Source organism: Rhipicephalus microplus, chromosome 7 (assembly GCF_043290135.1).
Source record: "Rhipicephalus microplus isolate Deutch F79 chromosome 7, USDA_Rmic, whole genome shotgun sequence".
In the NCBI taxonomy this organism is placed as follows: Eukaryota; Metazoa; Arthropoda; class Arachnida; order Ixodida; family Ixodidae; genus Rhipicephalus; species Rhipicephalus microplus.
In genome coordinates this window covers 38,477,699-38,549,405 of record NC_134706.1, presented here as the reverse complement: position 1 = coordinate 38,549,405, position 71,707 = coordinate 38,477,699, and the positions used below count along the sequence as shown (strand labels likewise).

At 46.2% G+C, this 71,707-nt stretch overlaps 3 protein-coding genes across 4 annotated transcripts; 1 reads left to right on the top strand and 2 right to left on the bottom strand.

The window, feature by feature from the left end:
- Positions 1–18,098: 18,098 nt before the first annotated feature.
- LOC119180044 (uncharacterized) lies at positions 18,099–32,944 on the bottom strand. Of its 2 annotated transcripts, none has more exons than XM_037431176.2 (4): positions 32,390–32,944; positions 32,071–32,160; positions 23,747–24,468; positions 18,099–19,937 (listed from the first exon to the last, which is right to left on the bottom strand). In XM_037431176.2, the coding sequence occupies exons 1-3, from the start codon at positions 32,761–32,763 to the stop codon at positions 23,748–23,750; spliced, it is 1,185 nt and encodes a 394-aa protein (XP_037287073.1). In that variant the 5' UTR covers positions 32,764–32,944; the 3' UTR covers positions 18,099–19,937; position 23,747. The 2 variants fall into 2 exon arrangements, with proteins under 2 accessions (XP_037287073.1, XP_075725186.1); XM_075869071.1 differs by having other exon boundaries at positions 18,099–18,388.
- A 403-nt stretch (positions 32,945–33,347) lies between these two features.
- LOC119179451 (dihydrofolate reductase) lies at positions 33,348–44,268 on the top strand. The gene is made up of 3 exons (XM_037430524.2): positions 33,348–33,911; positions 39,217–39,328; positions 41,861–44,268. Exons 1-3 carry the CDS (start codon positions 33,685–33,687, stop codon positions 42,095–42,097), a joined length of 576 nt encoding a protein of 191 aa, XP_037286421.2. The 5' UTR covers positions 33,348–33,684; the 3' UTR covers positions 42,098–44,268.
- Positions 43,940–57,969, bottom strand: LOC119179987 (protein-lysine N-methyltransferase EEF2KMT). Its single transcript, XM_037431117.2, has 8 exons — positions 57,782–57,969; positions 57,489–57,626; positions 57,299–57,409; positions 57,118–57,195; positions 56,199–56,254; positions 55,884–56,116; positions 54,624–54,758; positions 43,940–48,976 (listed from the first exon to the last, which is right to left on the bottom strand). The coding sequence occupies exons 1-8, from the start codon at positions 57,887–57,889 to the stop codon at positions 48,867–48,869; spliced, it is 969 nt and encodes a 322-aa protein (XP_037287014.2). The 5' UTR covers positions 57,890–57,969; the 3' UTR covers positions 43,940–48,866.
- Between the last annotated feature and the right edge of the window lie 13,738 nt (positions 57,970–71,707).

Sequence of the window (71,707 nt, the reverse complement as noted above, 5' to 3'; positions counted from 1 at the left end):
TTTTCGCTGTTCACGTAGCGCTGACAAAAATAAGATCCCGACAGAGTCGGTGATAGTTACCTTTGCTGGAACTACTAGACCAACAGAGATCAAAGCGTGGCCACCGATATATCGGGTCGAAATGCTAACTCCACGTCCACTGCAGTGCCATAGATGCTGGCGTTTTGGGCATAGCATAAAGGGTTGCCGATCAGTAGAGCGGTGTCAAATGTGTGCAGGACAATACAACTCTAAAGAATGCACAACTCAGGAAAGGTCTTGCTGTCTCTGCGGTGGAATTCATCCATCTGATGATGGCACATGCCCTGTGAGAGCTCGGGAGATTCAAATTATGGAAATGATTGAGCAAGAACGTTGTTCAAGACGCGAAGCTCGAATCGCCATCGCAGAGCGCTCTCGTGGGTACGCAGTTGCTGCGATCCGTAATACCCATGTCATGGACTCGTCACTCTCTGACGTGAAAGCCTCGACCGTTGAGAAAACAATGACGAAGCTATTGGAGAACCTTTCTGTGACGCTGATGGAGTTATTTGCTCAAATAGCAAATGCACAAATCGCTCAAGCCCTCATAAATGTTAATCATCCACATGCAGCCTCTATGCTTTCTGCAGCTGAAGAGGTGAATGCAGGATCTGTAGAAACAGGGCCTCCTAAACCCAGCCAATCGATAACAACATCTGTTGAAGAGTTATATTCATCAAGAGCTGGTCCATCGAACTGCGGCCGTAAAACGATTCCCATTGAACATCTGGATTGGAGCTCTGATTCAGGTTCGCAGGACTCACAAATGGAATTCGACACAGAGAAAATGAAACGGCGGGCGTCGCCACAATAAAGTGGATCTACAGTGAGTCCTAATGGGAAAAGTAAAAAAAATATCAGAAAGAAATAGCATCAAAAGAGGATTTTTTTTGAAAGATAACTTATTGCAGAAGGCAGTGAATGCTGCCGGCATATCCTCAAAACAGGTGGATTAAAAATCCTGCAGTGAAATTGCCAATCAATTTTTCCGCAACTACTGATTTATTTTGCCTTTGTAATCAGCATTCCCCAGATGTTATAGTGTTGCAAGAAACTTGGCTTTCTAAAGAAAAAACCTTTCATCTTAAAAACTACCGAACATTTCGCTTAGACCACCTCTCTCGAGGAGGTGGTTTAGCAGTGTTTATCTCTTCAAAAATTGCACATCGGGCAAAAGTTACAGGTCAAATAATGAATTTAGAAAGTGAAATTTTAACATTAGATATCGCTCTTCCAGGACACATTTCCTTTCCGTTAGTAAACGCTTATTTTCCGTCAGGTGTTCAAAATTCTAGTGTTTTAGATACCCGTAATTTCATCTTGCGGAAAAGACATATTAATGGTAGGAGACTTCAATTCTCATCACACTTCGTGAGGATTCAGAACAGATGTAAGTGGAAAGCGTTTGTGGGATATTGTTGCTAAAAATAATCTAACATGCATTACCCAGCGAACCCCCACGTTTGTATGCAATCAGTCTCATTCTGCGATTGATCTGACTTTTTGTAGTCCTAGCCTCTGTATTTTTACTTGGTCTACTGTAAACTCGGGTAAAAATAGCGATCATTTTCCTATATTGTTTGAACTTGTATGTCCCGTGACTTCAATCATCAGGCAGCCCACTTCTCACATCAATTTTAAAACATTTGAACACACACTACGTGTGGCTTTGTCAAAACGAACTGAGGTAAATAAAGAGCGAAATGTTATCAACTTTAAGGATGTTATAAAACAAGCTTTAAATAAAGCTAAATTCACAGTTCAGGTCTCCAAACAACGCCCTTTGAATCATTGGTGGAACTCTGATTGCTCACGTCATTACAGGCTAAGAAATGCAGCGTGGCAAAAACTGCTTTATAATCAGTGCCCTAGAAACTAGAGCGACTACAAATACGCGGCTGCAATTTTTAAGCGAACAGTTGCCGCTGCGAAGGATAACTATGATAGCCAACGTTCCGAGTTCCTTTCAAAGCCTGGCCACAGGAAATCACTTTTCAACTTCCTTAAAGCTAAAAAAGTAATCCCACAATCAATAAACCTCGAGTCGATAGTTTCAACGCCACGTGAGTTGCCTACGTTTCTGGAAAATATTGCTCAAGGCAAAGCCGCTTCACGGCTGCTAACTTTTACCACTCGCTGCACCCTGTTAACAGCGATGACTTTGAAGAGGTAACAGCGTCGGAAATAGCACAAGTAGTGAAAATATTACCCAATTCTGCTCCAGGTCCCGATGGAATAACTGCATCGGTAATAAAAATAATCCATAGAGTATCACCTCAAGATTTACTTGCAATAGTTAACCACTCCATTAGACATTCGTGGATTCCGCCTGAGTGGATAATCACGAAAATAATTCCTTTATTAAAGAAACATAGAGCTGGGTTTACTTTGAATAACATTAGGCCTATTTCACTCACATCTAATCTGGTAAAACTAATTGAAAGACTTCTACACAAAAGAATAGACAACTGGTTGGACGACAATGCAATTTTAAGCCCATGCCAAATTGGACTCAGGCGTGGCTGCTCCATTTGGTGTGCCCATGTTGATCTGGAAAGCAGGATACAAATAGCTCGTTCTAAAAAACAGGTTTCCGCCTTGGTAACTTTAGATATTGCAAAGGTTTATGACAGTGTGGAACACATTAAACTAATAAATTCGCTAACGAACATCAGGTTACCAAATTATTTCGTGCCATGGGTTTACTCCTTTCTAAAAGATAGAGAATTCTATTGCTCTCAATCTGACATGTCGTCTACAAACAAACTAGAGGTCTCCCCCAAGGATTGGTTCTTTCACCATTATTATTTATTATTTTATTGCGCACATTTACAGTACAACAGGATGTACAGGTGTATGTATACGCTGACGACATAGCATTTTTTGCCAGATGCTACAGTTTTATATGAACGCTCTGGACACATGGTTATAGACGACATTAATCTATCATTAAACATCAGGAAAAGTGCAGTCGTAGTTTTTCATATAAGCATTCCAGTGCAGATTTCCGTACTTTACAGACAGGACTTTATCCCGCAGGTGACATCGATTAAATACTTAGGAGTGACTTATACTGAAAACCTAAATTGGAGTCCACACATAGAAAATATGGCAGCTAAAGGAGCACAGGCGCTTGGAATGCTTCGTAGACTCAGCAATAAACGTTGTGGTTTACGTCGTGATGTGCTATTGTATGTATATTCACCCAATATTGGAGTTTGGCTGTGTCTGGTTTTCTGGAGCACCAGCCAACAAAATTAGACCACTGGTACTACTAGAACGCGAAGCGCTACGGTTATGCTTTGGGCTCCCAAAATTTGTCGCAAGTAATATTTCATATAAGGAAGCGCGCCTGCCTTCTCTTCGTGCTAGGTTCCAAATAGTAGCAGTCCGTACCTTCCTAAAAATATACGCATCCCCACATAGGAGGTCACAATATGTTTTCATTAATGAGCCGACGTTCTTTTTTAACCATCAGTGGTCTAGATTAAAATGTCCACAAGTCATCGTCGTACAGAAGCTCTTGGAAACATTACAAGTTAACCTTCGTGAAGTACGGGTACTAAAAACACCTATTCAAGCAATGAAAATAGATTTTGACAATATTTTTCCTAATAATTACAAAACTCTTCCTAGTAGATATCTAGATGCCATTTTGAAAGACCACCTGGCAAGATTAGACATAAAGATTGTAGTAGCAACGGATGCTTCAGTTCGCGAAGAGAAGGCAAGAGTCGGAATTGCATCTTCAGTGTTGGATTGGTCTTTTTCGATTAGTTTACCCGATTTTACACCTATTTATCTAGCGGAATTACTGGCAATGCTCTTAGCGTTACGAAAGTTACCTCAAGCAATAACGCATGCTATTATTCTTTCAGAATGCTTGCCTGTGTGTAGTTTATTAGCTGCGCCTAATATGTCCAATGCTTTAAAAGTATTTTACGACCTTGCCCCAAGACATTTACGACTCATTCGCCTATAGTGTGGATACCAGGGCATAAAGGTTAAACCCTCAATGAATATGCAGATGCACTCGCAGTGGCCTCACATAATTATCCCATAATTTCTATATTACCGACGCTAGCATTTATCGCCGTGGCACGCTTTGAAAAATTTGTCATGTCAGATCAGTTTGAAAATTCTCTATTGGCAACATCGGATTTTTCCCATCTCAAGTACCCTTGGAAAAATCGATGGTGCTCCTCTAGAACGGCGGAGATATTAATTACGAGACTAAAATGCCGAGTGCCCCCCCCCCCCCCCCTGAACTCTTATCTACACAGGTCTGGTCTGGCACAGTCTCCCCTATGCCTCCACTGCAACGAGAGTGAATCCCTTCACCATTTCCTCTTAACATGCAGGTTATACACAAACCAACGGAGGAGACTGTTAAAAGAACCTCTCCGTAGGTTGGCTCTAAATGTATCCCTTCCGGTGGTCCTCTCATTTGGAGCAACTGAAAAGGGATTTAGCCACAGGAATGTTTGCGAGGCCGTATGCGACTTTCTAAAGGCAACAAAACGATTAGAATGTTAAGCTGAGGCGAAAAATTCACTTTATTTCAAACTATATTAGCCTGTTCGTTCTTTTTATTACCTCTATTTTATTTCTAATCTATCGTTTCCCAATTGGTTCTTTGTTTAAACATCGTTATCTAAATAATCAGGGTGGTAAAACAGCTCCACCTCACAAATGAGGCACCGTCCGTTTCATATGGCCGATCCCCCGTGGTGGGTTGCGCCGGGACTCTGAGGAACAACCATCCAACCACCCAACCTTAGCTCATCTGACTTGAGCAGACGCCAGCGAGAAGATGAAGAGATTCGACCGCTCATCGACTATCTGGAGGGTCATAGCGCCGTTATACCTCGCCATATCTATCTCGCGTCATGACGTCTTTCTGCCTCCGAGATAATGTCCTGTACAAAAAAACGCCCGTTCTACGAGCCGCGCTTACCTCCTCGTCGTTCCGAAGGACATGCGGTACGAAGTTCTCTCCGTGTGTCATGACGAGCCCACATCTGGTCATCTAGGTTACTCGCGAACGCTCGCCAGAGTAAGTGAGGCGTACTACTGGCCCGGACTTTCGGCAAGCGGGAAGCAGTACGTTAAAAGCTGTCGTGAATGCCAGCGTCGAAAGTCGCCACCAACCAAGCCGGCTGGATTACTTCAGCCAATTTATCCACCCCACAAGCCATTTGACCAAGTCGGCATGGACATTCTCGGCCCATTTCCTTTATCGTCCGACGGCAACAGATGGGTCATTGTTGCAACTGACTATTTGACCCGCTATGCTGAGACACAGGCGATACCACGAGCCACGGCTTCTGAGGTAGCACAGTTCTTCATGTGCCACCTTGTTCTGCGCCACGGTGCTCCACCTACAGCGATAACCGACAGAGGAACAGTGTTCACTGCACAGCTTATTGATGAAGTCTTTCGACTAAGTAGCACGAGGCATCGAACGACGACTGCTTACCATCCGCAGAGCAACGGCTTAACCGAGCGACTAAATAAGACAGTCACAAACATGATCTCCATGTACATCGACGTCCAACACAAAACATGGATTAGCATTTTGCCTTATGTGACGTTCGCTTATAACACCACCGTTCAAGAAAAAACCCGATTTACACCGTTTCGACTTCTCTACGGCCGCGAAGTTCAGACGATGCTGGATGCGATGCTTCCTTGTGAAGACGCCGATCAATCAACTGACGCAGAAGAACTTGCAGAGCGTGCCGAGGAAACTCGCCAGCTCGTCCAGCTATACACATTGGTCAGCAGCAACAGGTCGATGCACGACGTTACAATATGCGTCACAATGACGTATCTTACAGTCCGGGAGACCAAGTATGGGTTTGGACCCCTGTTCGACGCCGTGGCCTCTCCGAAAAGTTGCTCAGCAGATACTTCGGTCCGTATAAAGTATTACGCCGCGTGAGCGACGTAAACTACGAAGTGGTTCCGGACGCTACGTCGTCACGATGGGTACAACGAAAACAACCGACCTCTGACATAGTTCACGTGGTGCGCATGAAGCCTTATTTTGCGAGTTCGTAAAATACCACTTTTCCTGTGTTTTTTTTATTTGTTCTCCGACAAGTGCCTCATCATTGGTGAACTTATCGCATCGAACATTTGATTATTGGTGTTCTTTTTCATTGTTTAAGCTACTTTGTTTTGGTTTTTTTCCAGTAACATTACAGCATCGGGACGATGCTCTTTCTTTTTTGTTGTTGTTGAGGAGGAATATTGCCACCTACTTCTAGGAGCGGGTAGTATGCCAAGGTGAAGGCTCACACCACAGAGAAGAAAGAAGTGCGCGTGGGCCCCCGCTCAGGCAAATAAGCCCAACCGACGCGCTTGGTTAGAGCCCCGTTGATCAGACGTCAATAAACCTTGTCGACACCCCCTGGAGCGATGTGACAACATATATTGAACCTTACAACAACAAAGGTAAAAGCACCGCAACATAAAAGAAAAAAGAACTTTAGCGGCGTCCTGGACAGCTACCACACCTTAAACGAATGAAAATAAATTAAAGTTAAAATGTTGCAATGTGCAAAATGTGATTAAAACACCGCATGTAACATTAGCAGCAACTAAAAACTGGAGATGAGCTAATATAAAAGTTATCTTCATACTAAACACAGAGCTCTATAAAAATTAATGTAGCAAACCTATGTTCCGGCCAAGTGCCACAGCCGACATGAAAACTACGAGGAAATTCAGATGCGCTCACCACGCCATTGCTAGGCAATTAGGTTTTTTTATTACGATAAGAATAATATGGACACTGGACAGATTTCCGCCGTCGCCACCATGTTCGACGTGAACTACGGGTTGGCAAGATTCCCCGTGCACGTACGTTTGACCCACGCGTAAAATTTCGCAAGCTGGGTTGATAAGAACTGTTCAAGCAGAGATTAAATGAGGCGGCCGATCGTCTCCGTCACTCGAAGGGCGCACGCGTTAGGATATTAGCACACTACCGCGTGTTGGAGCGGATACACACCGCCTGTCTTGAAAAAGCACAAAAAGACGCGGGGAAAGGGGGATCGTTTGAGCAGCAGCTGTAAACTTTGATTCTAATCAAGGGCGTGGTTGTGATAGCTGGTACGCACGATATCGGCGAGCATCGGCTCGTAAACCGTTCTACGTGGTGCACTTTCAACTGGAATATATAGTGCGATAAGAGCATTCCTCCCCGAAGCGTGCGTACTTATTCTGCTACACCAGCGTTTTGTAAAGAGTTAGCTGCCAGCCTTCGTACTGTCACGGTGTCGTGATGTCGACGAAGGCAGCAGCCGCTGTTTTCATGAGTGAACTTATGAATGCGGATGCATTTCTTAGTCGGGCTATGTCAGGCATCCGGCGGCGGCGGCCGCGCGCCGGCAGGTGTTATCTCTCCGCTCTCACTCCCTCTCCCATAGCAACAGCTGCGGGTGCTTATTCTCGCCCCTAGCAAACGGAGCATGCGGTGCGAGAGAGCGTAGGAAAGGTACGTGCAGTGGCTCCCCACTCCTTCTCTCGCCGTTTGCTCTCTCTTGTCCCTGCGCCCCATTCTCCCGTTCAATCGCGCCTCCCTCTCGACCGTACACTGGCTGGGCGCCTCTCAAGAACATGGAGGAAGGAAAAACTGAGGAGAGGCTCTATCCTATCCCAATGCATTGCGAAAAGTGTGGCGGAAGTGACGTCAAACTTATGGCGCAAACAGACTGGTATGGAGCAAACAAAACAGCACACGCTCCACGGCGTGCTCTCAGCGCTGCTTCGCTTATGTAGTCCCGGCGTTGACTTAACGCGTATTGTATGATTTGCATGCGGTGAAATGTTGCGAGCACACCTTTCCGAGACTGTTCATGCGTGGCAGGCCCGAGCGCGACCTGCTGAAATACTTCGTGGAGTGTTTTTCGTGCAACGGCACAGAAAGCACCGGTACGTCTCGGAATGAAAATCATTCAGCTCCTGCATCATCGTATTCGAACTCACCCGGCAGTAACTTACGCGTTCTGCTAGTCGCAAGGCCTTTTCTCTCTCTCTCTCTCTTAACCATATTTCCTGATCTACGGGCCGATTAGCAGTTCTTTGCTCGTATATAGTGTCAGTGTGACCATGCACGATTTTGAGAGCTTGTTTCGTAGCTATTCCGTACAACACCAGCCTAGTACTTGACGTACTTCACGTCGGCAAGAAGGCAGAGCTGTACTGTATACGTGATCGTGCACGTAAAGTGTGTATTGCCAGTGCACACACAACTAACACGCAGCGAACGCACACCGTACAATTCATACGCACTTAGTCCGGTAACAAGAAAAGTTTATCGACCTTCCGTATGAACGACACAACTCCTAAAAACGCGACATGATGCCTAAAACAGTAAAAACGAAAGTTAGCGTGTGTTCTCAGTTGACACAATGAGCGAGAACCAACGGAGCGTGCTCCGCATGCAAATGCGAAGGGCGAGATCGAGCGGCCGTGCAAATGCCGTCCACAGCGAAGCGAACATACGTGAAAAGTGCCACCAGGTACATCCGGTAGTGCACGCGATTCGTACCAAGTATACACTACAGCTGGGCATCACACAGCTTTTCTAAAAAAAAACACGCAAAAGAAGCAGCACTCGTGGATTGACTCGCTACGGCAGAGAACACCGCTTCCAAAGCCGCTGTGGCAGCTGTTGCCGGAAATCGCGAAGTGTTTATCTGCTTATCCGCTAGGATGTAGTGCGAGTGTTTGCGGGTGTTTGCATATCGGGCCAAATACGAAGGGGTAGACATGGTATGAAGTGCGTGTGGAGAGGAAGAAGAAACTGCCGAACACTTGATAATGCTCTGTAAAGGGCTTCGCCCTATAGTTCAGGATGATGGCGCAGAGTTTTTCAAAGCACTGGGGTTTAGGGACCGGGAGGGCAAAATAGATTTTAAGCGGGTAGAATTAACTAGAAGGAGGTTATCTGACTGCTGGCTAAAGTCAAGGCACGAGTGAAAATTAAGCCCTTCACTGCAAAGTACGAATCCTCAACCTCACTTTTTAAAAGGAAAAAAAAATCTAGTTTTTGATTCATTAAGTAGTACGGCTTGATGACGCTAGCCACTGCCCGATCAAAAGGGTACAGCCATATCCATCCATCCATCCATGCGGCGGCTTCATGAATATGACGTCATGTCCTCTCCTATATTTTTCCTTCCTTCATGCTCAAGAACATCCGGAAATATGTGCTCGAAACGCCGCTGTGAAACGTCAACACTCTGGGCCAGCGCGACACCGTCGGCGAAATCATTTCGTCTTAGTATTAACTGCGAGTAACAGCTCGCCGACAACTAAGCAAGAACAAGAGAACGCGCTCTAGATGCATCGACAACGGTGAGTGTTTTCACGTCATTAATTCAGCAACTGTACAGACAACACGACCGGTCATGCACATTCTACGGTTGCATTCCGCCCCGCGGCCGATGCAGCGTCCGGCCACTGCGTCCGTGTTCCGCGTGAAACTCACCGGCGTCAGCATTCTACGACCATGGTGACTTTGAGCACGGTGCAAGTGACGCTTGAACGTGGTTGCTGTTATGTTGAGATTACATGCAATGCTTGGGGAGAGTATACGAAGCAGAAGAGAAAAGGTGTTTTAATGCACACATGCAAGTTGTGTGCATTAAACACACACAACATGAAGTTACGTATGTGCACATGGTCCTCATTGCATCTTGCTGGGCTCAACAGCGTCGTGCGTTGTCACAAGCAGGAGCACTGCCCAACCGTCACTGACCTGCAAAGCGTTCGTCGTCGTTCCGCTTCGTCATGGTGCCCAACGTAATTTCGCTGAACACTAATTGCTTCATCCGCGTCATCCGCCGCACGACATACGGATATGCACTCGTTCTACACACTGTTAAAACCCCGTGATGGACAAAAGGATTTGTAAACATTGCTAAGAGTATAGTAACTACCAGGAGAACACTGCGTAACCAATAACGCAGCGCAGAGCACGGATATTGTCCGCCACGGCTCAGCACGAGACCTGGGGAGGCACACATGCAACCGCCAGCCGCGGCCGCTCACTGCTAGACCAGCTCCACTGCGGAACACGTAACCATAGCAACGCCGCCATTGTGCCTAGTGAATATGGCCACCTTGATGTCGTTTCCTCCACACTTTTCACGCCGTGCGCCGGCTGGGCATGCCCTCTCCTACCTTGCCTTCTTCCGTGGTGAAGGCGAATAGATAGATAATGTGGCCAAGTACCCTTTGCAACGGGCGGACTCAATGAAGTGTCCTAACCATATTGTAAAAAAAGGAAAAAAAACGCGAAAAAAACATGAGTTAAAAAAATTGCCCGCAGCTTCCCTCGGGGGAACACTGAGGAGGATGCGGAGCATATAATTGGTTAACGGGGTGTTAAAGTGCGACTTACTTGGGTCGATGGCTAAATTGGTTAACGTGGTTGTGAAATGGGGTGTTAAATTGCGACTTACTTGGGTCGATGGCTAAATTGGTTAACGTGGTTGTAGGAGGGGGTGTTAAATGAGTGAACACGTACACACGTATGCGAAAGGGCGGCGCTGGTCGAAGGGACGTCGATCATTGTGTTTGTGGATTCGTTGGAATTCATTTCACCGCGACCTTGGACGTCGACGCGCCGTACAAACCAACCGACGAGCGGCAACTGAGCGAGCGAGCGCCGACCTTGAGTATATATACAGCGCGACGGCGCATGCACTGTCAGCTGTCGAATGTTCGAGAAGGGGGAGAAGCGCAACGGCGCATGCGCGCGCGTCAGCTGCCGATGTTCTCGAAGCGCGACGGCGCATGCGCGCGCGTCAGCTGCCGATGTTCTCGAAGCGTGACGGCGCATGCGCGCTACATTATACAGCTAGCGAATGTTCGTGAAGAGGAGAAGCGCACGCGGTGTGTAGAGGAGGAAGGGTGCACAGATGGTGGAGGAGTGAAGCGCGCGCGGTGTGTAGAGGAGGAAGGGATGCACAGATGGTGGAAGAAGGAGGAGGAAGCTTGCGGACGGCGCCGCACTACAAGCCTCGAGTATTAGATGCTCCGCATCTAAAAACACACACGTTAGAGTTCACAAGTCACACACTTCCAGCGCCGTGTGTGTCCGCCGCGGGTGACCGTCTTGTGTCCCTCCACCACACTTCGGGGCGAGCTTTCGTGGTGCGCACACTTTTGCCACAGCGGTTTCCCTCCGCATCAAGAAATCCGAGGGCTTGCGGCAGGGTGGTGCTCTCTACCGCAGGGGGAGTCAACTTCGAACATCGTAGGAGCAAGTGCTCGATAGTCTCCCGCTCGCCACCGCAGGACCTGCACACCGCCGCGCGCGTCTCGGGGGCGCAATCATGACGGCTTCGATAGTCGAGAGTGCGCAGTGCGCCCGCCCGAGCCTCGAAGAGGAGGGCACCATCACAGCTATTGTCGTACAGCGCTGGCTCCGTCGCAATTATCTCTCTTGCTTTCCCGGTAGATGTTGGGGGTAGTCTTAGGGAGCATGGCTGAATGCCACATTTCTCCCTCTGCCTCACGAACACGGTCACGAATGCCCTTTGCAGTCTCTCGCTCGGGTCCCGTTTCGGTATAGTCGAGGAGGCCGTATTTTCGCCTCAAGAACATCACTCTGGACCTCCATTGAGTGCGGATGCCCTTGATGTAAATATATCGAAAGAGCCTGCGTGCCCACCTGTTGTCATTCATGGTCCGTAGCCGACATTCGAACGAGATTTTGCTGCGGGCCTCTCGAGCCTCGAACGTGGACCATCCGACAACCCCCTGGATAGCCTCCACGGCGACACGGCCATGGCATTCCAAGGCTATGCCTCTCGTTGCGCACGTTCCAGCCAATCCCGTGTTGGGGCTGACAGGCATATGGCCGAGTTAGCGTAGGTAAGTCCAGGTACATGTACGGCTTTCCACAGGTCGCGCACCATGTGGTATCGGCTGCAGCCCCACAGGCATTGTCGATGCAGTATGCTGCTGGCTCGCTGTGCCACTTGTCTCAAGTGGGTTTCATGCTCCGCTATGAGCTTGTCTGAGGTGGACAGTAACACGCCTAGATAGTGGTATTCCTCCAGTCTTGGAAGCTACTCGCCATTTGGTAGTACCAGAGCAGCCTCAGCACAATCACCAGAGAACTGGAGCACCGCTGACTTCTGATTGAAGGCCAGGCCTAGGGTGTCCACGTGGTTGGCTGATGTCTCGACCAGATGCTGCAGTTGTGCCGTATTTTCGGCCAGCAGCACGAGGTCATCCGCGAAAACAAGGCCGGAGAGTGTCCAAGTCGTTGGGGTGCCGTCGTAGGACCCATTGAGCTTGAACCCCACACCTGAATCCAGGAGGGCATGTTCCAGACCCACTTTATATAACATATACAGCAATGGGGAAAGAGGGCAGCCTTGTTTCAGTCCCCGCTGTACTGTTACTGGGCGCGTGCGGGTTCCACCAAAGGTGGTTTCAACTGTGTTGCCAGTGTAGAGTCGGTGCAGTAGTTCTATCCACACAGGCGGTATACTAGTTCTTCCATCCGAGAAAGAAGGTGCCCGTGTGGCACGCTATCGTACGCCTTGACCACGTCTAGAAAGCAGGCGATTAGCCCGCGGGATTCCCTGCGTGCGATCTCGATGCTCTGTAGGAGCACAAAGAGATTGTCCTCTCCTCGCCGATTCCGACGGAAGCCATTTTGCAGCTCAGTAAGTGGTCCTTGCGTTTCCACCCACCCACTCATCCATCTCTTGATGACCTGTGTGAAAAGTCTATACAGCACACTGGTGACGGTGAGTGGTCTATAATCGTGCAGTTGGTCACTGTTGCCTCCCCTCTTGGGCACCAGGCACACCTTGCCGCGGCGCCAGTCCTCTGGGATGGGGTCACCGTTAATAATGCCGGTGAAGATGGACGCCAAGGTCTCTCGCATTCTGTGCAAGCTGTTTCACTAGCACAGGTGGAATTTCATCCAGTCCTTTGGCGCTGTGGGCTCCAATGTTGGACATGGCTCGGTCGATTGCCTCACGGGACACCTCCCATTCACACTCCGCCGTGGTGCCGTCGTCCATCTCACATCCTTTTCCGCGAGGCTGGTACGACACTCCCTGTTGTTCTGGCGACGGGTTGTCATACATTCGCTGCATGTGGCTTGTCAGGTGTTCTGCAAGGTCTGTGACAGCTTGACCTGTTGCGTCTCGGAGAGTTGGAATGGGGGCCTCGCGGTTGAGCGACGAGATATATGTCCAGAATTTGCGCGGTCCGTTGTTGCCAGCTTCTGTAATTGCACGCAGTTGTTTTTTATTGCTTTCCACGATTTTCTTCTGGATCATCTGTTGCATGTCTCTCTTGGTCCGCAAGAACTCCTGCCACGCCTGTTGGCATTCCTCGATCGAGAGGCGCTTTACTGCGTGTCGGTGAGCTCTATTGGCCTTACGTCGCGCTTCAAGTGCCGTTTTCACCTGCTGGCCCCACCAGGCCTTTGGTCTGGCGCCTCCTCGGGATTGTACTCGCTTCTCATAGTGACACATAGTGCGTAAAAGCTCTCCCACGAACTCCTCGTATGTGGTTTGCTGCGCATGTATGGCATTCTCTTCGAAGTCCTCCGCCACTCGTTCAAAGGATGTTGCCGGTAGGTAACGTCGAGCTGACTTGCGGCATTGTGTCCAACGATTCCGATGGACAGAGGTAGAGAATGTCAGGGCGATGCGATTGTGGTCGCTACCCAAACTATAGCGCCCACTCTCATCCACATGCACTGTTGTCAGGTGTGCCGCTAGATTAGGCGATGTGAGGATATAGTCGATGCAAGATCGACTATTTCTGGCGCTCCATGTAGTGATGCCTATGCAGTCGGGGCGGAGGTTGGCGACTTCAAGGGAAAACGTTTCTGCTAGCTGCAGCATAAGTGCACCGTTATGGTCCTAGAAACCATCGATGCTTTGGACATGTCCGTTGAAGTCTCCCATAATTAGGATCTCTCTGTTAGAGCCCCAGCGTTAAATGTCTTCTGCGATACATTGAACGATGCATCTGTTTTCAGCATTTTGCCCTGGATCAACGCTGAAGTATTGGACTGCAACAAGCACTGGCATGTCCAAGATAGCGCCCGTCATGCACATGTGTTCCTTGCAGGAGCCCTCCAGTTTCTTCCAGTTGCTTTCTATGCCGTTGCGCCACAAGACACCTATTCCGCCTCCTTTGTGGGAGCCGGGCTCTCTGTTGTTACCCGCCCATTGCCAATTTGGGTGTACCGGTGGCTCCTCTAGCCCGAGGAGGTGAGTCTCTGCGACTGCGTATGACGGCAACGGTGCCCTCTCTCGGCGTAAGAAATGCATGCGTATTTCCTCACGATTCCCTTCGCGGAGGTGGGGGCATCTTTTTTTTTATTTAGGCTAACCTGTTCCCCATAAAACGAAATGTCACCCTACAGTAGACGCTGTAGCAGCGAACGTAGAGCGTCGGCCGTCGATAATCTGCCACGCACAAAAGTGCGTCGGCATTTATACATGTACCATCGAAGATTCCAGCGTTATCGCTAGCGGCCGCGGAAGTTCCAGAACAAACTCTAATGTACGCGTTGCGCGCGTAATATCATCGGAAGGTTCTTGATTGATTGATATGTGGGGTTTAACGTCCCAAAACCACCATATCATTATGAGAGACGCCGTAGTGGAGGGCTCTGGAAATTTGGACCACCTGGGGTTCTTTAACGTGCACCGAAATTTGAGCACACGGGCCTACATTTCCACCTCCATCGGAAATGCAGGCGCCGCAGGCGGGATTTGATCCCGCGACCTGCGGGTCAGCAGCCGAGTACCTTAGCCACTAGACCACCGCGGCGGGGCATCGGAAGGTTCTTGGATTATTTAGATGGTCCCCAGTCATTCGGGCGCGGTTTTCCGCAAGGTAGCGTTAGGGCCGGTTCACGCTACTGGAAAGAGTTCCCCGAGTTCCGGTTCACTCTAGCTTCCAGCATGCCTCGCCGTTTGACGTTCTCAGGCCGTGCGCGGCTGTTTGCTTCGCGTATGTCTGCCGTTCTTCACCGTTCTAAAATGAGCACGAGACCCATTTTTGTGCCATTTGCCGGGTAGTGGTTTAGCCAATCAGTGACGGAGAAGCGACATGGCTGAGCCGCGTCGTCTTCATTCGCCTCTCCGTATTGTCTGCGTGCTTGATTCTTGCTCCACAGTTTTTTCGGATATGTCGTACGTGTTGTTCTCAGACTACGTTTCAGTAGTGAATAGAGCATTTTCGCCTGTCCGGTGTATAAAAAAGCGCAGAGCAATTAATGACGTGCCCAAAGCAGGGGTTTGGACAAGTGGTGCCAGCTATCTAGCGTTAGCAACAACAAACGTTTAATGTATGCCCTCCAAGATTTGGGAGGGCATACATTACCAATTGGTTATGTTGGTCAGACCCATTCAGAATACCAATTGGTTATGTTGGTCAGACCCATTCAGAATACCAATTGGTTATGTTCGTCAGACCCATTCAGAACAATTGGATGTCTGGACCCATTGGATTTTGCAATGGGTGTTAGGTGCCATTGGAAATTTGCAATTAATTTTCCTAAATGCAACGGAAAATCCCCCATTTCTTCCAATTGGTCAAGTGGCTAGATCAATTGAACACAATTGGGTAGTCTAATTGGACCAATTGGAATTTTTCTTTTCAATGGGTGTCCCAAACACAGTTGGGAATTTGCAATTGGAAATTTTCGATAGGTTTAGGCACCTTTTTTTTTTACTGGGTTGTGAAACGCACTCCCCCTCCCCTGATGAGAACTACGCAATCCACGCTTAACAGAAATGAACGATTAATGACGTCTTCTCCGATCGGGCCGGTCATCCCAATGATGCGTTTTCGAAGACTGCATCTGTCTATCGTTTACATTATTTTACTGCAATTACCTTACTTATTTTATTTATTTAAAAATACTGTCAACCCTCGCTTGAGGGTCATAACAGGGAGGGAGTACAATATGAGTACAAACAGAACACCAAAAAAAAAAAAACACTAAGCAATAAACACAGGAAAACAGAATGGGCAGTACTTCAATCATTACCAAAATAAGCATCAATTTCTCTATCAAAAGTTTGCACATCGGTACTATTAATAACATGTTGGGGTAAAGAATTCCATCGTTCTATAGCATCCGGGAAAAACGACCACCGAAAGATGGCAGTGCGAGCGCTGAAAGGTTTAATGGAGGCATCATGATTCAACCTAGTGCTACGTTTTTCGGGAAGGCATATGTACTCGTCTTTAGGCATTTTGAATATCCCTGGGAATATACGAAATAATGTTTTAAGTTTTTGTTTCCGTCTTCGAATTTCCAGTGATTCTAAATTGCATGAATTTAGCATATCAGTTACTGAATCCCGCCTTCTATATCTAGAGCACACAAACCGAGCTGCACGCCTCTGAATATGTTCCAACTTGGTGACCAAGTGTTTCTGGTGAGGGCTCCAAACCACGGAGGCGTATTCCAGTCCAGGTCTAATATATGTGTGGTATGCAAGCAGCTTTACGTGTTTCGGTGTTTTATGCATCTTTGCTCGTAGAAAACACAGTTTTTTAAATGACTCAGAACAGATTCAATGTGACGGTGCCAAATTAGGTTGTTCGTAATTGTCACCCCTAAGTATTTAAAATGGGACGTTTTACCGAGTTTGTTGCTCCCGATGTTGTACTGGAAATTGAGAACATTTTTCTTGTTAGTAATGTGTACATATGTTGTTTTTTTAAAGTTAATTTGCATATCCCATTCGCAACACCACAATTCCAAATCTTCAAGGCACTTATTCAACTCGAGTTGATCATCAGTACAGCTTACAGGCATATAAATCAAACAATCATCAGCATAAAGTGTCATCTTGACAGGTGGCTTTACAATAGTACTTATATCATTTATGTACAACAAAAACAACAGCGGGCCAAGCACGGACCCTTGAGGCACACCTGAAAACACATCTAGCGTAGCTGAAAAAGAACCACCAATCCTCACTGCTTGCTTGCGTTTACTCAGGTAGGCGCCAATCGAATTTAAAATTTCATCACTGAATCCCATTTTACTCAGTTTAAAAAGCTGTTTAGTGTGATTTACAACATCAAAGGCTTTAGAAAAATCAATACAAATTACATCAACTTGTTTGCGATCGTCTATAGCCAAGCTGAAATCATGAATTGTTTGAATCAATTGCGTCACTGTGGACTTGCCACTTCTAAATCCATGCTGACAGTCATTAAGTAATTGATTAACCTCCAAGTGAACCATATGCTTTGCTATTATATGCTCTATGACTTTGCAGCAAACAGACGTCATTATTCACAAACATACACATGGGCAAGGGGGGGGGGGGAAGGCTCATATGACTAATATGCATGTACACAACCTGCTCAAACTACCGCCGATGGTCAAAGAAGAAAACTGTTGCCTGTGTCTCCCCCCCCCCCCCCCCCAAGTCGTGTCGGTGTTAACCACACCGGAAAAAATTTCTGGCTACGCCCCTGTTCCGCGGCGTGTGCAATGTATCAAGTTGCTTGCCCTTCTTTAATTCCATACTAATTCCATGGGTTTGCATTCACTGCTTTGCTACGAAACTTTTTCTTCACATGCATTTTCGCGAAATGGGACCATGTGTGCCCACGCCGCATTACTGCTCCGGAAATGGAGAGTTCCGACAGGTTGACACACCTATACACAACACTTGGGAAGTCGCAATGACTATACAAGTGTGCACTGCTCACGAAATTCATCGATTTTCAAGGACGGCAAAAAATTCCAGGATTTTAAGGGGCCTAGAAAATGCATTTTTTCAATTCATATTCAAGGACTTGTACGCACCTTGCGACTACACAAAGTATACATTCCAAGCATATAATACCTAAGGACTTCCATAATCTTCAGATGAACTACTTGCACAGATCTTGAATATATTTGCAACCAGCTCTACGACAATACCGTTTATACTCTATATATATTTGCCATGCAAGTTGAACAAGGGAAGTTCAAGATGGCTACCAGTGTGCAGCTAAGATTAAAGAAATGCTGTATCGTGTACATGCACACTAATCACACACAATTTGGTTCAGCAAGGCTTTATTGAACACCAAGAACCACTGGCACAAACTGCTACCACTGCAGATGCCTCGTGTGGTGCCACATGAGAAGCACATTGCTGAAACAGCCTTCTGAAGCACTGCCCTTGTAGTGTCCTGAAGAGAAATCGCACACTTCACTGAGAAGAGAATGGAACAAACCAAAACCGGGCCTGCATCCCAAGACACTCGCACGAACTGCACAGCAGGCAACCCCGCAGCTGCAACTCCCGACGCAGCAGGCACTCCCACACAGCATCACAGCAAGCCCCGCCTGTTGGCAAGACTCTGTCAATTTCCCAGTCAAGAGGGGTACCCCATAGAGTTTCGCAATAGTGCACCAGAGGGAAATCTGCTGTATGTATGCAAGTTGCAATGCAGGGCACTTCATCCAGCATGGAAATGATCGGTTGTACAGGTATGCCTAAGCTCCGTTCTTTGGCAACGTGGTGCCAGCTGCCACTCAGTCGCAAGACAAAGTTCAGAAGTCTCACTTCACCACGCTGGGCCTTCCGAGTTCACCAATTCAAGTCTACAATGAAGGCGAATGTCTGACGACAATGTTGCCCTCTCTCGGCGCAAGAAATGCATGCGTATTTCCTCACGATTCCCTTCGGGGAGGTGGCCTTTCTGAGTTCACCAATTCAGGTCTACTTATGAGGTTCACAACAAATAGTTTTTCTGTCCGAAACAAAAGCCTAATGCACAATCGAAAAGCCACAGGTGTGTGTGAAGATGCAAATGCGGATTAGGCAAGTCCAATTACTACCCGTCATTCCCACGACGGCTGGGTGATCGCATTGCCACAGTTCCCTCCACTGAGTATTGTAAGAAACTCTATGGAGTACAGGCTAGGCCCCTCTGCAACCACTGTACTTACGCCGGCTGGACAGCAACCGCGGGCCGCTCCGTCCGCACCGACGGTCTGCAAATGCCGCCTTCTGCCGGCCGCAAACTGGAACGCCTCCCATCCACCGCAGAAAAAAAAAAAAAAAGCGGCACCATAACCTCGCCCCTCCCTGTTGGCTACGGCTTGAATGGTTCAAAGCCAGAAAACGTGTGTGTAACCTCACTTATCGCTAGCAAATCTTAATCAGGAAAACTGGGATTTAACGATTAAGAAGGCTAAACGGAACACTGCTTTTAAAGTTCGCCGTCCCCTTCAATAAACTGTCATTTTTTGTAGTTCGTACTTGTAATTATTTTAAGATGCTGCCATTTTCATCCAAAATTTTATACAAGTGCTTTTTAACTACAAATTTAAGACCTAACACAATATTAGCTCATCTTACTCAAAATTACCAGCCAATCAGATCTGTATCAAAGGAATACAGCTCTGCAACTCGTCAAGTGCAACTATACTTCCAAGAGCAACCATAGCACTCTGAAAGTGAGACTAAGGATATTTAACGAAACGCAGCAGCCAAATTTTGCACGCAAGTTGCACGATATTGGAGAGTTTGATAGGTTGAAAGCAGCGCTACCTCACAACTTGTTCAGTGCTCCCCTATGCCTACATAGTCTTGTAGCCAAGCAAGCCGATTTTTGAACAAGTGGCCGGAGGAGGAGCATAAATGGGGAAACAAGGAATTGGGGGCAGGGTGTGGTGCCTGCAGGTGAGGAAAGAAGGTGAAAAAGAGCGACAAAAAAATAAAAATAAAAAAATAAAAGGAGGAAAAAACCCGGAATGATAGCAAACACGACGTGCAGCCCGACAGCACATCTCCGCCCGAACCCGGCACAGGCTGCAACCAGTCACGGCAGCAGCAGCAACGCAGCATACGATCAAGCACCGCCTTACCAACACCCTCACAGCTCAGCGCCTGCAGGCATGACAGGGGGCACAACCACAGCACAAGTCAGCAGAGAAGTGCTCTTTCGAAATCCCAGCAAAGGATCCCAACATCACAACTACCCAACAATCCCAACCCCCGTATCCGACAAGAGCGCAACAGCCCGTGGCAGCCATTCTTACCCAAACTTTCAATTACAAATACTTTTCAATCGAATATTTCATTCATTGTTGCATTCACAGGAACAGTCTGGCATAATTAGTTTCTCAGGCCAAAGTGTTTTGCTGCTTGTGCTTAAGTTTCTGCACCTTTGCTGTCTGCTGTCTTCAAGAATGTTGATGTCAGAAGCTTTCTATAATCACGTTTCCAGATAACCACGCCACCCTGCTATATTCAGCAAACGAGGCTGTAACTGCAGAGTGCTGTCAATGCAGACACACAGTGTCCTCCTCTTTATTGAGCTGTGTGCCCATGCTAGCTTTTCACGTCACATGTGTTAGCTCCTCACAAGTCAACTCTACGGAAATGTTCATTGTGGGGCGGCTGTACTTCATTCTACCCTGCACATTTAATGTCATATCCTGCTTGCTTGTGAATATAGTTAGCAAGAATGAGATGTAGAAAAATGTAGTTTTCCCACTAAAGATGCCAGTTTACAATCTGTGTTGGGCGAGCTTGATCGCATTTGCCAACCAAGATAGCTGCCAAGCAGCATGCGTCGGACAAGAATGTCACCTCTGTCTGGACGCACTTGAGAGCTAGTGCAACCAGCTACCATGTAATTTATCCCGCTTTTGGCCTCTCGAACTATTTATACCAGACCCTCAACAATGAAATCCTCCCCATATTAAGATTTCCATAGCGTGAAAACACCACCAACATAACCGGCATATTTAATGCTTGGAGCCCTGCAAACCCTTGGGTCAAGTTTTGGACAGTGAAGATATGCTGTGTGCAACACAAGAGTTGTTGCATTTGCATGTTAACCCATTGACTTCCGTGGCCGACGATCCGCCGGCCCCTACGGCCGAGGCCAAAAGTTCTTTGACCGGCGAAACGCCGGCCACTTAGAAAATTATTGTTTTTCATGATCTTTCATGGATGGCAGCACATTGGTTGGTGTTTGCCTTGTGTTTGATATGTTCTCCGCTAGATGGACATAATGGACATAGTTGTCCATTGTTGGAGTTATTTTTGTGCGCGTTTGGAGCTGTTTTGTGTGCGAAGTGAGCGAGGCGATTGCGACCGGTCTTGTTCAAAACATGGCATCGCGGCGAAAGCGTGGTTTGACAGAAGACGAAATTCTGCAACTTGTGTTTGACAGCGACGCCGAAAGTGACATTTGTGATGATGAAGATGTTTCATTAGACGACGGGGAGGATCAAAGTGATGAAAGTAGTAGTGATGTGGAGGAGGAGAAGAACGTGTGTGCAGCAGAAGATCCGCTGGATCCTTTGCCGCCTTCTCCAAAGGCGCGAAAGATGGAAGAATGGCAATGGGAAGAAGATGACAGTGTGGAAAATATTGTCAAGCACTCCTTCAGCGGCCAGCCTGGCATCAAGAGATCCATCGAGCTTCAAGTAGGTGGAAGTCCCACTGCTCTTGGAATGTTCAATGCGGTTCTTGGAGTGGCGATTTGGAGCATCATCGCGTTGCACACAAACGCCTTCGCACGCGAAAGGCAGCTTTTGCATCCTGACTCCTCATGGCATGAAACAACCGCCGACGAAATGAAAGCCTACTTCGCCTCGTGTGTGCTGATGAGCCAAGTAAAGAAGAGTAGCATTCAGTCCTACTGGTCGACGAGGTCTGTTATCAGCACACCATTTTTTGCCACTGTGATGTCAAGACATCGTTTTTGGGTGCTGTCGCGGTACCTGCATTTCTGCAACAGCCTTCCCCAAAGTGAAGACCGGCTCTGGAATATACGGCCTGTCCTCGATATCATACTCAAGTCCATTGGCGCAGCGTATAATCCCGAAGCAAGTGTTGCGGTGGACGAAAGTCTGATGAAGTTCCGCGGTCGCCTGTCCTACGTACAATTCAACCCCTCAAAACGAGCAAGATTTGGAGTGAAATTCTACAAACTCTGTGAGTCATCTAGTGGCTACTGCCTCAATTTTTCAATTTATACTCGAAAAAGTGAGAAGACGCCAGCAACAGATGGGCTATTGTGCAGTGAGTCCGTTGTTCTTGACCTCGTTGGAAAACGCCTTCCTGACGGCCACACAATATTTATGGACAACTGGTACTCTTCGCCTACACTTTTTCGTCACCTCAAAGATGTGGGTTCGAATGCAGTTGGTACAGTTCGTCTACACCGCAAGAATATGCCAAAAGGCTTCAAGCAGCTCAAGTTAAAAAAAGGTGAATGCAAAGTTCTCTTTGCGAGAGGGATCATGGCTCTAACATGGCAAGATAAAAAGCAGGTCACTATGCTGTCAACCGTGCACAGTGGAGCAAATGTGAATGATTCCGGCAAGAAGGGTCGCGGGAACGGCCTGCCAGTTTTGAAACCGCAAGTTGTATTAGACTACAACCGAGGAATGGGAGGAGTTGATCGCGAGGACCAACAACTTGCTTCTTTTCCCATTATGAGAAGATACGCAAAAGGCTACAAGAAAATTTTCTTTTACATCATGGACATTGCTGTCTATAACAGCTATGTTTTATTTGGAAAAACTACCGGCAAGCGGCTCCACTACACCGATTGGAAGGTCAATCTCGCCGAGGCCATTTTCGAAGAGGTCACTCTGCCCCTTTACCGCGGCCAAAGAAACCCACCTGTCGCGGCTACACCAATGCGCCTGCAAGCTTCCGAGTGGGCTCATTTTCCTTGTCGGATCCTTCCGAACAAAGTAAAAAAAAATCCATCCAGGCTTTGCTTAGTTTGCAAGTCACATGGCAAAAAGTCCCGAGAGCCGGTGGGAGTGCGAAAAATGCGAAGTTGCGCTTCACATGCCTGTGTGTTTTAAAGAATTTCACACACGCAAATCATACTGACCGAGTTGCTGCAGTAAAGCATTGCAAACAGAATAAAGCAAGAATTGTGGTTCTATGACGTTTCTTGCGGACTTTATTGCGATTTTTATACACCGCCCCATGCCGCCCGCTGGCGCGAAACATTTGCCGCGGAGTGGTAGGCAGCACCGGGCGCGCAGTGCGCGGAAGCCAATGGGTTAAAGCACTACCACCAACGCAGCACTTTCAAGAAATAGAGGCAATGCAGCTGTGACAAAGCCTCAACATCCGACATTCAAAGATATTGTGACGTGCAAAATACAAGGTCAATACTGAGCCCATTATTCAGGAAAGCTCAGTATTCCCTACTACAGTGAAAAGGGATAAAAGTACAATTACGATGCAGATGCTTGCTTGCACTGCTCAGAAAAATAGATATACATTCATGACGATTTGTAATGGTCACAATGTCAACGAGAGATACACACAGGTAGTAGGTACTAATGTGAAAGCAATGGTAATAAAGAAATGAATTCATTTACAGTCAAAAATGACAAGGCAGAAATTAAACAAAATTCGTCAAGAATTTCCCCTACCTTCACTTTTTATCTATTCTCAACAGGAGCAGACACATTGACAGGCAATGCATTAGCTATGAAAATATAAAGGCCACTTCACAATACGTGCGAAAAAGGGAAGCTTGGGGATTAACAGAAAACTAAAACTTGACAGCAGACATTCTTGTGAAGACGAAGCATGAAGCGGCTGGATTGAGCAGGCGTAACTCTTAACAGAACACACACATCAAATGACAAACAACGTTCCAATAATACAACCCAGCCTGGGGTGAATACCCTACAGCAAGGACTCTCACGTGCCTCAGTTGGAGTCCTGCGACTTGGACCGCGACCGGTCCCTGCTTCTGGACTTTTCCCTGCCTGCCTCGTCAGACTCTCCCTGCGCTGGGCTGCCGCTCCGCCTCGGACTGCGCGACCGTGAACGGGACCGCGAGTCTTCTCGGCCCTCCTCTCGTGGGCTGCGGGATGCACTGCGCATGCGGGAGTCTCCGTTCACCGCTGGACTGTGGCTTCTATCCCGTGGCTCGCTCTCTTTGCGACTTCGGCTGCGGCTTCTGTGAGACTTGCTTCTGCTCCTCTCCTTGGACCTAGAACGGCTCCGGTGCTTGCTGGGGCTCCGCTCCTTGGACTCGCTGCGCTTCTTGCTTCGGCTGCGTTCTTTGGACTTGGAGCGACTACGGTGCTTGCTTCGGCTTCGCTCCTCAGACTTTGAGCGGCTACGGTGCCTGCTCTGGCTGCGGTCCTTGGACTTGGAGCGGCTGCGATGCTTTGAGGGACTGCGCTCCCTCGACTTCGAGCGGCTGCGATGCTTCGAGGGACTGCGCTCCCTCGACTTCGAGCGGCTGTGGCCTCTGGATTTTGATCTGCTCCTTTTGGTCTCGCGGCGTCGAGAGCGGCTCCGCTCCCTCGACTTGCTGCGGCTCTTGCGCCTGCTACGACTGCGGCTCTTTCGCCGGCTTCTGCTGCGGCTTTTCCTGGCTTTGCTTCGAGAACGCCGGCGATCCCTTGATCTGCTTCGGGACCTGGATATGATATAAGACCAAGAGAACATTTTGGTGTCCATGCACACCTTTATTTATAGACAAAAATATGAGCGTGGCTAAGAAATGCTACGTCTGTCCAACTGCGGCGATTTTTTTTAACCATTACAGGATAATGATGCTTTTATGTTCCTGAGACACTCTTGTCACGTGCTCGATAGTTGGAATGCTCAACAAATCTGAAAATCATTATTCATTACTGAAAAACCGCAATACCGAAACCAAAACCCAACATAGTACACTTATACGTGCGACGACATAATTTGCCTGAATCATCTTGATTGCGTCAGATGGCACTACCTGTCCCTGCCGTCCGTGGTGATCGGCTAAAGTGCTTACGCTGTTATGGCGTATATATGGCGAATCGTGTGTGGCTCACAACGCGACCCCACTTGCCACCTATTGCACGCCCACCAACAAGGAAAAAAAAATCTCACGCTCAACCAATGAAGCGCCTGCCGAAGCCGCACAATCCATAGCAGACTAACAGACGCTAACTTGGCACATCAATTCTGTCACCTCCACCAGGTGAAACGCATGTCACATGCACAATGTTGCCATTATATCTGGCAAAAGAGGTGAGGGTTTCGAGACAAGCTATAAAATTCATTTGAATAGAATATGCAAAACTCTCAAGCCTTCAATTTGGCATGAATGGCGCAAACGTGCAAATGAATGTACTCAGTGAATTTCATTAAGATCCATCGAACCCGAAATATCACCGGAGTTGGCTTTTTTGAGCATGATGAAAAAACACTGCAGACCGGTAGTAGAGGCTTCCGAAAACATAGCACAGCAAGCAGCCTGGAGTTTTGGCACTCTCTCTTCTCTCTACAAATGACCCTACTGGCTCATAATCACTACGTCCCAGGCCTAGTATCAGCCAGTGGCTGATTTGAGCATGGCACGCTCGGTGGTTACTGGGACCGCCACGGGAGGCCGCGACCGGCCCAGGTGTGTGCGCACGATCCCACTGAAAAGCCACGTATTCAATGAAAAGAGCTCGAAGTACGCAAGCGCTTGTGACCCATTTTGTTCCCTGGTGCCATCCCTTCCAGCTCAGCTTCCAGCGCTCTTGTCAATACGAGAGAATGCTACTGCAGCGTGGGCAAATATTTGCTGCGGTGAATTCACAACGAGGCGATAAGTTCCTTTAGTGAACCCACCACATGGATAAACCGAAATACGTTTTAGGGCCAGATGATGTTATTTATATGGTTGACTACCCATGTGCATGGAGCATGCCCCTCGTCGATTCACTACCCCATTTTCCACTTATAAAGCTTCTACTAAGGTTCTACTTTATAAAGCAGCTGCTTTCAGAGCTTGCAGTCACAGCGCGTGCCTGGTATAATCAAGCCCGATGGTCAACGACTCCACCATCCGAGAACACCGCGGAGTACGGGCTGAACTATTCTCTTATAAAGGAGACATTCCGTTGCCACACTTCCTCCTAGAGGCATCTTTCCTGCTCTCCAAATGGTGACTGAAACTTTGTAAACAGTTTTTTTTTTTTTGTTTTTACTCAATGGCTACCAACTCGTCAATAGACACTTTTCTGAAGTTAGCTTTCCTGCTATGCAGTTTAAAGAAGTAATGGTGGCTTGCCATTTAGTGCGGCTTGCTTACACAATGACGTGCAAAACGTTGAGTCTGCTCCTTCATGGTGGTTTTGGGACGTTAAACCCCACATATCAATCAATGAGTCTGCTCTTTCGATATAAACACTCATAATAAACAAGCTCCAACACGTTTAACTAGGACCGCGTCTGCTTGAAGCACTACAGGTGCCATTACCTGTTCAATATGCAGTGCAGAGAAGTGCACTTGCAAATTATGAAAAGGGACCATAACGACAACAAAACTCTTTGTCCCAGCACGAGAGACAAATGTTAATGATATGCTTGAATGTTACGCCCGGAGGCAGTTTCGATTTTCCAAGAGCTCCTCAGTAGCCCCGTGATGTGATCAGTCTACTTGTTAAAGGGACACTGAAGAGATAACAGCGTGAGATTACCACATCAAGCACCGTGATGTAGTAAATTTTAAAAGAGTTTATGGGTCCTACATAACTTCTACTGGATAGAAACTAAGGAAATTGTAATCTGCGCACGCCATAGACCTAGCATACCAAGTTTCAAAAACGTTTCCTCGAGCCAATGTCGTGAAAAAAAAAAAAAATACATTTTGAAATTTCATTCGTTATGCATGGAGATTTCGGCGTGAAGTTTGAAAAGTAAACTGCAACCTTGATTTCGATCGCTAAAATATAACGCATGACACCGAAACTTATGGCATTAGTATTCTCAGAGTGCAATTTATCAATTTAAATCAAGTCATTGTTTCTCCTTAGTGTCCACTTAACAAGTACTACCAGGTGACTGCGAGAGCCAGTAACGTCACTGACCAGCTTCTTCAATGTTATCAGCACTGCTGTTTCGTCTGCTGTGTGTAGCTTTGAGAGTGCTTATTTCCTCAATCCTAAAAACTATGTTGCTTGTTTAACGCGGCGATAGACAGAGGAGCTGGGAGGAGTGTAGAAATCGGTCAGAAAAGCTAGATTTTCTTCACAAATCTCGCCGGTGGCTGCGATATTGTTCTTGCCACCATCCAACTGAAACCAAGTTACTGTGAGGCCTGGAGCAGCCACAGCATTAGATCTTCTGAGACATTGTCGTTCCAATCACTTGTGAAGTAGCACATTGGTACTGTCACAATTTGTAGCATATGAACCCAAAGCTCGATATAACGAAACAACAGTCTTAACGGAGTAAATAACAAAGTCGTGCAATAGATAGTGTGTAAAAAAACCTTTATAACAAACTTATTTTCGTGTAAGATGCAACATTGTTATAGCGAAGTTTGAGTGTAAGTGACGTGCTGTACGTTTTACTGAGTTTTACTTGATCGGGCAATGCTGCGTTCTCAAGGCATATCAATACCACGTATGTGCATCGAAGCAGTTATGTGCCTGCTACGTAATACGATTCCGGCAGTAGAGAGCTACAGTTTTATCTGCCCACTTCCTATTGTCTGCGGATACATGGTTACCGGAGCTGTGGACGCTGCAGCAGCAGCCACAGAGAGTCTGTAGTGATACCTTGTGGCATTTTGTCCAACTACAATAATTTCTTCTTCCTTTATGCTCTTGTCGAAAAAACAAGACAATGAACAGCTGAACCCCCCACTAAGGATCCCGGATATAAGGACCATTTTTCAGTGCACTTACGATTTCTCTCTGCTGCGTATTGACTCTTTTGTTACCGTGCGAAAATGGTTATTTTTAATGCGTCTCAGAAAGATCGGTTTTGTCAGTTTGAAAAGAACTAAAGCACACATTGTGGCATACCGAATTTTGCACAATGAAAGGCTCTTTCCAAAAAAGATATATGTTTTACAGTAACAAATATATTTTGGAATGAATCAAAAATGTAAAATGTGCAAATTTTGGTTGCCATATGGTAAACGGTATGATAAAAAACTACAAATGCAAAAATATTCATAACAATGAAAATTCAAAATATACATTTTGAAGATAAATGACCCAGGCACAGTCATCATCATCATCATCAGCCTGACTACGTCCACTGCAGGACAAAGGCCTCTACCATGTTCCGCCAGTTAACCCGGTCCTGTGCTTGCTGCTGCCAATTTATACCCGCAAACTTCTTAATCTCGTCTGCCCACCTAACCTTCTGTCTCCCCCTAACCCGCTTCCCTTCTCTGGGAATCCCGTTAGTTACCCTTAATGACCAGCGGTTATCCTGTCTACGCGCTACATGCCCGGCCCATGTCCATTTCCTCTTCTTTATTTCAACTATGATATCCTTAACCCCCGTTTGTCCCCTAATCCACTCTGCTCTCTTCTTGTCTCTTAAGGTTGCACCTACCATTTTTCTTTCCATTGCTCGCTGCGTCGTCCTCAATTTAAGCTGAACCCTCTTTGTCCAGGTTTCTGCTCCGTAGCTAAGTACCGGCAAGATACAGCTGTTATATACCTTCCTCTTGAGGGATAGTGGCAATCTACCTGTCATAATTTGAGAGTGCTTGCCGAATGTGCTCCACCCCATTCTTATTCTTCTAGTTACTTCAATCTCGTGGTTAGGCTCTGCGGTTATTACCTGCCCTAAGTAGACAGTCTTTTACAACTTCAAGTGCACTATTACCTATCTCGAAGCGCTGCTCCTTTCCGAGGTTGTCATACATTACTTTCGTTTTCTGCAGATTAATTTTAAGACCCACCTTTCTGCTCTCCTTGTCTAACTCCGTAATCATGAGTTGCAATTCGTCCCCCGAGTTACTCAGCAATGCAATGTCATCGGCGAAGCGCAGGTTACTAAGGTATTCTCCATTAACTCTTATCCCGAACTGTTCCCATTCTAGGCTTCTGAAAACCTCCTGTAAGCACGCGGTAAATAGCATTGGGGAGATTCTGTCCCCCTGCCTTACACCCTTCTTGATTGGTATTCTGTTGCTTTCTTCATGAAGCACTATGGTAGCAGTTGATCCCCTGTAGATTTCTTCCAGAATGTTGATATATACTTCATCTACGCCCTGATTCCGCAGTGTCTGCATGACGGCTGATATTTCTACTGAATCAAACGCCTTCTCGTAATCTATGAAGGCTATATATAGGCACAGTATAAAATATTAAATGTTGTACAAAATGGTCCCATCCTAATAGACAAAGAAAATCAGAACTGAGGTGCTGCTTCGTAGCTCGTGCCATGTGGTGAAGCATTGCTTGATTTTTCGTGATGAGACACAAGTGAACTCGTACACTTTTCTCAGTGAATGTTTGCTTTTCTTATTATTTGCGATAAGAGCGTCCAGGTCTTTTTAAAAAGATGAATGCCCGTGACGTGAAAAATCCCTCTGCAAATCAAATATCTAATGAACTTTGCTATTTCGTGTAGCATCACCCCTTTCCAAAAGCCAGTTCACTCCGCATAGGTTGGCATATGCATTCAAGCACATTTCTTAGCAGTTTGCTTATCGTCTTAAAAATGAACAATATCGTGCGCAGTTCGAAAACGTTTCGCGCTGCTCCGTAGTCAGATCCAGGACGTGCTCCGGTGGCCTTATGTTGTTGTTAGAACCTCTGCAGCGGACGCCAGCACACCGCTCCCCAGTGAGGTGTGGACCTCATAGGTAACCGGAGTAGCTATAACATTGCACACAAAGGTCAGCAGCTACACACTTGCAGCAGAGGAGACAATTTGAGGTCGTAAACAAAACAAACCCATGGACGGCTGCGGATGTCTCAGGCTGACGCAAAACATCATTGCCATAAAATCTGAAGCTGAAGTGCTATCATCCTTGAACTCTGAGCTTATCCTCACTCAATTCAGGTGCTGTTGCAAAACAGTTCCGAGTGGCACGTGTGTTTTTCAGCACTACTGCACATCCATGTGCACATGCTGATGACACCATAGGAGTGACGAGTGACACTGGATGCGACCTTGTGTCTGATATAACAATACACGCAAAACCAAGGCTGCTGGAAAACTGGCTGAGAAGGCCCCCTTGACACTTTCAACAAGCGGCGGACCTTCAGGAATATTTTTAAAGACTGTAGTCCTTCTTGGGGACTTTCGACGCAAAAAGTTTGGTCTGTCTGTACATTCTTAACGGCATCGGGTGCTTGAATTGGCCGACCCCATCCACAGCGCCCACCAATGTTGCTCAAAATTGAGCGTTCATGCTTGTGCAATCAATTGAAAAGCAATTAGTTCGCATGTCTGGGGCACCATATCAACACGTATATATTCTGCATGTGCGTCTTTTACTAGAAAAGACATACATAAGTAATTCTAAGGACCGTAGCGCTTATCACGCTGCGCTGACCATGCAACACTTGCACGAAACGGGTGTGTTTCCAACGCTTTGCTAAGACAAGACGGTGGTGGCACCTACCGTCGCCTTGCGTTCTACACATTATCACCTCTGAGATGGGTGCGCACACCAGCCTCAGAGCCACGCACTTTGTTTTGTAAGAAAACTGCCAGATGGCACTCATGTCTCACGTGTGACGTGACTTGATGCGCTAGTTCGCCTCTGCTGCACGCTCGAGGCACTCTTAATGCAGCGCCTCCAGAATATCACTCACCGATTTTCTTGCGCAGGACATCAAACAAATGTCTTGTTCACTCTCTCCACACGCAAGACTATCGTCTTTCAACGACATTTGCAGAAACATGCAGATACAGGGCCAATTTTTTTTTTTTGTAGAATAAATTTTCCCTGACTCTTCAAAAATACTTTCTAATGAATAACTGGCAGGAATATATTCATAAGCAGCGGCGGATACTCAACTATTTCACCAAGGCTCTGGGGGGTTAAGGTATGACCGGGAGTCTTTGCAGAACCTAACGGGGCTACCTTTTGAGATGAGTATCCAGAAACAATCCTGAGCACCAGGTTGGCGTACTCCTCTACCCATGGGGAAAAACCAGTGGGTTCCTGGTTTGCACTGAGGATCGAACCTAGCACCTCCCGCATTGGAAGCGGACTCTCTAACCATGTAGCCCCTGCTGCGGTCCGAATTGAGGTCACCCTCTTTTTTATATTTAATTTGCCAAGGTGACATAATCACGTGGCCATCAATGTCAGTATGATAACGACATCACTGAAACGTTATTGGGCCAGTGTGCATGAATAACAAGGGAACCAGCAAGAAATCTACTGATAACGCAAATATAACATTACAAATTTTTGCATCCCACCATGTTCGTTCACCTAAGTGGCTGTTTTAGTGCAAACCATCTACCATTGGATGTATTCACTGAGCGACTAACACTTGGCAGCGCCAACGAGTGCGCCCCTATAGCCGTGGTCATTCAGCGTTCTGGAACGTTTGGTCTCGCTGCACCACACCAGGACACTTTGTCTAAAAAAAATAGCTTTCGGTTGTAGCCTAACGATGACATCCATGTAGGAGACAACAAATTTGGCAACTGCCGCGCTAGCGCCCCTAGCAGGCAACATCACATGAATACCTTCTATTGAGATGTGATCATGAAAAATGTGTTTTTCATACTGACTGTAACACCTCTCGGTTCTAGAACTTTCGGCACAGAACCATTCGACATACTTGATTAGCTTTTCAGTGCATTATACATACAGCAACACTGAAGGCTGGGCAAACTGCACAAACACTTCAAAACTGTATACGAAAAGTCTACAACAAAATCTTTTTTTTCTTCTTTTGATTTTTAAATGGAGCACATTTTACATTGGCCAGATACCACGCACACCGTTTACAAGACCTGCTCAGCTTGGAAATTGAACCAACCTTTATTTTATCTCCGACTTTTCTTACAGTTACGTAACCCTCAACCTGCGTTATCAGCATAGAAAATTGTACGCTGTGCAAAAGCAAAATATAAGATTGACTAATGAAGATGGGTGGTTTATTAAACAATAAGAGGGCACGAAACAGATCAGGAAGATCAGACCGTAAACACTGGCTTACGAAGGCGGGAACTTTGAAAATTTGTGCGCAGCTTTATTTAAAAAAAAATAAAACGGTTTCCTTTTGTTTCAATAATTTTTCCATCACGTAACGAAGCAAGTCTCTCTCACCTCCTAGATCGGGATCTTGACCGGCGTCGCCGCGACCTAGAACGGCTCCGCGATCGTCGACGTGACCTAGACCTTGATCGCCTGCGGCTCCTGAAAAGCAAGATTTGGAGCATGTGTTTAAACTATTGAATTTAGGCGTTTACCATTAACCCCTGCCTTTCCTTTCTGCAAACACGGTGCACTCAACAACAAAAAAACATCACTTGCGATAGTGACGCCATAAAGCGACGCTTAGCGCAACGCGTGAACTCTGGATTCGCGAAATGATCCTGACTGCAGCATAATACAACGCGATAAGAAAAAAGTAACGATCACTCACCTCGACCTGCGGCGACTGCGGCTGCGCGAGCGTGACCGGCGACTTGACGGGCCGCGGCGAGAAGACGCCGACTGGCGGTACGGGTCGGTAGGCCTACCGTAGCGCGCCATTTGCACGCGCAGTTCGCGGCCGTCCATCATGTAGCCGTCCAGCGCGTCCATCGCGTCCTCGCAGTCGCGCTTGTCGTAGAAGCGGACGAAGGCGAAACCGCGGCTCTCCCTGGTGTACGGGTGACGCGGGATGTAGACGTCCCCGACATCGCCGTACCTCTCGAAGACGCGTTTCAAATCCTCCGGCGTGGTGCGGTACGTCAGGTTGTCGACCTTCAGGGAGGTCATCCCGTCGATGGTCGGCGGGGCACGGCCGTAGCTCATGGTGATCCGAGTCGCGACTTACAGGAGCGAAGGACTCCTTCAAGCCAGCGGCGAGAAAAGGGACCGCGGAACACAAAATTGCCAACACAGCCTGCGACTACGTCACTGCACCACAGAACACCTAACTGCACGCGTACTTCTAAATAAAATGGCACCGCGAGTGGCGCCAACGACTGAACTGGCCAGCGCTGTTTAACATGCCATTTTTCAGCTTCGCAGCTTAGAAAAATAGAAGCAAAAATGTTTTTATCCCATTTTACTTTTTGATTTTGTTGCAATTACCATTTTTTTTTACGAAAGCGAAGTTCTAGAAACTTCTTTCCTAAAGTTACAGCGCTCTATCAGTTTCGGTATCGAAGAGATGTGATGGGAACATAAATTCACACCGCATAACCACTGTTGTTGTCATAGAGTTAATAAAACAGAGCCTGTTATATTAACTCTATGGTTGTTAAAACAATAAATAAACTTTATGGCCGCGGTCATAACGCCGTACTAAAAATCTCTAATAACACGCGTGCGATGGACTAGCATGGCCTCCGAGAGTTAAATGTTCCTGTGTCACCATTGCCATTACTGTTTTTTTGTGGTGGAAACCCATTAATTACAGCATCGTAAATTACTGCATGTGGGAATTAGCTTGTTTACGCACAAATAAAGCCAGAAGGAAATGACAGGAAGGGGTGCCGCTGGCGGCTTTGAACGTTCCACGTTTTCGCGCGCTTTTTGTATCGCACCGCCATAAACTTTCTCGCGGTTTCAAGTGCCCGTTAGAATTCGTATATAATCGACCCACTGATTGCAGACCGTCGCTTACGACAGCTCGAGATAACTGTCTACGGCGGAAGGTGAAGGCCTCGGAAGAGTCGCCCAAAGCGCGCCATTATAAACAGAGTGTGCCGGCAGTCAGCGTCCGATACGATGTGTCCAAGCAGTGCGAAGAACGCCGTGTCGTGCTTCGCCATCGTCGCCATGTGCCGCAACCGCGGGATCGGTGTCAACAACAGCCTACCGTGGCGTCTCAAAAAAGAACTGGCCTACTTCTCGCGACTCACGAAGGAGGCGGCGGAGGGAAAGCAGAACGCCGTCGTCATGGGCCGGCTCACGTGGGAATCACTGCCGCCGAAGTTCCGGCCCCTGAGCGACAGGTAGCGCCAATGAGGACAACCCAGATGAGGGGGTGCTAGGGGAACTCCAGAATGTGTTTCGGAAACACAGGAGGTTGGAAGGCAATATGTTCTCACTGACGCAGTGCATCGAAATAGCAGAAAAGGAACACAGGTCCCTGTGGCTAGCATTTTTGGATACCAAGGGAGCGTATGATAGCGTGGTTCAAGAGTACTTGTGGGCAATACTAGACACACTAGGTGGGGAAGATGGAGTCACTAATCTTTTAAAGGATATCTATAAAAGTAACAAGGTAGTTACAAGATGAAAAAAAAAAAACAGGTATGCAAACCCACAGATAAAACGGGGGCTTAGGCATGGGTGTCTTCTGTCACCCTTATTATTCATGATGTACGTACTAAGATTAGAGGCCAAATTAGAGGGGAGAGGACTTGGCTTCAACCTCCCTTTCATCAAACAAGGAAAACTCATTGAACAAGCACTACCAGCATTGATGTATGCAGATGACATAGTGCTAATCGCCAACGACAAGGAAGATTTGCAGTGATTGATGGACATCTGCAGTAGTGAAGGAGATAGGTTAGATTTCAGATTCAGTAAGGAGAAATCAGCAGTCATGATTTTTAATGATAATGAAGGTAGTGAGCTTAGGATACAGGAGGTCACGCAAGAAATAACAGATAAATACAAATATCTGGGTGTGTGGATAAGCAATAGGATCGAGTACCTAAGGTAACACGAAATATACGTAACGTCTAAAGGTAGCAGGAATGCAGCGGCAATGAAAAATAGGGCACTGTGGAATTGCAGTAGGTATGATGTTGTGAGAGGAATATAGAAAGGGGTCATGGTTCCTGGTCTGACTTTCGGCAGTGCGGTGTTGTGCATGAGATCAGAGGTTCAAGGAAGATTAGAAATTAAGCAACGTGGAATAGGTAGGCTTGCTTTAGGAGCTCACAGGAATACACCAAATCAGGTAGCACAAGGTGATATGGGATGGACATCATTCGAGGGCAGGGAAGCTAATAGCAAGATCAAATTTGAGAAGCGATAGAAAAGGGGGAGGAGCGTTGGGCTAGGAAGGTGTTCAGCTACTTGTACATGAGGAATCGCGATACAAAATGGAGGAAGCGAACCAGAAAATTGACGGGTAAGTACTTAGAAAAGAGCAGGCGGCCAAACCAAAAAGAACTATCACTTAAGAAGAAGGCGAAGGAAACAGAGACTTACATGTGGAGAATCGGCATGATTAAAAAGTCCGCACTAGAGATCTATCGAACTTTTAAGCAGGAAATTGCCAAGGAAAGGATCTATGATAATACTCGGGGTAGTTCTCTACTGTTTGAGGCCAGGACGAGAGTATTGTGAACCAAGACTTATCAGACCAAACACGAAGAGGTAGTCACGGTATGCAGTGCGTGTGGAGAGAAAGAGGAAACTGCTGAATACCTAATAATGTTTTGTAAAGGGGTTCACCCTACAGTTCATGGTGATAACGCAGAGTTTTTCAAAGCACTGGAGTTTAGGAACAGCGAGGGCAAAACAGACTTTAAGTGGGTAGAAATAACTAAAAGGAGGTTATCTGATTGGTGGATAAAATCAAGGCACGAGTGAAAATTAAATCCTTCACATCAAAGTACCAGTCCTCAACTTCACTATTTAAAAGGGGAAAAAAAAAGATAAATCTAGTTGTTGGTTTACTAAGTATTACGGCTAAGTGGCGTTAGCCACCGCCCGATCTAAAGGGTACAGCCATATCAATCAATCTATCCATCCTTCGCCACGTGATCAGGGCTCCATTCAGTTGCACGGAAGCTAGCATATTTAGGGAGTCGCACAGTGCAGTATCAAATACTTTCTACATGATTGGCCGTCGTCTGCAGCTAGCGTAGAGGCGCCACTCGCAATCTTTTGCCTTCAGACATGACTAATCAGCGTAAAGAAATAAAAGAACGAAAAAAGTGAAGGCAGCAAACTGGACGCTGCACTGTCGTCTTCACCGTGCCTGGTGTTCTTTTGTTTGCACTATGTCTTAAATCATTTCGCACTTGCTAGTCCATTTCTCCAATGAGGCCATGTGACTGGTATTAATTAGCTTCACTAGCAACCTATCTGTGTTGATTAGCTGTGGTAACAAGTAGCCCTTGTGGCAGTCCGAAGTCATACGCAGTTCTTGTACAAGGAAAGAAGGAAAACAAGAAAGAGAAAGGAAAGCGCAGGCATGTTAATAATGATAAATTAACTGGGAGTTAGATGGTGCACTTTTATTCAAAATCTAATTTCTTGAATTTGATTGGCTGGCATCTTCAGCTACTCTGGCATTAACTAGCTACACAGTCTGCTCTAGTAACTATATGTTTTACAGCCGCAGTAACTAGCAATTGGCATTGTCGGAAACAGGTGTAGTTTTCCTATTGGTTGTATATTAAATTAGTGTCCCATAGTGCACTTTAAGTCGAGATAGAATACCGTGATAATGATTGGCTGTCATCTTCAGCTTGTGCCGGGGGGCCAACAGTAATATTTCGCGTGTGGCCATACGACTTTGGCATTAATTAGCTGCATGATCAACTTTGTGTTCATTAGATATGGCCAACTAGCTGTTGCCATCTTTGGAAGTGAGCGTGGTTCTTGTACAATATGGTGTACATCAATTGCGAGTTGCATAGTGTACTTTCAATTAAAATTTTATCTCTTGAGCATGATTGGCTGTCATCTTCAGCTTGCATAGAGAAATCAATCATTATGTTTCGAAGATGACCATGTGCCATTGGCAATAATTAGCGGTACTACCAACTATTCTTGCTAAATGCTACAGCAATCAGTCATTGGTGGAAGTAGGTGTTCGTCCTGTACGAAGTAAGTTAACTGGGAGCTACATGGGAACTTTCTATCAAAAGAGAATCTCTTAGGCATGATTGGCTGTCATCTTCAGCTTATGCGAAGGATCTGACTGCGATATTTCGAATATGAAAATGGGACTTCGACATTAATTATGAACTGTATGTGTTGAAGGTTTAGTAATGAGCTGTTGGCGTTGTCAGAAGCAGTTTGAGTTCTCGCAAAGGATAGCTGTAGCACACGGTGCCAGTAAAAGTCATGGTAGTAGCCGAGGCCTCTTTTACACCTACGAAGTCTATAGATAAAGAGTAGCCTGCTGTAGTAGCACCATGGCACAGCATGGTAGTGCTTGTGCTAGGTAGTTATGGCAGTACCGTGCATGCCTGCAGTAACGAATGACCAAATGTAGGAGTATTAAGTGACCACCATAAATGCAGTGCTTGTACGAAAGCCGTTGTGTTCTTACAATAGTAATAACCAGCTACTGCACTAATAGTACAGAACATTGTACGGCTGGATGCTCGTTACCATTAGTGTTCTATCACAAAATCACAGTGTGTGACATCACAAAATAAGTAGCCGGTTAAAGAAGATAGCCTGTGTTTCAACAGCTTACACACTGTAAAATGATTCCATATTTTAAGTGTATATTTTGCTCTATGCAGCGCCAAGACGATTTTCATATTCTCTAGGATTACTTCTTACTAAGATTGTTGACCAGGCACGGTCATTCCCCACTCATCATTTTTAGTTTAGTTAACTTAGTTAAACGAACACTCAAGAAAAATACTAAGTTGACGGTGATTGTTGAAATTTCCTTGCCAAGGAATTGCTTAGTTTGAAAGAAAATTGCATTTTAGTGACCTGCATATCGTTATCACAGTTTAAGCTGCACGCAATGAATACTAGCCTTTTAACGTGCCATTCGCCATATCCTGTCCAATTTACTACCCGGCAGCCAGCACTGTCATGCAGCAGAGCACAGCCGGGCAAAAAAGGAAACTTGCATCATTCTCAAGAGTATTGTCAAAAGGTTCTTTTCTATTTTCCATAAATCAAACTGAAATGTGCGTGCTGTATTTTATTTCATCTTCTAATCCAGTGTAGCACTGCTTTCTTTTGTGGATAGTACAAACAATAGCACATAATTTTACCGAGACCCTTCTACGCCATCGGGGGATAGTACATGAATGTTCCACAAGCGGTGCAACCCATGTTTTTGAAGACACCCCAGAGCGAACATTTTATGCACAACTTTTTTACAGCAATTTATAGCTTTGTGTCTGGTAATCCCGAAATCGAATCGGAAATGCTATAACGCAGGGGTCGGCAGTCTTTTCAGGTGAAGGGCAGTAGACCGAGGGGAGCGGAGAGAAAGGAGTCAACAACAAGAAGAAAAAAAAGTTGGAATATTAGCGATAATGTGCAAAACTGGAATAGCAATTACGCTTATTTCCTGCTGGTATGTGACAAGGTTGCAATTTACAAACATATGTTACAAGTGTGAACATCAGTTCAGGTAAAAAATGTCAAGTCCGCCTTCAGCTAGTAAGTGTTGGAGGAGGGGGGGGGGGGGGTACTTATGTCGTGCTAGGGGCTGCAAAATACTGCCATGCGGGCCTCATGTGGCCTGCAGTTTGGCGATCCCTGCTCTAATGCATCGTATAGTTAATGCTAACATCGCTAATTCAAAAGGATCGTGAATCAGTTTGAAAAGCCCGTGCAATTATCATGAGAAACTAGCGCCCCACAGCAGGGGAGCACCTGAGATTACGTGCGCTCTAGCTTCGGTGACAATGAACGCACCATTTTTAAATTGGGTGGGACCCAAGGGCAGTTAGAAACGAAACTATGTAGGCGCTTTGAGCATGTCCCCCCCCCCCAGAAAAAAAAAAAGCATTCCTGGCTTAAGCAGCACCTCAAGAGCAGCCTGACAACAGACCAAGAGGGGTGATGAACAATAGTCCTTGCCAAGTGCTAGTTGGACTATTGTGCGCGCCCTGCAAGTGTTCTCTGACGTCGACAATGCTTGCCTCACTCGTTGAATGTCTTAAGAAGCCTCCGTCTACGTCAAACCAGAAAAGATCTCAATTAGTGCTGATAACTCAGACGAGCGCTACTATTCAAAACCAAATAAAACTATCTCGTAGGCAACGCTCGTCACTATTAATCGGTCAGAAGTGCCCCTGCACGCAGGGCTCTCAAACCACACAAGAACCTCGAGTTTCCAAATTTGGTGTAGTGGGTCCTCTAATTTCTTGATTACCAAAGGCCTACTGTGTATAATATTTGTGTTCTCAAATATTGACTTTTCACTCCGAAGTAGGTGGATATTTGTCTTCAGTGACCCTTTAAGCAATGTGTCCATTCCGATTTTTTTAGGCAAGGTATCAACCACTTTATATGAAGCTGCTCAATAGTTTCGGCATATTTTTAGATTTGCATCGGGTCGATGTCTCAACATGTTGTGCTTGTTTATGACAGGATAAACGTTGTGGTGAGCAAGACACTGATCGAGATTCCAGAGGGACACCACGTGGCGCAAAGCTTTCCAGACGCTGTGCAGATTTTGCAGAATCTTGTCGATGCCGGAAAGGCAAGTGCTGTGTGGCTGCTTTTCGTTAGCGTTACTAGTTTCTTGAAGCACAACCAGTTGCATTAACCTTTTGAGACGCTATGTACACAATTGTGTACATTACTCGTCTTCACTATTTGCATCAAGTTTGTGCTAGGAAAGAGCAAGATATATTGTACTTTGGATGAATTGAACCTCCTGCATAAAAATTAGTCTTTATCTAACCTCATTTTGCAGTATACTGATACATATGATGACTTTTCTGAAAGGACTACCACGTCCGGCGAGTTGTGTGACGTGCCACTTCCTGCGAGCAATGTGAAAAGAAGAATTTTTCTGAGCTCAAAATGAACATAGCAGAAAATAAATTTGTACTAATTTCCTTGCCTGCGAGCTTGTTTCATGTATCTATGACTTTAGGGTAAAGAGATATTAAATTAAAAGTTAATTAGAATGAGTTGCCATAACACCCCTAAATTTTAGAATTATCTCATTATTCTTGTCGCAATAGCATACTGAGTGCCTTGCAGTTACGTAGCGATTTGACACATTTAGAAACAGTTCTTCACAGATGGCGCCTGAAGGGTTAAATTATTGCTCGTCAGGAGACCAGTTTCGAGCCATGCGGTTATTTGTTTATCCATAATCATGAATTACGTTGTTGATTGCCTGTCTTGCAGACTCTTCTGGCAAAGCTTACGTAAAAATAAACTAGCGAGTGTTTGAAATGTACAGGTTAAAACAAAAGGTGACCATATGTAGTTCATACTGAAAAAAGTTTGTTTACTGTGCTAGAAACACAGACAGCCTCTTTCAAGATGACCATCTGCCAACGAGCTCGACTTGATGCTCTAGTACGGCAATAAGTGGGTATTGGCACATTAGGTAATGAAATAGTTTCGTGTCTGAACATTACCCGCTCTTTAGCATCCGCTTGGGGATCTTGCGGAAGCTTTTTTGTCTTTGCTTCCCAACCAAGCAGTCATGAAACACACAGCCACTCTGATCATAAGTTAGAAAAACGAATTACATGTGACAGAGCAAGGAAGCCCCGTTTCATGTTGACCAACGGAATAAAATTTCTTTATAGGGGTGATGAACTACCCACCTAACCTTGTAAGAAAACATCCTTCAGAACACTGACACTGCTATGAACAGCTCAGCCAAATCTTGCAGTTGTGTGTGGCAAGGAGAGCTTAATTAAAAGCACAGCGCAAAGTTGATACTTTTTCAAGCACCTTCTTTTCGTACAGAGGTCTGTGCTAACTCTTCAAAACTGGCGACTCAGCTGTTCCACATGGAACAACATATGGCATGACATTGGCCAATAGCCGACATAAATCTAGAGCGCTGTTTGGGTCAGTCGCGCTTCTTGGCACAGGCTATGGCCCTATGCCAGTTTCACGCTCTAATAAAGTGGGCGAGTTGTACGTACTTGTTGGTACATACTTATGGCACACTACAGCGCAAAAATAAACAAGACACGAAAGGAACACAAACAACAACAATAGCTGAATATCATCGTTGTTTGCGTTCCTTCCTTTGGTTGCGTATTTTTGCATTGCAGTGTGCCATATGTTTTCCACAGTAGCCACACTAGCACTCCCAGGAATCGCAACAGGAGAATGTGATCGAATTTTATCATGTGCGCACTCAGGGTCATAGTGTATGCCAACTTGACTTCTTTCCCTCGTGCCATCTCTCCCTGTGTACTGGTCACACTCGTCGGTACAAGCTAAGAAGGTGCTTTAGGTGTGTGACAAACCCTTCAAACTCCTCTTGATCATGACATATTCAAAAACACTAAAAATATATATATATAATAAAATGGGCGTCTTTTCCTCTCACAGCAATAATCCTCATCTTGCTTGCGCTTCCTTTCTTGAGAGCTCAACACTGACCACTTTCCTATCAAGAGTGATGAGCCACGCTGATAGGGTGCATGTCGTTTGAGACCTAAAAGGGCCGGGCACGTGGCGATAATGCAAGAAAGGAATGCCAAAGATATTATTTTTGTGGGACTAAAAGATCTTTTCTACAGTGAAGTTTTTGTGGCAATCGATTTGCCTGGCAACAAATTCTCATGCTGAAGTCACTTGATTATTACTTGAAAAAATGGCTCATGAGCCCTTAAAGTTAAATTGATATGTGGGGTTTGACGTCCCAAAACCACCACATGATTATGAGAGACGTCCTAGCAGAGGGCTCCGGAAATTTCAGCCACCTGGGTTCTTTAACGTGCACCTAAATCTTGGCACACTGGCCTACATCATTTTCACCTTTGTCCCTTCAAGTTTACCATTTCACTTTTGGCAGAAAATAACTGGAGGCAATCATCCATCAAAACAAAACCGATGTTTCTGCCCCACTACTGGGGCCTTGTTGACAAAGATTTTTTGTGAACAAGGCTGCCGTAATGGGGCTGAAACGCCAATTTCATTTTGGTTCTTACGATTGGTCGACGTTCGTTATTCTCCGCCAAGAATTTTCCTAACCACATGAGTTTCTGTCGAACCCTGAATTTCGTTTCACTTTTGTCGTCCATCCTTTCAGGTTGACAAGGTGTTTGTGATCGGAGGGGCCCGGCTGTATCGCGAGCTGATGGACAGTCCTCACTGCAGCCGCATATACCTCACCGAAATCGACAAGGAGTTTGAGTGCGATGTTTTCTTCCCGGAATTCGACACCAGCAAGTTCCGACTCGTCAGAGAGGAGGGCGTGCCGGAGGAACCGCAGCAGGAAGGCGACATCACGTACCATTTCCGAGTGTACGAGCGCGTGAAGAATTGAACAGCCTGTGTTGGGCTCGGACAATGAGAAGTGTTACTGCATCACCAGGGATGATGCTGCGTATAATTGTCACGTCTCTTTGTGAGAGTGTCACTTAGAATTAGACACCTTAGTATTAACAGAATGCAGAAGTTTGCTAACCTGATCTGGTTGGCGTATTTTCAAAACAAAATTTAAGGTTGCTTCCAACAGGATGATGCAGAGATGACACAGCCCGTCTTTGTTTCATATTCATAGTTGTTAAATTCCGCCCGTCAGCTATAATGTATTTCTGGTTTTCGTTCGGCCGTTTCCTGCCTTTTGGAGAAAGTGCAAAGTACTTGTAACATATGTATGTGCTTGCACTCTATCGGTAAATTAGTTGGGGAGAACAAATATTGGAGTTTCGGATTCGAATCGAATAATTCAATTTGACTTTTGAATATTTGAAGTTTCGAATGATTCGACTGGACGAATGTCTAAGATGCCGCCAAGGACAATAGTACGATGTTGACTAACACTAACAGTAATGTCATTACAGTCAAAACTTTCCTTCCATACTGATTTAAAAGCAAGCACATGTTTATTTAAAGAAAATTATGTCTTCTACACACGTAAACAAACACACACACGTGATAGTACTGTCAAGCTCTTCACAACTAAGCTTCCCAAATGAATGCACAGACTTCTTGCACTGTAGTTGGCTTACATGTGGCTCAAGTGTTGTAAAACGTCCCAACTTCGTCCCGATTCACTTCACACGTAAAGATTTCTCCACCCCATGCTGTCGCCGCTGCCACATTTCGCAGCATGGAGCTGTACATTAAACGAGTATTGCTGAAATTGCTTTTCTTCCAATACCTTCCCATCCCTGTTACTGAGGTTCCCAGTTAGCGCATGTTTTCAACTACAGAAAACACTAACATCACAGCAAGAGAGCCCAAAGCCAAGTCACGTGGAAAGGCTCATGTTTCTTCATGAAGGCTTGTAGTCTTTCAGTAGCAGGCACTCACCACGTTATGTGCTTGAGAACCTGAGCAGATTTCTTTTTTTTTGGTCCTTTCGTTCAATTTTCAATAATGTTTTGTATTAGACATCCGACTTGACGTGAAATTTCACTATTCGCACACCCCTAGAAATTACTGATGAATATCTGAAATGTACAGTATAGTCCGTTGTCAAAGAGAACGTCTAGCGAGTGATAAGGTGGCATAACTTGGCACGTCTTCATCGCTGGAAAGAAGTACCCGATACTATAATGAAGTGTACTGCTTACCCACAGAAAGCTTGTTTGTGAACTTCTGTGCCATATTTGTCATCATGGCACTATAAAGTAAATGTTCCCTTTAAAAATGGACTGCACAATACTTGCTAACATTTGCTGTTCACTTTGGCTTACTTAAAGAGGTCGTTTGTTAGTGCCCATTTTATTTCACATAGTAAAACACTCGTTTTTATTCGTGTATCTTCATGTTCATATGTGGGAATATATTTTCAAGCATTGAAGATTGTCTCATGTGATAAGGTCGATTGAGGTATCAAAACCTCTCAGTCGTGGATAAAGAATGGGTCGAGTTAAAAAGTACTCCGATTCACCGCGAGGTGAAGTCTTTTGCATAAAAGTGTTTTATAAAAAAGATTTCCACATGTAGTCTCCAAGGCACAATCTAAACTGGTCGAAGTTCTATGTCTGGTGTCCGCCTCTTCTTAAATAAACAATGTTTAGTAAGTGTGATAAGCAATACAAGAATTGGCAATACAATAGGAATACAAGAATGATAGGCCTTGCTGAAAAAAAAAATATTATTGATGCTGTAATTGTGCATTACACACTAATATTCATTAGCACGCTGCACACACATCTACCAGGAAGTAACACTTTATTTCTTTTTGAACCCTCTAAAACATCTGCCACCCGCGCGTGCCTTTATTTTGAGTCATGAAGTCTGATGCACTCATTGTTTCCAAGAGCAACTAGAGAAGATTGTCACAATGCTGTTTTTTGACATTGCGACTGTATTGCACATCTCATGCGTTCTCATTGAAACAGTACATTGCACATGAACATACGCCAGAAATCATTGATCATTGGTCTAAAAAGTGGGGCTTTCACTTTGAAAATGTCACTAGTAAAACTGATGAAAGGCAAAAGCAATCTAACAGCTACCTAATAAACAGATTTTGTCATAATATTGGTACGTACGGTGACACGAGAAGCTCATTGATTGTTAAAATGACGATCGATACAAAGTACAACACGGTTCTCCTGCAGATTTTCAATGTGAATCCTGGCATCTTCATTCACTCTATATAAATGTCAAATATTGCACGCTATTTGAAATCTTTTTTTACTAGCAACCACCATCCTTGAAAAAGGCACTTTTTTTATCATACTTGAAGATAGTTCCCCGGCTTTATACGTTCAAAAAGAAATGTTTGAGCATCGAACTGTACAGTAATTTACTCACAGCCGAGAGTTGTAGAAAAGTCGCGAGCTTGAAAGTGGTAAAAACTCCAGTATGCATCCACAGCCTAAATGGAGCAGCACTACATGATCTGTGGCTGCCACTACATACAGGAGAGGTGTGGCACTCTCATGCATGTGATGGCAACTTGTGCAAGTCTTTCACATGCGCTACAGTCACGCGACTTTCCAGTACGTGATGGCAGTTGCGAGTTGATTGCATATGGCATTGCACAAGAAACATTGCATACGACGCCGTAGCACCTCCAATATCGCCATAAGAAAAGCTGACAGTGAAATGCCACTCTACCAAAGTTATATGTGACGTTTCTATTCAGGTCACGTGACTATCACACACATGACCATGACCGAAAGTTGTGCTGCTGATTTTCACCAAACAGAAACGTGTGAGACTGCAACAAACATATCAGTAGCCAGTGATGTGGCCACTCATTATAGTGTAATGGAATAAAAGGATTGAAGGTGCTTTCCCGTGACACATGCCAGACTAAACCAAATGCAAACGAACATGCTAACCAACACCACCATAGCTCTATATCCAATACATGATCCTGCCAGCAACCCCCTTCAACCATGGAATTCACGAAACGTGGTGAATAACTGGACATGTCGCAGGTGCTCCGGGACTGCGCTCCGCTGTCATTCCACACCTCCCCACAAACTCCTACTTAATCTTTGCTTATTGAAAGTATAGCTTCTCTCCACAAACTGCCATATCACGCTCCATCTACTCCACACCACACGCACACTGTACATAGAGCCAAGCATCAATAGAGTCCACAAGGTTTGAGGAGATCTTGGACTTCCCAGCCATTTTTGACTTCCGCACAGTAGATGTTAGTGCGTTTTGTACCAGGTCAGAAGTCTGAATTCAAGACTGCACACAGAGGCGCCCCGCCGCAGTGATGTAGTGGCTAAGGTAATCGGCTGTTGACTCGCAAGTCACGGGATTGAATCCCGGCTGTGGCAGCTGCATTTTCAATGGAGGCGAAAATTCTGTAGGCCCGTGTGTTTAGGCTCGGGTGCATGTTAAAGAACCTCAGGTGGTCGAAATTTCCGGTCCCCTGCACCACGGCGTCTCTCATAATGATATGGTGGTTCTGGGACGTTGAACCACACATATCGATCAATCAAATCAATGCACGCTGAGGCAGCGGTAATATTCAGTGTTTTTCTTGCGTATAGCGGTCCCTAAACTTTTGACTTAGGCTGTGCAGTAGTTGCTACATTTAGATACCACTTGCTCCATCTATAGAGCTTTCCTAATAATACCTTACAGGGAATTGGGGCGCTAGTGTCTACGATAACTAGAACGCATGGTGCTTCAGCAAGCACGGGAATTATGGATGGGTGGTAGGCAGATTTGTTTAAGCTTTGTACTTTCAACTCTGCTAAACTCCATGTGGCCGGAAGCTGCTCCGTCACAAGAAGTTTAGCAAATGTTCAATAGTTTTTAGTTGACCATCCTAACCTTTTAGACTCACCAATTCAAATCGGCTCACAAATTCAGCAACAATCAATTTTATCTGAAACAAACGCCAAAACACGACAATACACAAAGCCACGAGCGGGCTTGAAGTTGCAAGCACGAAGATTGGGCAAGTACGTGCACTAACCATCATTCCCACAGTGGCTGAATGATCACACCACCACAGTTCTCACCAGCAAATTCTGTAGGAACCTCCATGGCTCCATCAATTGTACTGCGTGTTGCCCGATACCAACAAGCCACCGTACTGGAAATCGGGGGTAATCAACCAACTTTAGCCAGACTGTTTGTCATTTTGCCATTGAGGTCCTGGACGGAAGTCCCTTGATTAATGTACAATTAGGCTACATTTCTGTCACTCTTGCTACATTCAATAATGACTCCCATAATAATTAAAGATATTGAGCATGTAAGGCGAATCAATCGTGAAAAGGTGGAATTTGCAGTGCTTAGTAGTAATCACGTGTGTAATCTGTGGTTTTGCCCGGCAGAGCCATGATGTGATGATAGTAATCCTGTCACAAGGGCGTGAAGATGGCCTTCAAAACCGATAGTCTATTGACTCAGTGGTCAAGCATGAGCGAATACATGGGACAATTCAAAGGCCATCAAGTAGTTCTATCGAGTCAACGGAGCACCCCACAACTCCATCGAAACTGTAACGTCAATTGAGCAATGGAGGCGGAAACGACGCGTACATACCCTTTCGTTTACAGTATGATTTAAAAGCATCATATACGATCATTATTAATTATTTAAAGGGACTGTCTACCTTCCTCTAGTGCTTTTTCTGTTTTGTGTCACAATATAAAGGGTGCCATCTGGAGTGTCTAACCTTGCAGCGGTTTCTCTGGAAAGTGGGTAGAAATCTTTAAAACCAAATTTTTAAATCAGTGTTCAGTCTCCTTCCATAAGTGGGATGAATACCCACAAGACTGGTCGGTGGAGGCGATGACAATTGTACTGGCGGTGATAGTCGAACTGAAACGGCGTGCAGGTCTTGCGGGCTTCATCAAGTTTAATTTATCAATATAACAAATATCTTAGTGGTCGTTTAAGGCACGCACACACTTTTTTTTGTTGTTCTTATGAGCTGGGGCGGACGCCATGCTCGCGTTTCTCCACCGTTTGCATTTAGGCATGCAGGCAAGTGAACACTCTGCCGGCAGTGCCACTGAGCGCCTCTTTGAACGCGCGGGGAAAAAAAGCAAAAATTAGTCTCTGGCACAACCTAAAGCTGCATCAAGTTGGTAAAATATAATTTCACCTTATAGACATTTCTTTTTAATCAAAATAGGTCCATTTGCAAGGACTTCTAGTCCTGCCAGTAGATTGGCCACATCGCTGTTGGGTGATGCTAGTGGTCATCTTTAGTCCACTTTCACCATCAAGTTAAAATTATAATTCCTTTTTTTCTGGCACGAAAGCATGCTAGTTGCCACCGATGTGACGAATGATCTCATTTGCACCACAACCAGAAAAGTTTTTCCGTGTGGTAGACAGTCCCTTTAATGAAGTGTTTATGAACTAAATATTTGCTTTTAACTATCTATGATAAACAATATATTAAAATGTTTAAACAAAAACAACAGACATATTTCTGCTCTTAAGGAGATTTATATTATCAAACTTTCGGTTACTTGAATATTAATCTGTAGTGCCCTACACTTGTTTGTCCAAAGCACCTGAACCACTCAACAGCCGCTGAAAACTGCTGTGGCAGCGTGACAACTCTATCGAGTCGATGAGATTTTGGCGTTTCGATGGTTTTTTCAAAAGTTTTGTGAAACACGGGTATAACACATGTAACATGGGTATAACATGGGTATATATACCCGTGTTATACCGATGAAATTCGCCGATGACATTGCATTGCTGAGTAACTCGGATGATGAACTGGAACTCATGATTACGGAGTTAGACAAGGAGAGCAGAAAAGTATGTCTTAAAATTAATCTGCAGAAAACGAAAGTAGTGTACCACAACCTCAGAAGAGAACAACGCTTTGAGATATGTAATAGTGCACTTGAGGCTGTAAAAGACTACGCCTACTTAGGACAGGTATACTCTGCGGAGCCGAACCACGAGTTTAATGTAACTAGAAGAATAAGAAAGAAATGAAGCACATTTGGCAAGCACTCTCAAATCATGACATGTAGATTGCCACTATCCCTCAAGAGGAAGGTATATAACAGCTGCATCTTGCGGGTACTAATCTATGGAGCAGAAACCTGGAGACTTACAAAGAACGTTCAGCTTAAATTCAGGACGACACAGTGAGCGCAGCGTCGTCCTGAAGAGAGCAGAGTGGATCAGGGAACAAACCAAGGTTAAGGATGTCATAGCTGAAATCAAGAAGAAATGGGCATGGGCCGGGCACGTAGCACGTGTACAGGATAACTGCTGGTCATTAAGGGTAACTGATTGGATTCCCAGAGAAGGCAAGTGGGTTAGGGGGAGACAGAAAGTTAGGTGGGCAGATGAGATTAAGAAGTTTGCAGGTATAAAGTGGCAGCAGCAAGCACAGGACCGAGTTGACTGGCGGAACATGGGAGAGGCCCTTGTCCTGCAGTGGATGTAGTCAGGCAGATGATGATATCATCATCATCATCATGATACCCGTGTGACACAGATATAAGGTACGCCATAGTGGGGAACGTCCGAAATAAGTTCAGCCACCTGGAATTCTTTAGCGTGCACCTAAATCGAAGCATACAGAGGCGTATTTGTGTCTGCATTTTAACCCTATCGAAATGCAGCCACTGGAAACATAAATTACCTGTCCTACATAACGTGATGTAGTGTGAATTTTCGTGTCATCTAGAACATGCTGTGATCTTGTCTATGGCAACTGGGCAAGAGCGATCATAGAAGAAAACCTTTTCTCGTGGACCTGCACATGGTTCATATTGCAGCGATGCCTCATCTGCAGAAAGAGACAAGACAAAAACATAAAGTATTTTCGCAAGGTGAACACGCACAAGTAGCTGCTCAAGCAATTGGTTTACATCAGTATATATTAATATTTACTACTGCATTTATTATTAGATTTACATCCTACTGCATCACAAAAGAGTTGCACGTTGGAACAAAAACTTGAGGAGTGTATTTTCTTAAATATGTTGCTTAATTTATACGAATGTACTTTTGTCATACACGAGTACTATTTTAAGCTATCTCCTTTGATTCAAGTTCTAACTTTATCATTGCCACGCCTATTCAAATTGATCACCGGTGATTGACGCTTTTGGATCGTCGATTTTGGCATGTTAAATTTATTTCTCGTGCACCCAGCACTTTCTAGTAGTTAGTTCAGGCACTCAACTTTCAGAATCAATTCTAATTTGCCCGTTTGGGCAACACAGTGATTTTTGACGGACCTTTGCACGAACCAATGTGCACGTATTGTTTGAAAAGTGCACTAGGCTGGGGAACTTGACAGAAGTGCATGCCCCTCGTAATTATTGTACAGTAACATCGAAGTTCTGTAATGAAAATAATCTTTGCAAGCCGAATATCAAATTAAAATGTCAGCTTCGCTATTTGACAGTGTTAAACAGTAATAATGGCCATAATAATATGCCAGCTATTCAATAGAGAGCTCTTGCTAGGAGTCTGGGAAAACTTGTTCTACAAAAAATATTTGCCAAGGTCCGCCGCATGTTTGAAGTGTCAAAGCGGTCCTCTATGACCATTTCCAGCAACTTTTGTTTTGCTGTCATAGTTATATCAGACACAGGGTTGCATCTAGTGTCACTAGTCGCTCCTATTACGTCGTCGTCACGCGCGCATGGATGCGCACCAGCGCTGCAAAACTCATGTGCTTATCAAAACTCTCTTGTTACCCCACCTGAATTGAGTAAGGACGAACTTAGAGTTCGAAGATGACAGCACCTCAGCTTCAAGTTTTATGGGGATGATGTTGTCCCTGAAACATCCACAGCCATTCATGGGTTTCTTTTGTACTATACATCCTCAAGTTGTCTCCTCCGCCACAACTGCGTATAGCTTCTCACCTTTGTGCACATTTTTATAGCTACTCTGGTTACGCGCGTGGTCCACACTTCGCTGGAGCCCGGTGTGCTGGTGCTGGCTGCAGAGCTTCTCTTAACTACAAGAAGGTTTTCAGAGCACATCTTGGCCCTGACTATGGAACAGTGCGAAACCTTTTAAAACTGCACGCAATATTATCCTATTTTAATAGGATATGTGCAAAAACGAAAAACAAATATGCTTGGATGCGTATATGGAAACGCCAACCTATGCGGAGCGAGGTGGCTCATGAAAAGAGGTGATGCTAGATGTGTAGTGGGCATACGCACCAACGCCTATGAGCCTTCGGAAGATAACGAAAAGCCCCGTGCTCTGCTTGCGCGAGAGTTTGTGCCGCCTTTGCCAGACTTGCGGTACGCCCATTTTCTGTCACGACCTCGTTGCGACTTCTGTGCTCCAATAAACGTCATCACGTTTGGTGGAGGTGCTGGAAATTCACAACTTGGCACTAGGGACACTTCCGCACGGCAACAATCGATGATAGCTTCATGGCGTGATAAGAAATCCCAACCCGTCATGAGGTCATGAGAGCAAGATGGTAGTACGAAAAATTGGACGATGTACGAAACGTCTTGCATGACGACGCACGCCGTACACACAGCCGAGGGATGAATGCGTTGCGCGCTAGCCGTGGACAGCACGATGCCACAGAGAGATGTGGTCACTTTCTTCAGTTTGCGACAAAATTTTGCGTTCATCACAGAAACGGCGGCCCCAGTACCAATTAACGCTTGTGTGGCGACTCCCTCAACATTGACATCAACAACATTTTGCGGCAAAAATGGAGGCCTTGATAATTGCGCAGAAGTTGCAGTTTTTGTCTCTGGAACTGCACTGATTAGTTTCCCTCCTCAGGAGGTGGTCTACGACACATAGATGGCGATCGGCGACAAGAAGATGGGAAACGAGAAGTTGATGGGCGACGATTCGAGTCAGAGTGCCTCTGTTCGTATGCAGACGTGGTGGCCTGCTGCGACGCATAGGTAGGAGTTCCAAAGGAGGCGTACGCAGGTGTGGGGCGGCGGCGGCAGTAGCGTGCAATGTGGCCAGCGATGCCACACGCGAAGCAGATAGGATGGTTGTCATGGGTGCGCCACTCATTAGATGGACGGAAAAAGCGAGGTGAGGGCCTGTAAACCGGAGGCGCTGCCGGAGGAAGTGGAGGCGATAAGGATACTGCATGCGGTGGGGGCCGCACAACCACAGCTGCGTAGCTGAGAGGTGAAGATAGCGCAGGTGGTGCATAGCTGACAGCTGAGAGATTAGATGCTGCTGAAGTGCATGTGTAAGGGGCCTGCACTGTAGGTAGGACATCGCAAATTTCAGTGCGTATGGCCTGCTGCAGTGTCGAAGGCAGACTTGCGGTGGGCGCGTCGCTATGCGGCAGCAGGGAGAGCTGTCGGGCGACTTCCTCCCTGATGAAGTCTTTGATCTGGTTGGACAGACCAAGAGGCGAACGTTGGCATTTGCGAGTGCGACAGTCGAGATCGAATCCGGTGGTGAGACACTCTGTCGGGCGATGGAACGCTGATGGTCGGGCTTTTCGCTAGCAACATCTGAAATGCGCTATCCTGAATGCCCTTGAGAATCTGCCGAGTTTTCTCTTCTTCGGGCATAGGTGGGTTAACACGCCTGCAGAGGTCGAGTACATCCTCAATGTAACTCGTAAACATCTCGCCATGGTGCTGGGCTCTGTGGCGCAGACGCTGGTCAGCGCGGAGCTTGCGAACCTCTGGTCAGCCGAACGCTTCAGTTACGAGGGTCTTAAAGGAGGACCAGTTGGTGATGGCGGTTTCGCGGTTGGTAAACCAAAGCTTAGCTACGTCTGCCAAGTAAAAGATAACGTAGGCGAGCTTAGAGTCGTCGTCCCACTTGTTGCTGGCGCTTACCCGTTCGTACAAGGAGAGCCAGTCTTCGACGTCTTGCTCACCACTGCCGCTGAAGATTGGTGGGTCCCACTGGCGAGTAGCGCCGGGGCAGGTAGACGGGGCAGCCGATGGTGCTGGCTGGGCTGGGACGGGCTGGTTGGCGACTGCGTCAGTCATGTTTCACGGTAGTCTCTCGGGCAACTTGCGAGAGTGGAGCTCCAGGTCTGCTTGGGGATCTCAGCAGCCTCCACCAAATGTGATGACGTTTATTAGAGCAGAGAAGTCGCAACGAGGTCGCGACGGAAAATGGGCGTACGGCAAGTCTGGCAAAAGTGGCACAAGCTCTCGTGCAAGCAGAGCACGGGGCATTTCGTTATCTTCCGAAGGCGCATACGCGTTGGTGCGTATGCTCCACTACAGATGAAATATACAAGTTCATTGGACACTTCATTTACAGAGGAATTATTCAGACCATGGGTATTCATCTATATTGGAACACCTGGAGACTCTTTTCACAAAACAACAAAAATTTACTGAGAAAAGAGTACGAGCAGACTTGTGTCTCACGAAAAACTATGCAATGCTTCACCGCATGGCACGAGCAATGGAGCAGCACCTTGGTTCTGATTTTCTTTATCTATGTGAAGAGGAACATTTTGTACAACATTAATTATTTTTTACATTGTTCCTAGGTATTATTTCTACAAAATCTATATTCTGAATTCTCTTAGTTTTGAATATTTTTGCATATATAATGTCTTTTATTGTACTGTTTACCATCTGGCAACCAAAAATTGCACACTTCTCACACTTTTGTTCATCCTAAAATACTGTTGTTGCTCTACAACATATATTTTTTAGGAAGAGCATTTCACTGTGCAAAGTTTGGTATGCTGTGATGCGTGCTAGAGTGCTTTTCCTACTGGCAAAACTATGTTCCTGAAACGTATTAAAAACAACCATTTTCGTGCGGTAACACAAGAGTTAAAAATTGTTTCTTTGATATTTCTTTTATAATTTTTAATCTATTGGTTCTTCTGATTATAATGAACAGGGGGAAGTGGTGACTTCCATAAGACCTAAGGATTGCTGTAAGGCCTATTCTTTCGCTCTTACCACCACAAAACAGTAATTTTGTGGCTTTAAAGCTGAAACTTGACAGTGTTTATGGTGTCTTTTCACTTTCTTGCTGCAAATCCCTTGTCACAATGCATGTCGTGCTAATCCTATTCCTAGAAATAGAATGTCCTGTCATTAATTCTATGCAACTGCCACGAAACAACTTGAAAATAATTTCGAAAAAGTGCACGAATGTGCCTTTGAACCCTTTCCTTGCAAGAACTGCTAATAACTGAAATATAAAGCCTACCCTCTGCCTCCTCTGATGTGGTGAACATTAAAACAAGCTGTCATTAGTTAATAGCTATCATTCACTCTTCTCTGTAAATGCCTTTGGGCCCGTAGTGAGAAAAATAAATAAGTGCAAACTTGCAACAGAGTGTAGTGTACTGGGGGATACGGCATACCATGTGGCATGCAAGGTTTGACATTTATTTTGTGTATAGACTTTCTAGTTCTGATTGGCTATGAATGAAGCTCTGTGTTTTGAACAAATAAAAAAAACAATGAACACTCGCTAATAAAGCTGTTGACAAATCCAATTTACTCCATTGACTTGCGTTTTCAATGTCAGATACGACCCTGTCCCGCTCTTCATCGAAAGGGCATGTTTTGGGCAGTCATTGATGCATCAGCCGGTTTGGCCGATATAAATTTTACTTCATGTCAAACAGACTGCATGCATCGCAAAGCGCTTAATGAGCATGGAGCGAGGGACGTCAATGTATGCAGGGCCTTCAGGAATGTAAGACAAGAGACATACTAATTCGCTGAACTCCATTGTGACAACGCATTAAAACACGACACCCTGTAAAGTATGTTTGCGTTTAGTACAACAAGCTTCAAGGTTGTAACATGCACCAACTTGGTTGTTATGCATTGATGTATCTGTGCTTGTGTGCAAAAGTATGCGTATTTGTACGTTCAAATCTTCCAGGCAATTAAAACATTTTTCACGTGGTAGGATGTTTTTATGACTATGTAACATTTCATCTAAGAGAATAATGCAAAATTAAACTTCAGATTTCAAATAATTGGGGATTAATTCAGAGACTTTGGGGAACTAAACTCTGATAAATACTGAATTTCTGCCAAAACATTAAGTCTAAAAAAGACCCTCGAAATTTTAAGACCAATTTAAAGCACAAAATACAGTGCCTAGCTGTCTGCCCAATAATCATTACCAGTGGGGCAGCACCGCTAAGAGCGGTCAGCTGTTTATATTTTCCCACGGTACAGTCAAATCCAGATGTATGTAATCTGAAAGGGGATAACAAAAGAATTTTTCACAGAGGTAATTTGATGCATAAAATATTTTTACATATTAAAAATACTACATTCAAGGCGATTTAACAACTGTCCTTTGTGCACAATACCTAATTCTTTCACGTTGCTTCGATATATGTAGGTCCAACTGTATAACAAAGTGAGCAAGGTAAAAGAAATACGTGTGCCGCAGCAGTGTAACAACCGTTGCCCACTGGCAAAATCAGCACGCCAGCTGCTAACCACTCGACCATTAAAAAAACGTACCTAGTTTACTGAGGAACAACGCACGAGTTTCGGGATTGCGGACGGTCGACGCGATGTACGCTGTGCCACCGTGCTCCAGCACAGCCGCCAGGGTCGTGACGAGGGCTGGCACGACTTCCGGGTCGTACACCAAATCTGAAGAAATTTGCAAATAGCAAGAGCAGAAGGAGCATGAATAAGATGAGCCAATTACGGCAGAACTGCAACACGAGCCTGTGAATCACTTTGTGAACCTGTCCATGCACATGTCACCAGTGTGCACGAAGTACGTGATACACACGGATAATATTAATTACTGAAGCGTCGTTGTAAGTACAGTGGGAACCGAGAGATATTTCACGTGCCCATGCGGGAAAACTTGTAATACTGGTAATTGTGTGACCTCAACAGGTTTCTAGCATCGGGCCTATACAGTGTACACTGCAAAGAAACAAGAGGTTTCTCACACAGTCAACGTACAGGATGTTATTCTGCACATTTTTTTTTTCAAATGAGAAAATACATGTATTATGCATTACTATGCAAATGTTTAGTATGGCAAAAATACTTTTGTAAAATCTAATTAACTACAAGCATATATTGAGAAATGTGTGGGCTTCTGTTAGTATACTGTCACCACTTTTTCTCATGACCAAACTTCTAATGCTTCTGTGGGGAAAGATGGCGTATACGAACTGGCTGGTAAACTACTAACTGTACACAAACAATTTGCACATGTATAGATGTACTCAATAATGAACACACATACATGACTATTTCTTTATGCAGATGGCCTCTTCACAACGAAAGGCCATATTTATAATCAGTTTACATCTCATTGCATTCACAGTGTGTTTTGTGTATCTACTATCGATGTAACGCCCAAAACGTAGACTGTGCACAATTGCTGGCGTGTCTTTGTCACGTCTTATAAAATTTTTTTGCAGCCACTTGTCAAAATAAAGGATTACAAAGCACTGAAAGTTTCCCAGGGCCTCTGCCAGTGAATTGTGGCAAAGAATATACTGCATAATCCTCTTTCACTGCCTACTTAATTTTTATCACTTTAATACCTTTAAAATGCATGAACTGGACTGTAGAAAATGAAATGTAACACATGCATAGATGCTTCTTATGTGCGTTTTTCTTTGTCCGGTTTGGACTTTTTTAAACCTAATTTTTTTAAACATAATTTGCAGATTGTCAATGCTCCTGAACAGTCATTCTGGTCTTATAGCATGCTTTAGTTTTCGGGAATATCACCGAAAATTTGCAACATACCAGCTCCGAGGATTACGTCTGCTGTGCACCGTTCCTCGAAGCTTTCATGCTCGCCCCAATGAAGCGTTTCAACCCTTGCACGGCACTCCGTGACGCCGTTCCACTTGAGGTTGTCCACTAGTGAGCGGAGAACAGCGCCGTGGCCATCAGTGAATGTGTACCACAAGGGGTGACATGTCTTGCACACGACGATGCCAGTCAGTCCGACGCCACACCCCAGTTCTAGAATGCGCCTGCGGTGAAACGATTTGCTGCTGTTACCGAAATCCGCACTCAGATCGAGCAAACGAACTGCCTAGAAGTTTTCAAACTTACTTGCCACGCAAGAGATGCCTATTTTCGAGGCACCATTCAGACAGGAACTTTGATGCCTACAAGGAAAAACGTAAGGTCATTATAATCATCACCTAAAGCGAAGTTGAAATGGTAAATCCTAGTAAGCAGTAGCCTCTAAAAGGCCATACCTGCAGTAAAATGTGCAACAAGTCTATGGCTGACAAGCTTTTGGGATCGTCAAATAAACTAATGAACTGTGCAAAGTTTTAAGCAAGAATATAAAAGAACAACCTATGCATTTGCTAAGGACGTCGATGTGATTACGTGAATGTCCCACAAAAAAAAATTGGATAGAAACAAGTTAATTAAATTGAGGCCCATCAGTAAAAAAACCAATAAAGAAAAATAAAATAAAAAGCACCGCTTAAGTGCTTTGTACAGACGGTTAACCAGCAAAGTTTAAATGTGCGGCCCAGGTGTTTATCACGAGCTGGGATCTATTGAAGGGCCTTCGGTTGTAGCTTTGAATTTCTCTATCACTACAATCAAGAGATGCGTGCTTTAATCTTAGTGTTCGGTGACATGTGCCTTAATCTTTGTGCTTGGCGACATGAACTTTAAATGTTGCTACAGAAACCTTAAGGAAATTTATTGGTACTGACTGATGCTGCCGCAGGTATCCTTCTTCGCTAGCAATCCAGAAAGCTTTCGCCTGGTTAGCCTCCCCGCCTTTCACTTTAGCTTTCTCTATGCTGACAAAACCTGAAAAGATGCTAGTGCGGGGGCCTTTTAAGATAGCGCACGCTGCTATCGCTTCTGCGTTCTCAAGTGTACCTGTGGTAACGGCCGATCTCGGTGCCAAAATCCGTGCCGTTCCTGGTGGTTCCTATGCAATCACGGATCGCCACATTCTCGCACCTTGCGCGGCATACACGACTTCGTAAGCAAGGAGTCTCACCTGCCATGTTGTGAGGCCTGTCGTCCCACCAACCACGAAAGCCGTATGTTCTTTCAACGTGACTGTCGTGCGAGCGTCCTAGAACGAATACAATCGATTCGCCATGTATAATTACGCCATCGCTCGGTCGAAAAAAAAAAAGTGAACTGGAACAATCAAACGCGGCGGGAAAAAAACTCACGATGGTGTACGTGACGAAGCCGGGGATGCCTTGGTCGCTGTTCACACCTCCCAGTTTCTCGGCAAAGTGGACGTACAGGCTGTCCGTGATCTCGACATTTTTTTCTTCTAGCTGCGAAAGCGAGGGTGATTGTGCGGTTAGCCAGGAGTCGCCGGAGACCGCGATGTCAGTCATTGGCGAGCCGTCATACCTTGTTGATGAGACACTTGAGGAAATTGGTTATGTACGCCGGCCTCGGCGGGTAAGCTAACGCAGTAGGATGGAGAACTGTGCGGTCGATCAACGCTTCCTGAAATTCCTGCGTCAGTAGTTCCCTCGGCACTGTATCCTGCATGCGTGAATGTTACGAGGATTCGATCATTTGTGCGAGTTGTACCAACGAACTCCATTATCGATCCGTGCATCCTTTCTTAAATATGAACTTGTCTATCACGCATATGGCGAAGTTTGAATCGTTGAAGAAGTCGATCGCCACCGACTTACCAGCAATTTCCTCAGTTCGGCGACGGGAACGCAGGCGAGGAATAACGTCGAAATGGATCGCAACGTTTTTTCAGTCATAGTTGGGCAACCGAGTGTACTGATCGTCATAAAGAATGGGTGACACTCGAACCCATTCCGGAGATCCGAAAGCAAGGATCAACAAATACACGTGCTCTCGCTTTAACGAGGCAGGGTTGCCAGAAGCAGCCAAAACAGTAGCCAACTAGCAGTCGTTATATTATTTTGGAGCCAGAAAAGCAGCCAAACGTGATTTTAGTTTAGCTAAAATTATCACTGCACCATGACTTTTAAAAATGCAGAAATATACCCCAAAGCAGTGTTTATCACATCTAAATAAATAATAAAAAAAGAACATATGACTACCTAGATGAGGCATGGCAGTTACAGTACATATTCGTGTTCACTTTTGCCAGCATGCCCCGCGGTAGAGTGAGCAAAAGCACTTCATATTTCGCAGTAAATGTAAAGCAGTTTTTTTAATCATTTTAATTGAGAGCGCTTGTAACACCTTCCAGACGTCGTCCAAGTTTGATGCTTCTTCGTAAGAATATTTAGAGAAAACAAGAATTATCATTGCGCTGTCTGCAATGTCTTGCGTAGGATTAACCCCTGACACATCCCGCTAGGTTTATATTTCGATCGAGAATTCCATTACTGGCATGTCGGACAGACGGACGGACGGACACTTCGCCTCACTCATCCTCATTCACTCCGTGGATATGTTGCGATCGCAGCATATTCTGTGCTTCCGTCCGTCCGTCTGTTCGTTTGGCTGTCTATCCGTCCATCCGTCAAGCGGTGTTAACTATACAAAATCGCCAACTAGGATGAATGGATGCTAGCTATAAGCGTCCCATTTATAATGGGGTGGTGACACGTACGTGTGCCACCAGGCTCGAAATAAAAAAAAGAAAACTTCTTTTTATGTCGGCCTATAATGCTTTACTTCGATTAGATCGATCTTATTATAACAAGGAAAAATATAAATTTATGTTCCACCTCTCTGCCTCTTCAGTCAGAATGACCTCATTTTCCCACTATTTCTGTGCTTTACCTTTACTTTTCTGCCACCAATACTCTAACCGTCTCTTACTTCCTTATATCGCAGATGTGTTCAGCTTTCTATGTTCGTTCCTAAACCCAACGCCTCATGTAGGCTTGTACCCACACGTATATATCTAAGTTGATATCACCGCATTAAATCAGAACCTGTTCCATCGTTTATTTAGCTCCCCCACAGCTTGCGCATTGTTCTTCATTGAATCTCGCTTTATGGCTACGCGTTCTAAGGCAGCCCGATCTCGCTTCGAACAGTAAGGCGCTTGCCCTTGAGTTATCATAAAACCACCGTATTTCGTTCTTGCCCTTTCGGTAGTTACTGAGAGTCCACTTCTTTTCCATCGCTGTCATCCAATAAATCCTCTCCGTCTCTCTGACTTTTCTCTTAATGCTACTGGTTGCCATATCGCCCACATTGCCAGCCGTATATTTACTAATGAGCCTCCTATAGCTCTTTTCCTCCACTTTGTGTCCACGCTATTCCTATACAAATACCTGAACGCATTCCCTGCGTATTTACTCTCCTTCATCTTCCTAAGCCTCTCTTCAAATCTCATTTTGCTATGCGCTTCCTTTACTTCAAAGCCAGTCCATCCCATATATATCGCCCTTTACAGCCTGAATCATCGTCGTCTTCCCGTGAGCGCCCATGGCGAGGCGTCCCACAGTAATTTGATTTACATCCATTCCTGATTGCACCTATGACTTCATGCACACCACTGAGTTCCCAAATGTAAGCCCTGGAACCATCACGCCTTTCCACATACCTCGAAGCACTTCGTACCTATTGTATACCCATAACGCTCTGTGCTTCATTGTTGCAGCGTATCCTCTTTCCCTTTGCTGCCGATGTTTTTTTCCTGTACCTCCATATATCGGTATCCCTCATTTACCCATACTCCCTCGGAGGTACTTGTACTCGCTTATCATCGGCGTTTCTAGGCCTTCTATTGATAACACCGCCTGGTCTTCGTGATCATTGAATACCATCAATCCACATTTTGTTGCACTAAATCCTAGTCCTAGAGCCTTGCTTTATCTTCTGCATATATCTGCCAGCCGCTGTATATCATCTTGACTGCCCACAAATGGGATAATATCGTCTGCATAAAATAGACCTGCAAGCTTCTGTTCAACCTTCGCGCCCGGCTGTTTGTGTGACAGATGAAACCTAATGTTGCTACCTAGTACCTTCTAGCGCTTTTTCCCATCCTCACCATGAACAGCATGGATAACAGTGGAGACAGGACATCCCTGTTTCAGCCCCTTGTTAATTTAAATGCTGTCATTGCTACTTATTCCTTCCCATTCTATGCAAACCGTATTTGATCGATATATATCTCTCAAAAGCTGTGTACAGTCGTCACCGCTGCCCACTTCCTTCGATATATCCACAAAATTTCCTCATTAACGTTGTCATACGCCCCAGAGATGTCCACATAAGCTTCGTACAAGGGCCCGTTTTATATTTTAGATATTTATATACACCGACTAAGAGCAAACAGGTTATCGTCTAACCACCCGTTGATTCGGAATCCATTCTGAAGTTTTCCCAAGATATCATTTTGCTCTGCCCACGTTTATATTTTTAATTTTACAGCCTGCATCGCCAACCTGTATAGCACAGAGGCCGTTGTTAGTGTTCTATATGAGCGAATGTTAACCTTTTTCTCCCTTGCCTTTATAGATTAAGTTCCTTCTACTTTTCCGCCAAGTGTATGGTATTTCTTTCTCCTGTAAGCTCTTTTCTACGGACTTCAGCAGTGCTTCTGAGTCAGCGCTATGTCATAGTTCTATACGAAACTATACGAAAACCTCTAACGCCATCTAGTGATATTATTTCCAATGACATACACACAGCGCCATCTACTGAGCAATTCATAAACTAGAGGTGGCTACATACTACTACTACATTTTACTACTACTATAGAAAAGAGAACGATCCACAGCCTAAGGAGCTTCGCCCCTAAAAATCCGAATGCATGCGCTGTATCACACGGCGCGCCGCTGTGACGAAAGGGCAGTCAGGCTTAGACCTACCGCCGCATCACGGGCTTTCTGCACAGCCCAAAAGTTGTGACTGTATGTCCGGACTCCTTCGAGCGGAGCCCCCCAATTGCTGGCCGATGCTGTATCAGTCCACACGTACCGAAGGGCACTCCCAAAGCATGTGGTGTAAGGTGGCTAAACCACCATATTTCGTGCATTAGTTAGTTAAGCAAACATTAGGAAAAAGCTTGTGGAGAAAGACAGAGTTGGGATACGTTTGCGCTCTATTTAACTTTCTATTGGGAGGTGAAAAAAAATCTCCCCTGTCCATAGCGAAGTGCTGGGTATACAGTTTTCCGCCGTTGAAATGGCACTGGTACCTGATGTTCTTCGAATTAAAATTACACGACTGCTATCAGCACCACGCCCCCTCGAACTCGCAACCACAAACTATTCTTACACCGTGGCCAGCTACGAGTCAACCTTTGCTTTTTTATTTTTTACGCTTAAAGGTAATGCCGCTGTCCCGTGAAACCTTCCGAGTTAATTCGTTAACCGACGAGCTTTTTTAAATAGATTCAGGGGCTTCGTCGAACTGGCCGAGCTCTCCGCTACGGCTTGACGCCGTGAAAAGCATGGCGGTCCTCGCAGACTCGTCTGTGCGCCTTCTGTGTGTGAATCGCGTTGAAATATGTCGTTCGCCCGCACGTTTGCCGTGCCTACAATTTTGACCTGATGTACACGAGTGAAATGCGCGATTCTGGCTCGTCTTGAGTGTAATACGTGATAGTTTCTAGCTGTCACCCGTGGGAAACGCAAGCCGCTGCAATATTATAATACCGTCGGTGGTGGGGTTCTCCGCGGCAGCCGCCATTCTGCCTCCTTCCTCGCCCAGAGATCTCCGGCGCCGTCGCGATACGCCATGTTGTTCGAGCCGCCGGATCAGCAGCTGGTTCTAATGAGTGCGCGCTGGCTGTAGTTATTAAAATAGCGCGTTGAAGTGGCCCCGTCTTTTTTGTGCAGTCGTTTTTGAATGTCTGCGGACTTTCTGAGTGCACTTTCGTGTGGGTCTTTCTGGCTGAATGAATGAATTGAATCTTGGTTTTGCTCGAAAGAGTTCGTGGGGAAGGCCAACCCCGCGCAGACGTCGGCCCTTGGGCTCTTGAGACGTTACTAGACAGCCCATTTATTGTCGTCTGGTTTCTATATCAGCAGAACAATCCACCACAGCTAAAGTGTCACTTCTGCTCGATTGGGACACCTTTAGGCAAGCCCACAGAACGTGCTTTTAGTGTTCTTATTGAAGAAAATACAGAAACACTGCAACGAGAGTGTGTGTCTCTCGCTTCTCGTGTTGTTACTTTTTTGATTAAAATGTTTTCCTGTATGTTTTAACGCGCGTTCGTGTCACATCAGTGAGCAATGTATCGTTGAAGGCGTGGAAAAAAACAAAACAAAAATGCAGGTGCTTTTGTTCAAAATGTGCTTGAAATTCAACTACAATCGCATCACGACTGCTTGAAATATATTAGTGGTGATCCACGACATGTTTTAACTCGCCCGAGTTCGAATAAACTGCGAATGTACATCATTACGTTGAGTTAATCGAGAGCGAGTGTACAAAACAAATAAGCCTCGCGTGAAAAGCGCGCTGAAAGCGATCGCTGTACGGCCGAGAAAAATTTCGCCGTATTTTATTCGATTGGGAAACGATTTGAGAGGCAGACGGGAAGTGAGAAAAAGTTTCGAGCAGATGACTCTTGCTCGGCAGATACGTGAAAATTGGCGGGAAACCTGGGGAGGAGCCGGCGTTAGCGTCCATAAATCTAGGCTCTTTCGCGACACGCGGGGGGAGGGGCGCGCTGGTCGCCGAAGAGAGCGGACGCGCATCACGTCGGCCCCGTCTTCCAAGAACTATTTGCCAGTGATTTTCGGTCATTCAGCCCATGAATTTTACAACAACGCGTGCGGAAAGTGACCAGGATTCCACTGACACCGAAATTCAAGGTGGGAAAAGACTTTTTGCCGGATTTGAGAGGTTTTCAACACGCGCCCCTTTGGCCCGACGCTCACGAAAGCCGGCCACCCGACGAGACGCGCTGAGCAACTCCTCTGACGCGGGCGCTTTCTTCGCCCAACAACGATGGAAGTCCAAGTGAACGGGGAGGATATCTCCCCCGAAGAGTTTCTGGAGGGCACGGATTGGTGCACCATCAGATCCAAGACCCAAGTTAACCGCGCAAACGCGCAGAGCAACACCCAGAACGGAGCCCCCTCCTGCACGGGCGAGGAAGCGGACTTCAACCGACAGCATTCGCGTCGCCAACCGCGTAACATCAAGCAGCAAGTCATTAGAAAGAGCAAAATGCCACCACTCCCACGAAGCGATTTCAAATCGTGATACGACCACGAGGAGGCCTCGACGTGGCCACCACTGGAACCGTGCGCTTCGCATCGGCGATTTACCGCGCGGCCAACGTACCGGCTCATGAAGCAGGGGAGGACACGGTGTGTTCTAACAACCATCAAAACATCATCGTCGTGAGCACACCACATGCCTCTCACGCCGATAAGTACAGACAGCTTCAAGCCATCACCATCGGCGACCGCCACCACGAGGTTAGTGCGTACGAGACGGCCCCCGACAACACGGTGAAGGGAATAATCAAGGGCATCCCGTCGGAAGAAGACGTCAAGTCCATTCATACCAGCATCGTTCACGCACGTAACCCTTACGCCCTGGCAGCCAAACGGATCAGTAACACCACGACCGTCATAGTGGCGTTTGAAGGATCGCGAGTGCCCACTTACGTCAATTATGGCGGCGCTCTCCTTCGCTGCACCTTGTATCGCAAGAAAATCGACATGTGTCACTGCTGCGGGAGACTTGGTCACCGCATGGACGTGTGCCCAAAGCCCAAGGACAAAGTGTGTCGTGGTTGTGACGCCCCTAACCCAGGCCCCAACCACCAGTGTTCCCCCCATTGCAAGCTGTGCAGGGGCGCACACATGACGGCGGACCGCAACTGCCGTGCAAGGTACAAAACGCCCTACATCGTGACGAAGAGACAGTGGGAACAACGCAGGGCCAACGAGGAGGCAGAGGCCACTGCCACCAACTATTCCACCAGCAAGCCCCGCTCAAGATCCAGGACACCCAGTCGACTCCCGATCTCGTAGCCGCACACCGGGACCCCGAAAGCAGCAGCAACGCAGAGCTCGCAGTCGAACACCTGGACGGACCCCAACGAGAGATGCGAAGACAACTGATTCGGTGAGCTTTGCAGATGCGGTCAAAGGAAAACGCGCAACAAACGCGGAGGCTGGCGGCAAAATACACACTAAGATAGAGGCGGAGATATCTCAGTTAACACAGACGATACAAACTATGCAAAAACAAATTGAATGCATGCAGGCAAGATTCACGCAAAGGACGAACTCATACAAAAGCTCCAGTCTGCCGCTCACAGCGAGACTGATCAACAGGAAATCAGGAAATACAGGAAACACAAGAAGAACTCGTTGAGGACGGTGAGGTCGAAGGCCCCTGATACTAAATGCGGGCCGGCTATCTCCCTTAAAAAGTCAGTACGTTCCAAGCGTACGCGCGCAGCAACAGACGACACCCGAGTGAAGGCACTCGAGGCTCGCGTGAGCAATCTCGAGGAAACTATCACCGTGACTATCACGCGTACGATTCAACAGAGCTTGTAGAGCATTTATCTCAGATTGGCCAGATTAGAAGCTGCCAACAGCGCGCTGGTGACGTCGCATAGCGAAGCGGCGCCACACTTGTAGTACCACATAACCATGGCAAGACACCCTTCGAAACAAAAACATACAATATGGCAGTGGAGCTGCAGAAGTTACAAAAACAAACGAGCGCACCTACAACAATACCTGAAAACGATCCCCGAACGCCCAGACGTCATCATACTGCAGGAAACAAACGGCCCCGCCAAACTTTCAGGGTACCAGTCTATACCAGGCAAGGAGGAAAATCCAAACGTCACCACACTGGTCAAGCGAGAGCTCACGATCATCGAACACGACACCCATGTCAAGGATATTGAAAACGTCCTCGTAGAGCTAATTCCACCGTGTAAGACACCCGACATCATCTTCGTACTCAACGTCTATAGCAGTCCGAGATGGCGCAAACACCGCTTTCACGTCTTCTTCAAACGAGCACTCGATATCGCCCAGGGGCAACAACTCTTCATTGGAGGCGACTTTAACGCGGTGCATACGGCGTGGGGTTACAAACAAGATCAGCCGAAAGGCAAGCGTTTGTGGGAAACGGCGCAACTCGCCGGCCTCGAGCTGGTCACTGACCCAGCGGCACCAACTAGGCAGGGCAACAGCGTCAGCACTGACACCACGCCTGACCTTACCTTTACGTGCAATACACGAAAGGTGACTTGGAGAAACACTATGCAAGACTTAGGCAGTGACCATTACATTATCTCTATAAAAGCAGAAGGCGGCCCAGAGGAACACAATGCCGGTCGCCAAATGAAGATCACCAATTGGGAAGTACTACGGAAAAATCGAGACAAGCAACAGATTGAAGACATCAAAAACATTGAGCAATGGACCGAGCAACTTCGGCGTGACATCGAAAGGGTGACGCAAATGAGGCTGTCAACAGCTGGGCTTGATAGAATAGACATTCGGTTACTTCACATGTGGCAAGCCAAGACCCAACTGCATCGCCGTTGGAAACGACAACGACATAATAGGAGACTGCGAAAACGAATAGCACAGCTCAACAAAGAAATAGAAAAGCACGCACTTAATTTGCAACAACAGCAATGGGAAGAGAAATGCGCGCAGATGGGTGGTCAGCTCACTACGAGTCGCACATGGCAGATACTGCGGTACCTCATAGATCCCGCGAACACCAAGACCTCACAGAGGCAAGGCATATGCAAAATCATACACGCTTACGGGGGAACGGAGCAAGATTTCCTACGGGAAGCGGAACTCCATTACATATCCCAAACGCCCCCGCAAGTACATCCGGACTACAGTAAAGAAGGCAACGCCATCCTAGACGCAGAATTCTCAATTTCCGAAATCGAGGCGGCCCTCGTCAAACTCAATACCAAGTCAGCCCCAGGCCTAGATCGAATATCGAACAGGGCACTGCGCAACCTCGATTACCGATCGCTAGAGAAACTCAAAGATTATATTAACGAGTGTTGGGTGCGTGGAAAGTTACCCCAGCCATGGAAAGAAGCGCAGATCATACTTATACCGAAACCCGGGAAGAAATTGCAGCTGCAGAACCTGTGCCCTATCTCCCTAACATCATGTGTAGGTAAACTGATGGAACATGCGTTCCTCAATAGACTAACAGATTACCTCGAGGACAACAACCTATTACCACACACAATGATTGGGTTTAGAAGAGATCTCTCCACACACAGGATACTCTTCTGCAACTAAAACATCAAATCATAGAAAATCCTGGGTGCTCAATGAGAGCCATCCTTGGCCTGGACCTGAAGAAGGCCTTCGATAACGTTCGTCACGACGCCATATTGCGAACAATAGACAGATTGAACCTCGAAATGCGAGTGTACAACTACGTCCGAGACTTCCTCACGGGAAGAACCGCACGCATGCGAGTGGGACAGCTAGAATCAAATCAAATCAACATTGGAAGCTCGGGTACACCGCAGGGCTCGGTGATCCCGCCGATGCTCTTCAACCTCGTCCTGCTGGGGTTACCCGAGCGATTACATCAAATTGATGGACTGCGCCACACGCTATACGCGGATGATATTACGATCTGGACGACAACTGGCAGTGACGGAGAGATCGAGGATCGCTTACAGGCGGCCATAGAATGCGTGGAACATTACCTCGTAGGCACGGGACTCACCTGCTCGGCCGAAAAATCCGAATTACTGCTATATAGACCGGTGAAAAAGGGACGCCCGCCCAAAAACTACGTACCTTCAGAAAATCAAGAAATCAAACTAACATCATCAAACGGCTCACCAATTCCAATGGTAAAGAAGATCCGGGTACTGGGGATGATGATTGAGCAGAACGGCGGCAATGGTGAAGCACTGCGCAAGATAATGGCAAAGGCCACCAGCACGATGCAACTCATCCGACGCATGACGAACAAACATGCGGGTATGCGCGAAAGCAGCGTCATACGACTCATACAAGCCTTTGTTATTTCACAACTAATGTACACGGCACCGTTTCACAAATGAACAGTTGCGGAAAAAGACAAGCTTAACGCCCTAATACGCAAGACGTACAAGTTCGCGTTGGGACTGGCGCCCGGAGTTAGCACTAGCAAACTCCTAGAGCTAGGGTTGCATAACACCCTCGAGGAACTCGTGGAGGCGCAATAAGTTTCCCAGCTCGAGTGCCTATCGAAGACCCGCCCAGGCCGACACCTACTCGAAAAACTTGGCATCACGTACCATAGGCAGCACGGCATCAAAGTCGAAATTCCAAGATCGGTACGCGAGCAAGTATACGTACCCCCATTGCCTCGCAACATGCACCCCCAACACCATACGGGACGGCGTAAAGCCAGGGCACAACGCATTACTCAAAGCTACTCCAGCGACGCTGAAGCGGTTTTCACTGATGCTGCGCGTTATACCGATAAAAAGAGTTTCGTGGCGGTAGTTACCGGCCATCGTGGCAAGTACATCACAAGCCTCACTGTGAACACGGCACACGCTGAAGCGGCAGAGGAAGCGGCTACAGCACTGGCCCTCACACACACTAATGCCACATACGTGATTAGTGATTCGCAAACAGCAATTCGCAATTTTGCCAACGGACACATCTCGCAAGAGGCGTTTCACATACTCCAACGACATCCCATACATCCAGGAGAGGTCGACCTCGATAACCGAAGGCACCTGTTATGGATCCCGGCACATACCGGACTGAGCACCCCCAACGAAGCGGCTCACCGCGTTGCTCGAGGCCTCACTCACCGAGCATCGCCGGAGGACGACGAGCCCCCGCGGGGAACTGCAGACATCTGGGCATGGGAGGATCGTATGACCAGGTTTCACGACATCACCACACATTACCATTTACAAAGACGCATATACACATCTCCTCACGAAAGGCTAAACAGAACGCAAGCGGTACACTTCAGACAATTACAAACAGATTCATACAGAAACCCTAGACTCATGCACGCCATGTATCCAGACATATACACTACAAACAGATGCACGTCATGTGGCGAGGTTGCCACCCTTAGTCACATGCTGTGGGAGTGTCAGGGCCTAATAAACAATTCGAACAGTGCCGATTCATCTCACTCTTCCACCGCCAGCCTCCGCTCGCGTTGGAAGGCCGCACTGCTCAGCTCGAACCTGACAGCACAACTCTGGGCCGTCCAGCGTGCCGAGGAAGCCGCTTCGAGACAAGGTCTCGGAACCGCATCCGCGGTGGGTGCCCAGGCCCACTAAAGAACGCCGGACTCGATCGTCTGGATTCGACAAATAAAGTTTATGTTCTTCTTCGCGACACGCGGGGAAATCTTAGGGAGTCGTGTTCCCCTTTGTTTCTCTCTACCCAGATTTGACTGTGCAAAACCCCTTGTGCCTAGAGCAATAGTGCGTTGGATGAAACAAGGCTCCTAGATACCCAGTAGAAAAAGCCGGTCGCCTGGGCGGGAAAGCATTCGACCTCCGAACGTTGCGGGGAGAAGACGTCGAGTTGTAAAGCCGTTTTCGTGACTTTTTCTACGGAAGATTTGCCCGGACGTCTCGCAGGATTATCGCGCACGTTGATGGCGCTAGATGTTTCTGACGTGTGGTCTTGACCTTCGGCTGCGGTTGCGATGGCTCCAGTGCTGGATCCGCTACATCATAGTCACCAGAAGACGTTAACCCTGGTGGTGGTCTGCTTCGCCATTGGTCGTCGTCGGCGCTCGCAACGGTCCCAGTCCTGGAGCTCTGAGGTTTTCTATACCGGCGGCTGGTTTACCTTGGAGCTGCGAAGTCGTCGTTGCCGTGAACGTTGACATTGCCGACAGTCTGTGTGGGATCCCAACGGTCGTCCTGGAAAGCTGACCAAGACTTCTGGAACCCCGCTGATCCTCGCATCGCTTGGAATATTGCGCGGCTGACTGGTGTGGACAAGACTGTTTGGGATTGTCATCGACGGATACGCAACCGAAGCGTGCTTCGGGTCGCGACCATGACGCATCGAAGGTGAGTAGCGCAACGCTTGAGCCTCGCGACAAAGCCCGATTTCATTTTCTTATGACTATACCAATGCAGTTCAGTTTAACTTGTTGCATTGATTCTATTTCATGAGTAATTAACTGCCAGTCAATAAACTGAGGCGTCCAGTATTAAGGTGGCAAGGTGGAGGGGCGCTAGACCCTCATACTTTATTAACAGGGGTGCCTAACACCCTTCTCTACCACCCGCCTTCCGGGGCAGTGTAAATTAATTAGATCCTCTAAGTAGCTGTCTAAATAACAGCTCACATCAGCGGTTGAATTTAGTCACGTAGTGTAATGTCGCAAGTTTCTTGGATAAGCTTCTTAATTTTATTCAGTCGTGGCAGATCTACTTTTCTTGCACGGTTTGATTTGGTAAGCCAGTCCCCCCTCTCTCCTCGGAGTCATTGCACGTCAAATGTCCCAGCCATTTCTGGGACCATCTGAAATGTGTTCGAAAAAAAAACTTGTGCTGATTTGCCGCATTAAAAACAATCTATTTCTAGACTGCGACGTCAGCGGCTGACCGTATCGCATCGACGACTTCAGAAAACCTTCCAAAGACTTAGGCGTCATACAGCAAGTAAGTGGCATCGGGGCATACCAGATGTCGCACGGTTGGTTATTGAACATAAAGACCGAGCAAGCGAAGAAAGCGCCGACAGACGAAGGCGTTCTCAAAGTTAAAGACCGCGGGTATGTCTCGTCATTGACTCGACGCGGCAAGAGGTTAAATGAAATTGCACTGGCCAGTGTTCGATGTTACAAAAGGCGCTATTCAATGTGCCTTCTATGAATACGGCGACGTCAAGGAGGTGACCGATGGATAGTCGGGGATTTTGAAGGAGTCGAATCGATAACTCGTGCACGAATTGTCGAACTACGAGAGGGCATTTCTGTAGCAGCATGGCACTGGTCTTAGTGCCAGGAAGACCGCCTTTGTGCTTGCGGTGCCGAAGCACGGGACACATGCGACACGATTGCGAAGTCCCAAGGCGCAGCGAGTGCCACTATTTCGGTCATGAGCAAGATGAGTGCAACCGTTCGTAAGCCCTAGCTGCAGGGCGACGACCTGAGACTCAACAGAGTGAACTTATCATGGATGAGGAGGAATCTGAACAAGCATCTTTGCCTGCAACACCACAGAAGCAGACGACATCAGACGACGCGCCGGTGCTGAACAAAAGCAAGCAACTTTCTTCAGCCCTTGACACGAACGCGTAGTGGATAATGGGAAATCCAGCGGCCACTGACTGTACCCACACGACGAGCGAACAGGCGCGTCCTGCGCCTGCGATGCACGCCGCGTCGCAGCTGCAAGCAACGCGCCCTGAAATGACGGCGTCCCAGGCCAACGCCACTTCGACTCCTCTAAACTCGGCTTCACGGTACTCTTTAGTGAACTAAACACACGAAAATGAAGGTTTGCTTGGTGACCAGGATAGCGCAAGGATGGAATTAGAATTGGCGTCTGCAAAACGCCGTCGCGACTCGGACGACGGCGCTCAAGAAGACGAAACACAAGTGAAGTCGGAAGTGCAGCGGACTGTGGTCAGTGGAGGCACGAAACGAAACGCTGCCCGACAACGGTCGTCGTCGCTCAAACGCGACGATGGCCGCGCAAACTAAAGGTGAACAGCATGATTCCACCCTGGACGACGAGAGCCCAACAAGTGAAAGTGCAGGGCTCTCAGCCTGGACCCGCACATCGACCTCGTCGCTGAGCGGGTTCATGAAAGCAGCGACGCTCAACGTACGAAGACTGGCTTTTAGAAAGAAACAGACTCAGTTCTACAGACTAGCCATAGACCAAGACCTGGACATTATAGCAGTTCAGGAAACCAAAGTGGCGAGCATGGACGCCACCGAGAGCCTACTGCAACGTTTCACCGGACGCTACAGCGCCAGCGTCAGTCATTCAGTAGGTAGGTCGGCAGGGTGTGTGATCTTTGTGCGGGATAGTTTAGGTGCTGTTCAAAATGTCACGTCTGATTCATCCGCAAGGTTTGTTGTTTGTGATTTGGCCTTTTGTCTTGATTGGCGAGGGATTTGTTTATATGCACCTCTTAAAGTTGATGAAGGGTGTGCAACATTCGAAGAAATTCGTACTTATTGTGAATGCGATCGCATAGTTATCCTAATGGGAGATTTTAATTGTGTGATCAGTGCAGATGATAGAACAAGTATATCCAACTTCAACGACTCCAGCACAGTTGCGTTAAAGGATCTAATGTCTGACTTAGACCTTGAGGATGTTGCAGAGTGTATTGGTAAAGGATATACACGCATTTTCAAGGCTACAGCCATGCGTGCCTAGATAAGGCCTACGTGTCACTGGAATTAGTTCCAATTATCAGTGAGTACAATGTCTTCCTATATCATTTAGTGATCACACTGCTTAGTATCATTTGTAATAGGTAAAATAAACAGACGTAGACCAGTATTTAACTGGGACGCGTGGAAGCTTAATTCTAATCTTGGGGAAGATGAAATATTTATAGACAGTGCTCGAGAGGCACTGGTAAGCATAGACAGTGGAGACCAAAAATAGGGAGTGAAATGGGAACAATTTAAACTGGATGTAAAATTGAAAGCTATAGAGTGCTCATGTGTAAGAAAACACGCAAAGAGTA

What these genes read in the sequence shown, in the direction of transcription:
- LOC119180044 (XM_037431176.2), bottom strand. Translation starts at nt 32,763, where the DNA reads ATGAGCTACGGCCGTGCCCCGCCGACCATCGACGGGATGACCTCCCTG. An exon ending in CGCAGTCGCCGCAGGTCGAG is followed by an intron (nt 32,161 to 32,389) that starts GTGAGTGATCGT and finishes CTTGCTTTTCAG; the next exon opens with GAGCCGCAGGCGATCAAGGT. An exon ending in TCAAGATCCCGATCTAGGAG is followed by an intron (nt 24,469 to 32,070) that starts GTGAGAGAGACT and finishes TATCATATCCAG; the next exon opens with GTCCCGAAGCAGATCAAGGG.
- LOC119179451 (XM_037430524.2), top strand. Translation starts at nt 33,685, where the DNA reads ATGTGTCCAAGCAGTGCGAAGAACGCCGTGTCGTGCTTCGCCATCGTC. An exon ending in TTCCGGCCCCTGAGCGACAG is followed by an intron (nt 33,912 to 39,216) that starts GTAGCGCCAATG and finishes TGTTTATGACAG; the next exon opens with GATAAACGTTGTGGTGAGCA. An exon ending in ATCTTGTCGATGCCGGAAAG is followed by an intron (nt 39,329 to 41,860) that starts GCAAGTGCTGTG and finishes CCATCCTTTCAG; the next exon opens with GTTGACAAGGTGTTTGTGAT.
- LOC119179987 (XM_037431117.2), bottom strand. Translation starts at nt 57,889, where the DNA reads ATGACGATCAGTACACTCGGTTGCCCAACTATGACTGAAAAAACGTTG. An exon ending in TCAAGTGTCTCATCAACAAG is followed by an intron (nt 57,410 to 57,488) that starts GTATGACGGCTC and finishes TCGCTTTCGCAG; the next exon opens with CTAGAAGAAAAAAATGTCGA. An exon ending in GCTTCGTCACGTACACCATC is followed by an intron (nt 57,196 to 57,298) that starts GTGAGTTTTTTT and finishes TATTCGTTCTAG; the next exon opens with GACGCTCGCACGACAGTCAC.